General features: G+C 40.8%; 2 protein-coding genes across 2 annotated transcripts in view; both read right to left on the bottom strand.

Annotated features, from left to right (window-relative positions):
* ATG14 (autophagy related 14) overlaps positions 1-10,617 on the bottom strand; it is a 51,173-nt gene extending 40,556 nt beyond the window's left edge. The window contains exon 1 of the mRNA XM_006864616.1: positions 10,395-10,617. Coding sequence (XP_006864678.1) covers positions 10,395-10,615 — 221 coding nt within the window. The 5' untranslated portion in view covers positions 10,616-10,617. The remainder of the gene's footprint in view (positions 1-10,394) is intronic.
* A 3,224-nt stretch (positions 10,618-13,841) lies between these two features.
* TBPL2 (TATA box binding protein like 2) lies at positions 13,842-53,585 on the bottom strand. The gene is made up of 7 exons (XM_006864644.1): positions 53,538-53,585; positions 50,091-50,542; positions 49,371-49,458; positions 44,206-44,297; positions 35,792-35,959; positions 26,904-26,998; positions 13,842-13,918 (listed from the first exon to the last, which is right to left on the bottom strand). Exons 1-7 carry the CDS (start codon positions 53,583-53,585, stop codon positions 13,842-13,844), a joined length of 1,020 nt encoding a protein of 339 aa, XP_006864706.1.
* Between the last annotated feature and the right edge of the window lie 8,759 nt (positions 53,586-62,344).

Here is a 62,344-nt window from a genome sequence, read left to right as displayed (position 1 = left end):
TGATCCAAGAAGAATGAAGTCCTTGACAACTTCAATATTTTCTCCGTTGATAAGAATGTTGTTTATTGGTCCAGTGGTGAGGATTTTTGTTTTTCTGACATTGAGATGCAACCCAAACCAAAGGCTGTGTTCTTTGATCTTCATCAGTAAATGTTTCAAGTCCTCTTCACTTTCAGCAAGCAAGGTTGTATCATCTGCATTCTGACTCATAGTGACCCTTTATAGGTGTTCCAAGGAGGAGAAGGTGAGTTTCAACCACAGACCTTGTGGTTCAAGCCCACCTTGCAGTCCAATGCAGTATCCTACAGCGCCACACCAGCTGCAAGGAATGCAACACTGATTAAAGCATCGCGGGAGTGAGGGAACAGTAATCAGTGAGTTGTAGGGCCGTTCGATGAGAGCTGTGGCTGGTGACCACACTGTGAAATGACTCACCCCCATAACCCCTGGAAAAAAGCACCAAGACACAGAGTGATTTCTGACCTACTTCTATTATGTTTACTAAACGGAACTAGAGAATCAGATATAAGAATAGACTGAGAGATTATTAGGCTAGTACGTTGTAGTGAATTATTTAATGTTTCTTCCTGCTGCCATACTGTAGGATAAGCATTGAACCATAAAGTCGGTGGTTCAAACCCACCGTATGCTCCTCAGAAACTCTACGTCGGGTCACCGTGAGTTGGAACCCACTGTACAGCACTTAAAAACTTCTAACTTTAGTCTTTTTATACTCCCACCAAGCAACATTTTTGCCCTGGTAGGTCTGGCTAAGAGAAGGTGGGACAAGGTGTTGAGAAGATTATATGATTCAGTTGTGAGGGGTTAACAGGCTCAGCGGTGATTGTAAAAACCTGGTACGCGAGCCATCTCAGAAGCAGAAGAGGGGGAATCTTACTACATCAAAGAAGAAAAGTCAGGAGTGGAATGCGTCTGGTGGATGCTGAGCTCCCTGAGCCCTGAGTCTCCTCCCCACATGGACGAACACTGCGACACCAGGGAAGGGCAGCAGCAAGTAACCAAGAGCCAGAGCCAGAGCGGTGAGTTTCCCAGCACAGAGCAAGCAAAGCTGAGTGACTCTGGGCAGGAGGCTTGTTGGCAAGAGCGGGATGCCTCCAAGCACCTAATTGTGGAGAAGCTAGGTTTGCTGACCTGTGGGGCTAGAGCCAAGTGCCTTCAGGTCGAGGCTTGTGGTAGAGTGGTGTGACCTGTGGGCATTTATCAGCAGCCCTAAAAGAGCTCTGTACCATTTTGCGGGCAGGGAGAGGCGTGGCTGTGAGCATTTCTTACCCTGAATTACAACCTGTGAACTCTAATACACCCCGTAACTGTGAATAGGGTTTCTGAGTTGTCAAACCCAGCTGAACAGAGAGGGCTGTGAGGAGTGGTTGGTGCTATCGTATTTGTACAGCTCAGATATACAATATGAACAGTGTCTTACATATGCTGGTTCTGTACATACAAAAACATTGTACTACAAAGTTATTTTAGTCAAATTATTGGCATTCTGCATTAAGATAACCCTCTACAGATAGGTAAAAAAATCCCTTTTACTGGAGTGACTAATTTCAATTTTGGATTTAAAGATTATTTTTTACAGTTGAGACGAGAATGGGTAGTTGAAGTGAATGTTCTATACATATTGAATGAGAAACAAAAAAAAAGGGAAGGGGAACAAAACAAAACCCCCCACAAAATGTGTATTGTGAGATCTCATTTTGACAAAGTAAGCATAAACTGAAACAAAACCCACAACAACCCACTGCCCCGTCATCAAGTCAATTTCAATTCTGAGTGACCAGTTAGAAGCCCAGTGCCTAATCCACACCACCACCCAAAATAAAACAACACAAACTCACTGCTAGCGAGTCACCTCTGACTCAAACATTGGGTTTCCAAAACTGTAAGTCTTTACGGGAGCAGACAGTTTCATCTTTCCCCTATCAAGTAGCTAGTGGGTTTAAGCTGTTTATCCAACAGTGCTAGGACTCCTTAAAATAAGCATAGAAGGATTAAGAATATATATATTTGTTGTTGTTATTTTTATTTATTTTTTTAATTTGAGGAACACGCTCCATCTATAACAGAGGTACCTCTATGGTGACATTATAAGGAACTTCCATAATTCTATACTATTTGAACAAAACATTTTAAAATGCTATTTTTGATGATGCTGTTGTTGTCGTTATGTGCCGTGGAGTCGGTTCCCGACTCATAGCGACCCTGTACAGGGTTTCCAAGGCTATAAATCTTTATGGGAGCAGAAAACCTCATCTTTCTCCCGTGGAACAGCTGGTAGTTTCGAACTGCTGACCGTGAGATTAGCAGCCAGATTCGTAACCAGTACGCTACCAGATAATTAGCTTTAAAAGAACATGCCTCTTATATTTATGATTTCATCAGTGTAAAAATCCAAATATTCGAATTCAAATACATCTTGTGTGAAGGAAAATGTCTAAAACACAAATGTTTTTAAAGTTTCAGAATAGAAACTGTCAATTGAGGTCACATTGTTTATTGTGGCGTGCTGGCAGAAACAACTTTCCAGGATCCAGGGTCAGCTCTGCAGAAGTTTCCAAGTATCTGCCTCAAACAGACTTTGACAACGAAAGGGAAACTCCCATCTGAAAAGTATCTTCAGAGGACTTAAAACCAGGACTGGAGACCTTTACCTGGATCTGACTAAAAATGGATCAATCCTACTGATAAACTACTCATTTCTATCTCATAATAACACCCCCTTCCCACAACCCTAGTTTCCTAAAGCATCTTGCTGCTTTCTGACAATTTCTAGAAGAAAGCACACCATCTTTCCAAATCTGTACTCAGAACCTCTGAAACACGCCATCGCTGCATCAATTCAGTACCTTTCCTGCCATCAGTCAATAGCAAAGCCCAGACTACTTTTATCGTCATGCTTTCTTTCCCATGAAGTATATCTTCTAGTGTTTATAAGAAACTTTTGATTATAAACACTCTTTTTGGACTATGACAAGCTTTGAAGATGTCTAGTACAGATATCCTGGGCACGAAAGAGGGTCTTATGAGTGGTAGGCCTGATGATTACCAAAACCTGGCAATGACATACATACATAGCAGTTGCCCAAAGATGAGAAACCAGGCGTTTCAAATCTTCACCTAGTGGTAGGCCAAAGGCCAGGGACCACTGGATGACGTTGTCACTCACTCACACACACGTTGTTAGGTACCATCGGGTTGATTTCAACTAACAGTGATCCCATATGATGGAGTAGAACTGTCCTCAAAGCGTTTTCTAGGCTATAATCGTTACAAAAGCAGACCAATAGCTTTTCCTCCTGTGGAGTCTCTGAGTGGGTTTAAACTGCTAACCTTTCAGGGAGCAGCTTAGCCATTGTGACCCCAGGGATCCGCCATAAACATGTAACAAGCTGTATAAACATAGTCCAGATCTATAAGTGAACTTAAGAATTAACATATTTGTTGCTGAGTTGACTCTGACTCATGAGGACTGTATGTGCTTCAGGGGTAAGCAGGGGTTTTTTGGCTGTCATCTTAGGGAAGCAAATTGCCAGGCCTTTCTTCTGTGGTGCCACTGGGTAGAGATCTAACAACCATCCTTGGGCTGCTCAAGAATTAACATAGCCCTCGGGTAAATAAGGCACATGTATTATGAACCTTAGTTTCCTTATTCTTAAAAACATATTAATAGCTCATGGAGCTGTAATAGGGATCAAATAAAAGACTGCCCGTGATCTTGGTTGAAAAATTGTATTTTCTTAGCAGCAGAATCCACCCCGCAAAACACATACTTGGGTGAATACTACGATAAACTACATGGGATGGGAATTAGGAAGGTTAATTGGCTCTTGTCTAAAGATGGGCAGTCCAGTTACCTGCTTGCTCTTGTTTTGCTAACTGGAGTATAAAAATCTGGGTTCAGAGCTAAATTCTCCAGTCACCAGATTTTTTACAGGCCACAGTGACTGGCAACCAAAGTGATACTGCAGGGAAAATGGAAATGGTTACAGTAACATCTGTGTTTCTTAACATTCCTTTACCCTACCTCTCAATTCCATTAGTACTCATATCTCTGGTCTTGGTAAAAGTATGATCAGACATTCTTATACTTCACCAGTGAGGGCAATGCTACATTATTCCTGAAAACCATTTTATCAAAAGCAGTATCTATTCACACATAAACTGTCTTTTTCTTCTGTAAAAGTATAGGTCCTAAACCAGGAGCTCCATTTTCCCAGGAGCTACTGTTACTGATTTCTGACCTGATCCCATCCCTTCACCTGTGACACACACTCAAAACCAATTTCCTCTTAGTATTGACTGAAAAGATTACTTCAATCTAGAAATAATCTACTTGGTAGGTAATCTAGTGTTATTTTTGGTGTCAGATGAAGTTACAATCCAGGAAGTTATGTTCCTTTCGAAAGACTAATAAAGGCCTCAATTTTCAAATGTTCAGCAGCACTACATCCAAAGGCAGCTGTGTTGGGTGCCTAATATTATTCCTCTTACCCCTTAAAGCAGCACACAAGTGAAAAGGCAGAGAAGAAAGTGGGGACTGCGTTAGGGCTGGGGTAATGTGGGAGGGGAAAAGGGATGATGTTAGTCAGGAAGTCAGAGTAATAAGGAAATTTTCCAACTGAACACAAAAGTGATGAGTTATTTTTCAACCAATCTATCTGCTAAACTTACAGCATTCCCCTAACAATACAAAGAAAAATGTTTACTTTTTAGGAGTCAAAGAAACTAAATATAACAAAATCTTCAGAGGATTTTTGCTTTTACTTTTTTTCGGAAAATAAGTAAAAGTAGCGTCCAGTGTGTTTTGCAGCAAGTCGTTAGAGGCCCTTTGAACCCAGAGCAGCAAGGGTGGCACCTCCAAGCTTCTTCCTGGGGAACTAAGCCAGCACCTCAGCATCAAGCTGCAGTGGCTCTGAACTGTCTGTGAACTCTCTTATGTTACGGTGGTTTTCACTTTTGTATGTTATTTGGTATGATTTGGTTAAGTTATTTTGGGGCCTGGGAATGCTCAGAAAGTGTTTTATGAGCAAATGGTTATTGCTTCTCTGCTTTACACCAATTCCGTTTACAAAAGGTTTCATATCAAATTCAAGATCCGTGTAGGCACAACTATTTTGGTTCATTTACTGAAGAGTCAGAGGTTCTTTTAACTGTGCTGTATGGCTCCATATTTTATTCCAAAGTGGTTTTCCAGTTAGTTGAAGGCTTTTCATAAAGTTGTAAGGAAAGAGTCTGAAAACTAGTACTAAAAAGGAGTCCTGGCGTGGCGCTATAGGAGAGGCACTGGACTGCAAGGAGGGCAGTTCAAATCCATCAGCTGCTCCTCAGAAGCCCTATACACGGTTACTCTGAGTCAGAATTGACTCAACGGCACTTGACAATATGCAGTAGCTCAGGATCCATCTTTGACCCATGTAATCCAAGGCTTGGACTTTTAAGTGAGGTCGGCAGTTTGAACCCACCAGCTGTTCTGTGGTAGAAAGATGAGGCTGTCTGCTCCCATAAAGATTTTGTCTTGGAAATTCTGAGCACCTCTTCTCTACCCTACAGGGTCTCCTGAGTCACAATTACTTGCATAGAGATGAGTTTGGAACTGGGCAGATATTCTGCCATCCTACTGGCTAATGCGCTGGACTGCAAAGCCAGTTAGAACCTCAAGGTCAGCGGTTCAAGTTCACCAGTTGCTCCTTGGAAACCCTATACAGAACTGACTCAACAGCACTTAACAACAACTGAGGTCTAATAGTGTCTGCCATATTGGATTCTGTTCTAGAAACAAAGAAGTTAAATGAACAAACTGTAGTCCAGAAAAGGGAGGGAAAGAGGGCGAGTCTAAGCAGACCATTGTCAATGTCATTACCCTCAATCCCTAAAATTTATTTTTTATTTTGCAATCTTGAGTGGCTCTGGTATTTGCTCTTCGTGTTCCTGCTTGGTCAGGAAAAGAAAACCAAAGTGAGGGGAGATTCACAGGAACACCCATACTTGCAGATAAGTACCCAGCTGACCTGGCTTCAGTGGCTGCATGATCAGAACTGGACTAGCAGAAGGGAAAATTAAAAAAAAAAAATGTTTTTTTGGATAAAACAAGTGTGCTTCACTACAATTTGATGAACTTGACCTATACTTACAGATTTAATACCAACCAAGAGGGAAGGAATCTTCACAGTAAGGATGATTCCCATCCCCTCTGTACACAGGGTTGATAGGAATGGGCAACTTAGACATTGGCTACCTAAAATGGGGGGTGGAGGGGGGAGGGGAATAAAGACACGCAGTGACTGGCTTACAGTTTTGAAGAGGGAGTTTAGTTTAAGAGGGTACAGAGGAAGGTAGAATCTCCACTGAGTGGTTTTCACCCTGTCTAGATGGGGCTGGTAAAATGAGATGGGGATAAGATTCTTACCTTATAACAATAGTAATTGTTATCATACCTGATTGTGATAGTAACAAAAAGAGGGGAGTGGTTGATCTTACAGTCCAGGAGCAGAGGACCCTGGGACCATGAAGGGAGAAGAGCAGGAGCAAAGAGTGGAACCCAATTCAGAGAAGTGGCGATGCCAGAGATGATGAAGTGGAGAGATGAAGCGGCTGGGGGGCTCTAGCCTCCTGGAGGCAAAGGGGCTGTGTGCTGATGGCCTGGGGGCAGGCTTGCAGGGTATGCCCTTTGGGTGTTTGAATGATTGTATATTCCTGAGTGTTTTGGCATACATCCAAAGAAAAAAACAGAGGTAATAGAAGCAAATATAGTTGAATGATGATGCATGAAGGGGATTGTAATCACTGCAATGAAACGAAATACGATAGGATGAGTACAAAACTGATGTTTTCCCATGTAAACTATCACTCATTTTACAACAAAACTTTAGGGGTAACAGCAGGGAGGCAAAAGAGGGAATCTAGCAAAGGAGGTCCAGGGAAGGCTTCTTAAGGAGGTGGTATTTAAGTTGAGACTTGAAAGACAAGCTACCAATCAGGCAGTATGGATTCTTGACAGAGGAATCAGCAAAGGCCCAGTGGTGGAAAGGTTGTGCTGGATGACTTGAAAGAAGGCCAGTGACTGTGGCACAGTGAACAAGAAGGATCATAGCATGAGTTTCTGTTTTGAGTGGTTAATAAATGCTAGACATTGCGCTTAGAACTTAAAATGGCTCTTAAATAATCACTATCAGAAACCACCTTTCCAAAATAGAAAAAAGAAAAGGATAGTAAAGGTTAAGAAATGTATTCAAGACACACTTAGCAGAGGGTGGAGGTTGGATTCAACTCAGTTCAGATTTGGGTGGGCTCCAATCTCCAACCTTTGGGTTAGCAGCCAAGTGGGGCAACCCCTTGCACTACCCAGGGATTCCTGGAATAAAAGAAAGACCAGTTAAGTAGTCAAGAGAGATGGTTACAGTTTGGACCACAAGTGGGCAGTTTCACAATATATTTTGGGGTCAGATCAAGTAAAATTTGTCAATGATTCAGACATGGGAAATAAGAGAAAAAGGAAAAGGTTAGGGTAAGTCAGGTTTCGGGCATCTAGTAATAGTAAATGGGTTATGGTGGATAATACTAAAACTGCCTAGGAAAATGCTAAGGATGGGTAGATTCATTTGATCATTCAACAAATTTTTTGAGCTTATATTATGTGAGGAGATAGCAGAGTACAACATAGATGAAAGTCCTACCCTCACAGAGCTTAGATCTTGGGGGCTGGGGGGATGCCAGTTAGACAAAAGTAAATCATTAGATGATGAGGACTATGGAGAACAATGTTGTTAAGTGCCGTGGAATCGATTCTGACTCATAGCGACCCTGTATAGGTTTTCTAAGGGGCAACTGGTGGGTTTGAACCAACAACTTTTTAGTTTAAACCAACCTTGCAGGTTAAGTTGCATAACCTATAGTGCCACACCAGAATTCCAGGAATGACAATAAAACAGGTTAAGTGGGAGAAGAAGTTACTATTTTAATTGAAAGAATCTAATGTGAAAGCAAAGGCTTTAAGGAAACAAAGAAACCTGGTGGTTGTGGTGGTGGTGGTTCCAACTCACTGTTACCCAGTGACCCTGCACAGGGTTTCTGTGGCTGTAAATCTTCACAGGAACAGAAAGCCTCATCTTTCCCCTGCGGGATAGCTGCTAGTTTCGAACCACTGACCTTGACGTTCACAGCTGGGGTCCTATCACTAGCACTATACTACCAGAGCTCTTTACAAAGGAGCTTGTCCCCTACGATTTCTCAGAAAAAGAGTTCAGTCTCAATAAACTGCAAAGGCCCTGGGGGGCAGGAACATTCTTGGTATATTTAAAGAATGGCAAGGTCAGGGCCAAGCAGCAGAGTCAACAAGAGAAAAGTAAGAGATTATTATTGTCCTTAAGTACCATTAAGATTAAGGAGGAAGATAGACAATTTAGGACTTTAGGTAACAAAGGGAAACTCCTGGCTGTAGGTAACCACACAATTAGAGCCCAAGGGTGAAATCAGAGATACACAATAATCCTCTGGTGGATCAGAGGCGATAAAGAAGAGTCTAATTTGGGATAGGTTTTGAAGAGCACATAAAATGTGTTGAAGGGATTAGATATGGTGGTGGTAAGAAAAAGAGAGAAATCAAAGATGACTGAAAGGGTTTTTTGATCTGAGCCACAAGAAAAATGAAGTTGCCTTTTACAAGGAGGGAATTGGCATGGGAAGAACAGATTAAAGGCAAAGTAGGAATTCCTTCTGTGATATAATGCCAGGTCGGTGGTTCAAGCTCACCAGCTGCTCCTCGGAAACCCTATACAGGGTTGTTACAGGTCGGCACCAACTCGCCGGCACTTCACAACACAACAACAAATTTACAAATTTGGAGTCCTGGTGTGGTGCCATAGGATAAGTACTCGACCTTAAGATCAGTTTGAACCACAAGGTAGGCAATAACAACAATGACAGGTTCAGAGATGTTGAGTAGACAGGTATTTTCTAGATATCAAGAAGTCTGGGTTAAAGATCTAAGCCTGGCACTGCAGCATGTTGTTGTTGTTAAATGTTTCTGAGTCAGTTCGAACATAGCAGACCTGTATAACGTTTCTAAGAAGAGCTGGTGAGTTTGAATTGCCAACCTTGCAATTCAAACCCACCCTGCAGGCCAGTACTTACTCCTATAGCATAGAGATGGTATTTATATAACGGGAATAAAGCTAGGAAAAAGTATAGAAAAGAGAAGGGAACCTAGAAATGACCCTTTGTTAAATTCTAATCACTCAAGCATTTCCATTTCATAAATAGTATTCTTACAATAAAAACTGTTCAATTTTTAACGCTGTTTCTTGTTACATTGGCAGTTCCTAAACTCGTCAAGTGCTCCAAGAGGACACATGAATGACCTAAAAAGATGATCAAATCTCAAAAGAGAAAGGAAGAACAAATTTCATCAGTGTTTACAGGAATAATAGGAACGCGAAACGTTTCCAAATAGAGAGGGCATACAGTGTAGATTAAAGCGACTGGGTGTATGGGTTATGGACGCCTGGGTTTTAATTCTGGCAACTACACTTAATGTATTATCTGAGGCAATGTACTTACTGTGCCGTTTCCTTAGCAGTAAGCTAGGGATAATAACTTACTGGGTTGTTATAAATGAATTAATACCTGTAGAGTACTTTGATTTTTTGTGCTATAAAGGTTAGCTACCTTAATATTAGTGAAATTCAGTTGCTGAAACAATAGTAGACCCTGCAGCAATTCACACTCATTTTTTTCAATTCTCTTAGCTCTTTGTTTAGAAGCTGTTTTGAAACACACATTCAATTTCAAGGGCTTGCAGCAGCCAGTCTGAATTTTAAAGTCATAACAAGACTCCAAATTCCTAAACATCCAAAACAATCACTGTGGGAAGGGAGACACCAAGTTAAGCACTGACAGTCCTAGCTTACTCACACGTATGTGTTAGCACGTCTGATAACCTGTGACAAAGACACTAGACCCAAATCCCTCCTACTCAGTTACTCGATTCTCCTCTGGTCTCTATGAATGTGCCTTCGAAGACAAAAATTAAACCAAGCTTTTGAATGGGAGTGCGGCAAAACCCTGGTAATCTAACTCACGGCAGCAACAAAGATTTCTGTAAAGTGCCACTATTCCATCTCCCGAATATCCAAAAGTACTCCGGGATCCGATTCCTCTAGTGTGGGTAAAAGGAAGAACAGGACCTTCTCTCCATCTGCCCTCCACCTCCATCCCCACCCCCAACCTCTGGGAGTAAAGCGCCAGAGCAAAGCACCCACCCTTTCCTCCTCTCGTCGGGCTCTGGTGGTCCGACAGGTACCTAAGCCCAAGCCTCCGGATGACCGGCCAAAGGAGGCACCCGGGAGGAAACAATAGGGCCGTGGCGGCCGCCGTACCTTTCACGGTCGCGGCCGTCGAAGTAAACGAAATCGCCGTTCTGAACACATTTGGCGCAGGTCAACCGCCGGCGGGTGGTGTTACATAGCGGACACCGCTCGACCGCCACGTACAGCCCCTCTGCGTCGTCCACGGAGTCCTCTAGGTCCCGGGCAAGCTGCCGGTATCCGTAGCTTGGAGCCTCCGGCGCCCGGGCTCCCTTCCCACTGGGAGACGCCATGATGGCCTAAGAGCAGAGCTAGTCACGTGGGACTTTGTTTTCAACCAGGTGCATCCTGGTCGAGGAGGAGGGGTTTGGGGAGGTGCCAGGAGTGAGGGCGGGGGTCCTGACGGAGCGGGCACTCCTTCCCCTCCCCTCGCCCAATATCCAGACCACCCAGGAGGCTGCAGCGGGAAGGGCTGCGGCGGATTCTGACGCTGTTGCTTTAAATGGTTTGGGGGCGCGAGTCACCCAAACAAAATGTCATCATCTCTCCTGGATCACTCCAAGACTGCTATTAGTTAACGCCCCAAAGTTGTTCCAAAAATATTCCTAAGGATTCTGGGAAAACGAACTGGGAACAGAACAAGGGAATTTCTTTAATTCTCTGATGTTAAAGTGCCATGGAGTCGCCTGCTCTAGGGTTTGAGATGCGGCTGATGGGTTTGAACTCTCAACCTTGGTATTAGCAGTCCAGGACTTAAGAGTACAACACCACACCAGGACCCGTTTATGTTAAGTGCAGTTGAGTTTCCGGCTCACAGTGATCCTGCATGGGGTTTAGAGAGCCGCTCGTGGGTTTTGAACTGCGTACCTTGCCATTCAGTGCTTATCCTGCATCACTACTCAGGGTTTCTTTTTTGTTAAGCGCCGTTGAGTCGGTTCCGACTCATAGCGACCCCGATGTTTAAACCGGCCTTGCAGTTCAGGGCATTAACCCACAGTACCACACCAGGACTTACTTGCTGTTGAGTGCCGTGGAGTCGGTCCCGACCCACAGGGACCCTGTAAAGCGTTTCCAAGGAGCAGCTGGTGAGCTGGAACCGCCGACCTTGCCGTTCAAACGGACTTTTCAGTCCAGTGCATTAACCCACAGCACCACAATGCTTTCAAATTTGACTAAAACTACATCAAACAAAGTTGGATAAATTTTGGGTTATCTACCTACTAGCTGTAAAGGACTCTGGTAGCGTAGTGGTTATGAATCGGGCTGCGAACCTTAAGGTCAACAGTTCGAAACTACCAGCTGTTCCGTGGAAGAAAGATGAGGCTTTCTGCTCCCGTACTGGCTTGGAAACCCTGTACAGGGTCGCTGTGAGTCGGAACCGACTCCACAGCACATAACCACCATCACCACCTACTAGCTGTGTGACCTGGGGGCACATTCCTGAACTTTCCTGTGCCTGTTTTTTGTTAAAAGGGAGATAGAGTACTTACCTAAAGTCATGAGGATCAGTATGTTTGAGTAATCAGGTGGTGGTTGTTGTTAAGTGCCGTCGAGTCGGTTCCGACCCATAGCGACCCTGAACAGGGTTTCCGATTAGCGACCCTGAACAGGGTTTCCGAGGCTGTGAATCTTTACGGGAGCAGAAAGCCTCTTCTTTCTCCCGCGGAGCAGCTGGTAGTTTCGAACTGCAGTTAGCAGCCCTATTCATAACCACTATGCTACCAGAGCTCCTTAATCAGGTGTAGTATTCATCATAGCTAACCAATGGAAAATAACTATTTTGAATTGCAAATCAAAGTTGTGCATTTAATGACCTCAAGGTCAGCAGCTCAAAACTACCAGCTGTTGAATGGGAGAAAGATGAGGCTTTCTGGTCCCATTAAGATTTACAGCCTTGGAAACGGTATCCAGGGTCCCTAGGAACCTTCTCCACAGCAAATCACCACCACCACCATCTGCCCCCTACTCTGGGCTACACTCTGAAAAAGCATTTGAACTAGATGGTTTCTTTCTGTGGTGGTACGTAAGGTGGGTGGGAGATTCTATCAGTAATTGTTAAATGCCAGAGAGTCAGTTCTGATTCATAATGACTCTCTACAGCGTTTCCAAGGAACAACTGGGGGGTTTGAACCACTAACCTTGTGGTTAGTAGTCCAGAGCTTATCCTACATCACCACATCAGTGTTTGAATGTGCCACTTAACTACAGAAAAGAAACGTGTATAGGTCCTAAGGAAATTCACAAATTATCTAAACCAGATGCAGTACATCTGATTCCAGTGGCTTCCTTGAGTGTCAAAGTAGAACCTGTACTCCATATGTTTTTTTCTGAGGCATCTCGGGGTGGCTTCCAACCATCAAATATTTAGTTGGCAGCCAAAAACTGAACTATTTGCATCACCCAGCGACTCCATAAACTAAACCAGCAAGTTTCAAGTTTCAGTACAATGTCTCCCCTGAATTTTCTGTAGCTAGGACTTCTCTGCAAGTTCCAAGACCCAAAGTTCATAACTGCCTATTATTGGCATGGCCTAAACTGAACTTTGCCTCTCCCTCAAACCTGCTACCTTGTTGAAGGGACGTGATCACTGACCACATAGTACCAAGAGCCATCAGTCCTATTAACTGTCTCCCTCCCTGTTAATTGCCACACCTCATTCACCATCACATGCTGATGAGGCTACAATGCAAATAGGTTTTAAACATGAAACACTGAGCTCCAGTCTCTTAGTCTTACCAAGTCTGTTTTTAATACAATTACAGGATTCTGAAATTTTAATACACATTTAATTATATAATTTGAATATAATTAGAGGATTACAAATGTAGGCAAAAAGCAACATACTCTATATGGTTTCCAAAATAAAATTCACATTAAACTTAAATATACTTATTGAAATTTTAAGGTGTTTTATTTTTTTCTTTCAAGTAAGCAAAATCATTTTCCCAGATTTTTGCAAACAAAAAGATAAGTGCTGTTCTTAATCAGAATTTCACTTACATTCTGACAAGATCCCTTACAGTGCCTGGTACCTAGCGGTTGGAGTCATCTCAGTATTAAAGTAGAAAGAAATTAATTCCTGCTTTGCTAGGTAATATTGCAGATACTAGTTTATACAGTTACTTGAAATTTTTATATTTTGCTATATATTTTCTAAGGACATGTTAATATACTACTCTACATATATTTATTAATACACATATTTAGCAGGAGTAAAATATTGAACTTTAATGATACTGCAACATCATCCTAGCAAGGCCTTAAATGTTTCAAATTCTGAAACAAGGTTAATTGGTCAGTTTTAAAAATAATATGCAGAAGTCATTTTGAATACGGATTTTGTTTTGTTTTGTTTTTTCCCATGTCTGACATGGCTACTCATATCAAATCATCCATTAATCAGTATAGTCAAACTGTACATAGACTATCCATAATTCAAAGTAGGGGAATTCAGCAAATTCTTTGCTGAGCTTAGGTACAGAATCAAATCAGTATACCATGAGATAGTAAATGATGAATTCAGGCTTTTTTAAAACCCTTTAGAATTGGATAGATGTTTTCAAATGCTTCATAGATCTCAGAACGTTCTTTGGCACCTATAGAAGAATCCAAAGTTATATATTTATTTCATTATAAAATCAATATTAAGGTGTTCTTAACACTAAAATTTCACGGTGTCATCTCCGATTACTTCCAACATGACATCCCTTTAGATGTTCCCAAGATATAGCTGTGGTGTTTTTTTCCCAAAGAAAGGCAAAAGAATGTGGTGACTATAGACAGATACCATAAAACATGCTCTGTAAAGTAGAAGCTTGTATTTAGCCGATAGCCACACACTACGTGGTATGAAATATGAATTGTTATTTGTAAGCATATACAAGACTGTGATCCTAGAGTAACTTCATCGACACCTATGAGTACTTAAACTAAATCCCTGCAGTCAATTCTATACTACACAGTAGCACTGAGACATAAGGTTTTCTTGACTGTCATCTTTATAGATCATATCACCAAGTTTTTCTTATGCTGCACCTCAGGGTGGGTACTGAACTATCAACACCGGAGATATTTTGGATCCCTTCATCCCTAAGTTAACACCTTGATTACCTAATACTGATTAGAAGGCTGGAGCCATTCTAGAGTTTTAAATATCAGTTTATGGTCAAGAATTAATAGAGGTAAAATTATATCCTTTTCACCCGTCGCTAAGTTTTAAAGACTTTTTTAACTTTAACGCAATTTCTCTAGGAGTTAGACTAAAATCAGGAATTAAACTGTCCCCAACCTTGACAAATGTTATCACTCAGTCCTTAATCCTCTCTCACCCTTCAGTACCACTATCCTCCAGCCTCGAAGTCATGGAGGTTATGGGCTGGCATTGCTGATGTTTATAAGCAGTTGTCAGCTAGTTGAGAAAATATTATCTGGTGTTATGGGCAGAGGCAAGGAGGATAAGTGGAGGGGGAAAGTTTCTCAAGGAAATTAACAAAGAGAATTAAGAACTGTTAGCATGGAAAAGGAGCTCTGGTAGCCTAGTGGTTACAAATCGGGCTGTGAACCTTAAGGTCAGCGGTTCGAAACTACCAGCTGTTCTGCGGGAGAAAGATGAGGCTTTCTACTCCCGTAAAGATTTACACCCTCGGAAACCCTGTATAGGGTCGCTATGGGTCAGAACCGACTCGATGGCACTTAACAACAACAAGCATGGAAAATAAGTTGATAAACATTTCCTGAAGAGCTGGAAAGTTGGCCAGGAGGAACGCTACAGTAGAGGGCAGAATAACCTCCACATCTCATCCATCACCAAATGCTGGCGAGTGTTTATCTGAGTTCATTGCAGGAGGATATGTTATTACTGGGTTCTGCAGACTTGATTCTGATTGATAGTAACCGCAGGGACAAAGTAGAACTGTCCCATAGGGCTTTCTTGCTGAAATCTTTAAGTAAGCAGGTCAACAGTGCTCTCTCCCTCCTTCACTTTTAAGGAGCATTGTAGCTGTACTTATAATACAGATTTGGTTCATTCTTCCAGCAGTTCAGGTATATTCAATATTCTCTGCCAAGACCATAATTCAAATGCACCAATTCTTCTTTGACCTTCCTTATTCATTGTCCAACTTTTGCATGCATGAGGTGAATGAAAATACCATGACCTGGGTCAGAGACTGAAGATGTCTCTCAGAGTGGCATCTTTACGTTTTCCCATTCTAATGAGGTCTTTTGCAGCAACTTTACCTAAAATCATTTGATTTCTTGAATACTACTTTCATGGGCATTGATTGTGGAGGGAGCAAACATTGAAGATGATTATTTTATATCAAGAAAAAGTTTATATACAAAATGACTTCAGGGAAACTGTACAGTGCCATCTTCTGACACCCTAGGTGGGGAAACTGAGGCTCAAGCAGACTTGAACTTACCCAAAGACATTTGTGTAGCAGTTCTGGGAGATCTCACATCCAGTGTTCCTTTACACAAAAAGTTGACGAGTAAACATTGCCAGTATTTGTGGCCAAGTGTTACAATGAGTGGCATTTGTCCATTCAGTCAAACATTCCTGACTGAAATATTGCCATCAATATGTTGTCGTCAAGCACCAGGGAGTCGGTTCTGACTCACAGTGACCCTATATAGGGTTTCTGAGGAGCGACTGGTGGGTTTAAGTCTGGTGCTTATCCTACAGAGCCATACCCGGAGTCCTATCAGAACTGCAAGGGAACTGAAATAGGTTCCACAAGCCTGCCACCGTCAATTCCAAGACAGAGATGCTACGCAACAGAACACAGCTGCCCCACAATGCTGCCAATCTTCAGTGTTTACAGAAGCAGACTGCCACCGTCTTTTCCCCATAGATCTGTGACTTTGAACCACTGGTGGGCAGCTCAGCACTTAACCATTGTGCCATAGCATCATTTGAAAATCAAAATCCAGTTAGTAGCATCAGACTCTGATAGTAGACTTTTTTTTTTTTTTTAAACATCAGTTTTGTTTCATCTCAATGATTACAGTCTCTTCCCTGTAACAAAAATTCTCCTGTTTCCTCCCGGTGGCTTCCCTTTGACATCTTAAACAAATCAACAGATCAAAAATATTTGATGTACACATATAAAATAAAAAATATATATTCATTTAAATGTCCAAAGGGCACATTTTTAAGCCAGCCTCCTGCCCACAAGCAAACAGTCTTTCTCATTCCATGGGCCTAGAGTCCACAGCTGCTTTCTCTGTCCATGCCATTGCCTCTGCCATGATTAGGTGACCCTTACCTCTGAGGTTGCAATGACAATCACATTAAGGGATAAAGATCTTTCCTAACCTTGGTCACTTATGTGGAAATTCTTGTGACCTGGCACATCAGAAAGAGCTCTGGCTTTGGGATGAAATGCCAGCTTCTCCACTAACAAGTTTTGAAATCATAGGCAAATTGTTTCCACCTAAGCTTCAGTGACAATCCTGCTGTGGTCCTGTAGGGTAAAACTCAGGACTGCTTACCACAAGGTTGGTGGTTCAAACCCATCAGCTGCTCCTCGGAAACTCTATCCAGGGTCCTTGTGAGTTGGAACCAACTCAACGGCACTTAACAAGTTTCAGTTGCCTTCCTTGTAAGATAATGAAAATAATTTTCTCCAGGTTGTCAGAGTTAAGTGAGCTAAAGATATACAATGTAGGAAACCCTATACAGGGTCACTCTAAGTCCAAACCAACTTGACTCAACCGCACTAAAAAACAAGCTGTCTTTATTGTCCCAGAAAAATGTATTGGTGGTGGTGTGGTGGCTGTCCCAAGTACATATGACAACATCTGGTTCAGTAACAGCCAACGCACAAGGAGATCCCAATTTACAACGGTTCTATTAACGATGTTTCGTTAAGTGCCATCGATGTTAAACAAAAAACGGTTATAAGTGTAATTTGTTTTAAGTAGAGTATGCCATAAATTGGGAGCAACCTGTAATTTGTTTATGTCTGTTTCCTTTACAAGACTAGATTTCTGCCACATGGTGTTACATTCACCTTTATATCCTTTATAGCCTCAGCAGCTAACACTGCTAGGCAAACATAGTTTATTAAATACCTGATGCCTGAAAATAAGGTTTGCAAGCTCACCCCAAATCCCTTTACCAGCCCAAACAACACTTTCCAATTCGACTTGGATTTTCTAGTTCTATACTTACACATAGAGTCCAGTGCTTTAGAATGAGCACTGGACCACAAGGTTTCCTTGAACCACAAGGTCAATGGTTCGAACCCACCAGTTGCTCCTTGGAAACCCTATACAGAGTTTCTATGAGTCAGAACCGACTTAACAGCACTTCACAATATACTTGTACAGTAATACATCTATATCTTACTTTTCCAAGTAATGCCTCATTAGTCTGTAAGCAAGTTAAAAATCTTAGAATTCGATTAATATACTTCATTCTCCCTTTCACAAAAGAATGGTCTACATCTTGCAAGAAAGAAGTAATTTTACATGACCTCATTTGTATTTTCAGCATGCAAACTTAAAAACAAATTGCAAAAAAAAACAACCCTACAGCATTTAATCTCCTAATGTACACATTTTACTATATATCCTATACCTTGCTATTAATGGGTGATTGCTGGTAAACACTGATAGGGATATTCTGGTATCTCTCTGACCCACTCACTAATCAGTTTTACCATGTGTCTGCTCCCAAGCACAGCTCTCTCCTAGAATGTGCCCTCTGAGCCACTCGTTTCTCAGAACCACTGATGTGGCTAATTGAGAGGAACTCTGGGTAATTCTTACCATCTTCTTAGTCCTTTTTTGCTGGAGAGAAGTAAGTTCACATGAAGCATTTTACTAAAGCCTTTGTAGGTTTCAGACTGCAATCATCAGAACAAGGGATCACAGCAAAGTATCAAATTTTTTTATCAAAAACAGAGGGTCTTTCAGAGAGATCATAGTACCCACCACGCATCGTGATTACCCTATGCCAGGCATTGGTTTCTGCTTCCTCATAACATTTAAGAGGAGGCCGTTTCATTTCCCACCTCCATTTATATATAAGGAAACGAAGGTGGAGCATTTAAATAAATCACACAAGGACAGAGTTTACTAAATAATGCCTGGATTCATTCTGGACAACTGCTCCAGACTCCATCCTGTTAACCACCTTACCATGCTGCCTCTCGCCACTCACAGGGCATTTATGATTCCTCCTGCTGTGCAAGGTTCTCAAAGACACCTGAAGAACTGAGGGTCAGCCCAGGAGTGCTGAAATCAAGAGGCTCAGGAGCCAGGCTGCCTGAATTCCCATCCTCACTGTGGCACACACAGCTGGTTGACATTGTGGTGAATGGTTGTGTGCCATTGAGTTGATTCTGACTCATAATGACCCTGTATAGGGTTTCTGAGGCTGTAAATCTTTACGGAAGCAGAAAGCCTCATCTTTCTCCTGCAGAGCCAGATTATTAGCAGCCCAGCTCATAATCCACTATGCTACTAGGGATTGATTTTAAAAAAGCTACATGGAGTCTATTCCAATTTATGGTGACCCTGCATGTCTCAGAGTAGAACTGTGTCCTACACGTGATATTCAATGGCTGTGAACTTGAAGATCTCCTGGCCTCTCTTCCAAAGCACCTTTGAGTTGATCTGAACAGAGACAACCTTTTGGTTAGTGGCTGAATGATTAACTGTTTTCACCTCCCAAAGTAACCTATTTCCATTTTACAGGCAGGGAAATTTAAAATCCTTTAGCACAATATCTGGCATATGCGTGTCCAACACACATTAACTAGTATTATACATTAATTATTTCACTGATCCTTGAAGTGAAAAATTGACATTTACTACTTGTTGTTGTTACATGCCATCAAGTCAGTACTGACTCATATCGACTCTGTGTACAACAGAACGAAACACTGCTCGATCCTGGGCCAACCTCAAAATTGTTGCCACACTTTAGCCCATTGATGCTGCCACTTTGCCAATCCATCTCGCTAGGGGTCTTCCTCTTTTTCTCTGACCCTCCATCTTACCAAACATGATATCCTTCTCCATTGACTGGTCCTTCCTGACAATATGTCCGAAGCATGAGAGATGAAGTTTGGCCATCCTGGCCATCCTGCTGTTTTTTGTTTTTTGGGTTTTTTTTTTTTTGGCAGCCCATGGCACTTTCAATATTATCCTCCAACACCATGACTCAAATGCATCGATTCTTCTATCATCTTCCTTATTCACTGCCCAACTTTCGCATGCATATGAGGTTATTGAAAATATCGTGGCTTTGGTCAGGTGCACCTTAGTCCTCAAGCTGACATCTTTGCTCTTCAACACTTTTAAAGGTCTTGTGCAGCAGATTTGCTTAATGCAATACGTCGTTTGATTTCTTGACTGCTGCTTCCATGAGTGTTGATAGTTGATCCAAGAAGAATGAAGTCCTTGACAACTTCAATTTTTTCTCTGTGGATAAGAATGTTGTTTATTGGTCCAGTGGTGAGGATTTTTGCTTTCTTTCCACTGAGATAAAACCCGTACTAAAGACTGTGGTCTTTGATCTTCATCAGTAAGTATTTTAAGTCTTCTTTGCTTTCAGCAAGCAAGGTTGTATCATCTGCACATCACAGGTTGTTAATGAGTCTTCCTCCAATCTTGATGCCACATTTTTCTTCATATAACCCAGCTTCTCATATTATTTGCTCAGCATACAGGTTGAATAAGTATGGTGAAAGAATATAACCTTGTTGTACACCTTTCTTAATTTTAAACCACTCAGTGTTCCCATGTTCTATTCAAACAACTGCCTCTTGGTCTATGAACAGGTTCCTCATGAGCACAATTAAGTGTTCCAGAATACTCATTCTTTGCAAAGTTGTCCATAGCTTGTCATTATCCACACAATCAAAAGCCTCTGCATAGTCAATAAAGCACAGGCAAAGATCTTTCTGGTATTTTCTGCTTTCAGCCAAGATCCATTTGATGTCACCAATGATTTCCCTCATTCCACATCCTGTTCAGAATCTAGCTTGAACCTCTGGAAGTTCCCTGTCAATGTATGCTTACAGCCGTTTATATTTTAACTTTAGTAAAATTTTACGCATGGAATATCAAAGATACTGTCCAATGATTTTCGTATTACATTGGGTCACCTCTCTTTGGAATGGGCACAATACAGATCTCTTCCAATCAGTTGGCCAGATAGTTGTCTTCCAAATTTCTTGGTATAAATGAATGAGTGCCTCCAGTGCTGCCTCACTTTGTCGCAAAATATCAATTTGTATTCAATCAATTCTCGGTGCCTTTTGTTTGCCAATTCCTTCAATGCACCTTGGACGTCTTCCTTCAGTATAACTGGCTCTTGATCACATGCTACCTCTTGAAATGGTTGAACATCGACCATTTCTTTTTGGTACAGTGACTGTGTATTCCTCCCATCTTCTCTTGATGCTTTCTGCATCATTCAATAATTTGCCCAGAGAATCTTTCAATAACGAAAATCAAGGCTTGAATTTTTCTCTTCAGTTCCCCCAGCTTAAGAAATGCTGAGTGTGTTCTTTCCTTTTGGTTTTCTAACTACAGATCTTTGCACATTTTATTCTAATATTTGATTTTGTCTCCTCGAGCTGATCTTTGAAATTTTCTGTTCAGCTCTTGTACCTCTTTATTTCTTCCATTTGCTTTAGCTTCTCTATACTGGAGAGCAAGTTTCAGTGTCTCTTGTGACATCCATTTTGAGCTTTTCCTTCTTGTCTTCTCAATGACTTTTTGCTTTCTTCATGTTTGATTTTCTTGATGTAATCCCACAACTCTTCTGGTATTCAGTCTTTAGAGTCTAAAGTATCAAATCTGTTCTTCAGATGATCTCTAAATTCAGGTGGGGTATCTTCAAGGTCATATTTTGGCTTTCCTGGACTTGTTTTCATTTTCTTCAGCTTCAGTCTGAATTTGCATATGAGCAATTAATGGTTTGTTCCACACATCTGCCTCTGGCCTTGTTTTGGCTGACAATATGGAAGCTTTTCCACCATCTCTTTTCACAGAAGTAGTCAGTTTGATTTCTACGCATTCCATCTGGTGAGGTCCACGTGTATAGTCATCTCTTATTTTGAAATGAACGAATCATTGATTTTGCAGAATTGTATCACGCAATCTCCAGCATCATTTCTATCACCAAGGCCATATTTTCCAACTATTGATCCTTCCTCTTTCTTTCCAACCTTTGTTTCCAGTCACCAGTAATGATCAATACATCTTGTTTGTATGTTTGATTAACTTCAGATTGAAGAAGCTGGAGAATTTGTCTATTTCATCCTCAATGTCATCCTCTCTGTCTTTAGTTGGTGCGTAAATTTTAATGTAGTGGGATTACCTGGTATTCCCTGTATGTGCATGGATATTATCCTAACACAGGCAGCATTGTACCTCATGAAAGACCTTTGTATGTTCTTTTTGATGATGAACACCATGCCATATCTCTTCAATTTGTCATTTTCATCATAGTAAACCATGAGATTGTCAGGTTCAAAAAGGCCAATACCAGTCCATTTCAGCTCACTAATGTCTAAGATATTGATGTTTATGCATTCCATTTCATTTTTGACAATTTCCAACTTTTCTAGATTCATACTTAGTACATTCCACCTTCCGATCATTAATGGATATTTACAGCTTTTTCTCTTCATTTTGAGTTGTGCCTCATCAGTAAATTAAGGTCCCGCAGGCTTTTGCTCTCATGTGCTTTACTCCATTCGCCTCATCGCGGTCAACTCTACTCTGAGGAGGCAGCTCTTCCCCAGTCGCATTTTGAGTGCCTTCCAACCTGAGGGGGCTGGCTCATTTTCCGGCACTATAGCTGACACTGTTTCTCTGCTATTTCATAAGATTTTCAGTGACTAAATATTCGGAAGTAGTTCATCACTCCTTCCTAGTTTGTCTTTGTCTGGTAGCTCACCTGTAACCTGTCCACAGTGAATGACTGTTCCCCTTGACATGGCTTCCAGAGTCACAACAACTCACAAGTCACCACAGTACAATAAACTGACAGACGAGTGGTAGTTATTTACTACTGACTGTACAATAATCAAGTAGCACTATTGCTGTTTAATAGTACTGTGGTTTGAGACAAAAGCATGTCTTCCTCTGGAAGGAAACATGGACTTGGGGGAAAAGCATTAAACGTAAAGCACCAAAACTGTTGCTATCTAGTTGATTCCCATCACAGCGACCCTATAGGACAGAGATGCCTTGGAAGAAAGGCCTTATTATTGACAATTCTCTGAATACACAGAGGTCCTTTCTTTTCCTTTCCAGTGTAGACAAAGCACAAGACGCTAAATGCTCACCTCTTATAGGACAAAGGAGCCCAGGAAGGGAGACATCCAAGCCTGCTTGGTCCCCAGGGACTCATACCTCAGTAGGCCTGGAGCCCAGACAGATTAGCTTGGCAAACAAGTTGACCTAGGATGGGTTCCTGGTTTCTCCCCATACCTGCCTCTTTGGTTGTTTAGAATGTAGAATTGTCTTCCAGTGGGTTCTGGGTCCCAGGCAGCCTGTGACTCCAGGGAAAAATCTCAAGGTAGGAGATGCCCCCAATTCTCCTCACCCCATAGGGTTTTTCACTGTTGGTTTTTTGAACGTAGAGTGCCAGGCCTTTCTTCTGGGTGGACTTGAACCACCAACCAAGTGACTTATTTATCAGCTAAGCTAACTGTTTGCACCACACCAAGGACTAGAAAGTACAAAGATAAACATTATGTCAGTCACTAAGGGGTCTTTATTATTCCTGACTCTAAATTGTTATCTGAGAAATCCTAGCTTTATTGTATTCAAAATGCTCTTGAATGCCAAATAGATTTTCCCCACATGACTTATAAAACTTTACGAAGAGTTATAAAAGATGACTTAAAAACAGATATTACATACATCTTGAGAGACTGAATCAATTTGTCTGAGAATAATTTTCAGGAAACACAGAAATCTATTTATTTGGATGGTGTCAGAGATTTAATTTTGTGCCCCAAAATATGTGTCAACTGGCTGGTTTGGCAGTTCTGTAATGATGCAATGTGGTTGTTATGTGATAATTCCCTATGATGTGATAAACCAAAAAGAATTAAGGATGGGCTGCAATACCCTTAAACTCATTATAACCCTGATCCAATCTAAGGGAGTTTCCTAAGGGTGGCCTGCAACATATTTTTATCTCACAAAGATGCAAGGATAGAGTATTAAGTGGCTCTAAACTCACCAAGAAAGAAGAGTCACAAGTGGAGTGTGTCTTTGAACCTGGGTCCCTGTGCTGTGAAGCTTCAGTTTAGCTCCTAGATTGATACCATGACACATGGAGCTCTCCAAGGAATGCTGGACCTATAGATGCTGAAAACAAACAAGAGCCTTCCTCCATAGCAAGTGCTCTGAATTCCGACTCCTAGCTTCCTAAACTGAGAAAGGATGAACTGTTATGGGCATTCACTTGTGGTACTTCTGTTACATAACTAAGACAGAGCCTTTGTTTTAAACGTCATATCCTGGTGTAGCACTGTAGGATAACACACTGGATAGCAAGGTCTGTTAGTTTCAATGGTTAGGTTGCAGGTTGAAATTCAACTGTTCCCTGGAAACCCTACACAGGATCTCTATGAATAGGAACCAACTTGATGGCACTTAACAACAACAACATCCTTAAACTAAAACTCCATTTCTAAGAATCCATGTTGTTGTTGTTGTTGTTGTTGATATATGCCGTGGAGTCGGTTCCGACTCATAGCCACCCTGTACCGGCTGTAAATCTTTTACAGGAGCAGAAAGCCTCATCTTTCTCCCACAGAACAGCTGGTAGTTTCGAACTGCTGACCCTGAGGTTCGCAGCCCAATTCGTAACCACTATGCTACCAGAGCTCCTTAGTAATAAAATAATTCACATTTATGAATAGCCAAATGCTTGTGCCACTTATAAGTAGTAGGGAAAAAACATTGACATGCTTGACAGTGAGAGAGTAAGTATTATTCAATAACACATTACCACAGGGGTGAGGAAACTAAGGTCCTCCAGCTAAATCCAGTACATTATCTGCTTTTGTATGGCTTGTGATCTAAGACTCATGCTTTCATTCAAATTTGTTATGTGCTGTTGAGTCAGTTCTGGCTCATAGCAACCTGTATAGGGTTTCCAAGGCTTTTTAAATCTTTGCAGGAGCAGAAAGCCTCATCTTTCTCCTGTGGAGCAGCTGGTGGGCTCCACGGAACTTGTGGTTAACAGTCTAGTGTTTATCATATGGAGCCACCATGTCCCCCCTGTATTTCAATGGTGGTGGTTGTAAAGTGCCATTGAGTCAGTTCTGACTCATAGCAACCCTGTATTGGGTTTCTTAGAAGCAGCTGGTGGAATTGAATTGCTGACCCTGTGTTTTGTAGTCCAGGGCTGATCCTACAGTTCCATGCCAGGAGAAGACTAAAATGAACACAATGGGAGATATGAAAAATAACATGAAATTTGCATTTCGGTGTTCACAAATAAAGTTGTGTTGGACACAACACACCCAACCCTTTATACAACATCTATAGTGACTTTCTCACTACAATGACTGAATTCAGTAGTTGTAGTGGTGCTGTGGGTTAATGCACTGGACTGCAAGGTTGGTTTGAACCACAAGGTCGGTAGTTCAAGCTCATCCATCAGTCGTTCGTTGCAAACCCTATACAGGGTTGGTATGAGTCGGAACCAACTCGATAGCACTTAATAACAACAAGCAAAAGCCTCATGGCCTACTAGCCCCAAAATATTTAGGATCTGGTCATTTACAAATGAAATCCCCCAATCCCCTAACATCATGCTGTAGTAGTGCAGTGATAGGGTTCTTCCGGCCAAAGGAAGGTAACTCCACCAAAGGACTGGTGTATTTCCTTTTTTCCTGATGGGCCTGAGTAAAGAGAATTTGGGGGAAGAGACTGATAGGATTGTATGATTGGCTTTCATTGGTAACAGGACCCATGTGATTGTAAAATTCTGAAACTCTAATGTGGGGATTGGACTCCTGGTCTGGTGCTGTGGGTTAATGCGCTGGACTTGCAAAATCGGTTTGAACCACAAGGTCTGTGGTTCAAGTTCACCTGCTGCTCCTCAAAGACCATATACAGGGTTGCTATGGATCAGATCCGACTTGATGGCACTTAACAACACAATGTGGGGATTGGTTAGATTTGCAATCCTGCTGGGTTTAAAATGAGCCATCTTGGAGCCAGAAAGAGGGGATCTCACTGCCATCAAGAAAGACGAGCTTAGTGGGGCCTCTCTTCTGGATCCTGAGATCCCTGCACTGCAGCTCTACGATTCAGGGGAAAGAGCTTGAACCAGAGATGTGACAGGAAAGTGGCAGCCGCAGAGGCAGAAGTATCAAAATCATGAGACAACACAGCAGACTTCCCAGCCAGCTCACAGAGAGAGGAAGTTGAGCGCCTCTGGGTAGGAGGTAGCCTCCCACTTAATTGGAGAAGCTTGATTGGCTGACCCAGCGAGCTAACGCTCAGCACCTTCAGGCTGAGGCTTATGGGAAGTACAGTGCCCTACGGGCATTCATCAGCAGAGATAAAGGTGTTAGGCAACAGTGGCTAAGAGGCCAAAGACGAGTGAGAGGCATGCCTGTACGCACAGCTGAGAGGAGGCCCTCTAGATCAGAAGAGTTATATTCTGAGCATTTTGAATCCTGAACTTAGTAACTTCCGTAATAAGTCCCATCGTTGTGATGTCTGAGTTCTCTGTGACCATTGCAATGAATTACCGAACCCAGCTGACAGTACTGTGAGAGGGATGGTTGGTGTCTGAATTGGTAAAGGAGTGTGCCTTGGGCTGATGAGTTTGATTCTCCTCCCTTGTGATGTCAGAGGAGGTCAGAATGCATCTCCACACCCATTTTACAACGCCCACTGAAAACCTTCTAATGTATGCAGCAATGAGTTAGACTGTATGTTATGATTCATAAAAAGGCAAGATGTACAAACAGTTAATGTGCTTGGTTGCTAACTAAAAGGTTGGCAGTTCAAACTCACCCCACTCAAAGGCATCTTGGAAGGCAACCCTAGTGATCTACTTCTGAAGTATCCGCCATTGAAAACTCTGTGGAGAATAGTTCTACGCTGACACACATGAGGTTGCCGTGAGTTAGAACTGACCCAACAACAACTGGATTTTAAACACGAATGCACTTATCAAAATCTCATAAAAAAAAAAAACAAAAAAAAAAACCCACCCAACCCTAAATTGCTTTGGGTACTGGAAACTAGGAATGGTTTTGTATTTCTTTTACTCTGAATCTCCTTGCAGATATTCTAGAATTGCTTGACAATGATAAATTGCTTTAGTTGTTGTTGTTAAGTGCCATCGAGTTGGTTCCAACTCAGAGACCCTGGGTAGGGTTTCCTACACTGCAAATCTTTTCAGGAGTAGACAGTTTTATCTTTCTCTTGAGGAACAGTTCTTGGACTCAAACCACCAACCTTGTGGTTCAGAGTCCAGTGTTTATCTGACAGAGCTACCACAACCATTTAAAAAAGGAAAATACATGCACTGTTATTGAATTTATATGAAATCCAGAAAGTAATCTTAGCACTTGCCTGTTAACACAACTTTTCCAGATACAAAGATAAGCAAAACAATCCGCGGCTTTACCATTCGATAAATAAGGCCAGGAAATAGTTCAGGTTCATAACTGTTAAGAGAGAAATGGAAAAGAGTTTTAAAATAACACTCTTCAACTATTTTCTATCACATTCAAGACATAGTATATTAAAGTTGCAGGCTAAAGCAGGTTAAATAAGTAATTTTGCCAAAAGTTCTCTGCAAAGTTGAATCTTGAATGTCTTTGGGTAATTTCTTAAGGGTGTCAAGAATAGAATTCATTTTTGTTCATATTTTTTTCATGTGCAAACCATCTTACGATATCTATATATGTGTATAGAAACTCAAGTTAATAGTACATATCATGTTTCAAAATCTCATTAAATATTCTCCATCTTCCAAAAATAATCTGTCAATAAGACCATATGAAATGTGAGTTTTTCTGAATTTCCAAAGTTCCCCAGTAATGAGCACATTTTATATGCAAAAGTTAGACACAGGCTCCTGGAATGGTGTTGTGGTTAATGCACTGGGCTGCAAAGTCAGTTTGAACCACTAGTTTGGAAGTTCAAGCTCACCAGCCACTCCTCAGAAACCCTACACATGGTTGCTAAGTGTAGGAACTGATTTAACAGTACTTAACAACAACAACACTAACAAAAGTAAACACATTTAGCAGATAGAACTTAAAACATACTCTAGACCACTCACTCACAAACAGTACTATTTGTATTTGGAAAGGCCCTATGTCTATTTTGAAATAAAAAGTTATAAAAAGTGAACTATACCAAAAATTTCCAATTCAGGATTTAATCCTCTAAGTAGTAACTCACTCATATTTATTAGTAAATATGTACATGGCTTTGCCATGAGGTTAAAGGATGACAGATTTTAGGATTACTTCTCCCAGCCTAGGGCAGAGATTTGTAAAAAATGCTTGAGGAGCCTACAAGAAAAAAAGTCAGGAAATAATAGAAACCTGATAAAATTAAAACTATTCTCAAAACAACAGTTACTGGAGAACAAATTTAAGAAAAAGATGAAATTCAAGAAACAGAATCTTTCTTGAAATCTTTGCACTTAAGGGTAAATCCAAGTAACAGGGAAAATTTCCCTTCTATTCTACAATGAACAAGAAACATACTAATGGCAGACCCAAATTTCCGGCACCAGAAAAATGCATTACTGAGGTGAGGACCACCCTTCTGAGGTATATGGAGATGAGCATGGTTGGACCTGCTTTTCTGGAACATCACTCAAACCTCAGGTCAGAAAGCCGGTCAAGACTTCTACCCACAAAACACTTCCCAACGCTGTGAACACAGTGATACTAGGAGAAGCCTTGCAAAAACTCTTCAGGGAAATGCCAGATCCCAACCAGGAAATGAAAGCTGAGGACGCTGAAGGAAGTATTTTATTTTATTTTCCATCTGAATCTCAGCACACAATGAGGAAAGAGAAAAAAAAAGAGAGAAAACAAGATCTGGATTTATAGACGGCAAGCTTTAATTTGGATTCCAGAACCATGGTTTTAAGGTTTTAAAGGTAATAGAATAATGAACTCCTGATTGGAGATTTATGTCATTTTATTCATTATTTTATGCTTTGTAAGAGTATTGAAGCAGGGGGAGGGGAAAAATAGGGATTCTATTGAATAAAGATGGAAAACATTTCCAAACAGCTGCTATCACTCGACTGTCAGTCTGCCGTATTGTGGTGACTTATGTGTTGCTGTGATGCTGGAGCTATGCCATCGGTATTTTATATACCAGCAGGGTCACCTGTGGTGGAGAGATTTCAGCTGAGCTTCCAGACTAATCCTAGGAAGAAGGAGAGATGGACTCCTTCGAATGTTTAGTCACTAAAAACCTTATAAATAGCAGTGGAAAACTGTCAGATTAGTGCTGGAAGATGTGCCCCACCCCCAGGTTGGAAGGCACTCAAAATACGACTGGGGAAGAGCTGCCTCCTCAAAAGTAGAGGTGACCACAATGACGTGAATGGAGTAAAGCTTTTGGGACCTCACAACTCAAAATGAGGAGAAATAGCTGGAATGGAATGTAAAAAAAAAAAAATGAATCTAAGAAAATTGGAAGTTGTCAAAAATAAAATGGAATGCATAAACACATATCCTAGATATCATTGAATTAAATTGACTGGACTTGGTCATTTTAAATCAGACACTGGTATGGTTAACTATACTGGGAACAACTAATTCAAGAGAAATGGTGTTGCATTTGTTGTCAAAATATAGATCTTTATTATTGTCAAAAATAAAGATCTTCAGGTAGAATGCTGTCTGTGATAGGATAATATAAATATGTCTAATCTGGTAGCATGGTGGTTACAAATCGGGCTGCTAACCTCAAGGTCAGCAGTTTGAAACTACCAGCTGTTCCGCAGGAGAACGATGAGGCTGTCTGCTCCCGTAAAGATTTACAGCCTTGAAAACCCTGTGCAGGGTTACTATGAGTCAGAACCAACTCCACGGTAGTTAACAACAACAACCAAAAAGACTGGTTAATGCCATTATTCAAATTTACGCACCAATAACTAAAGCCAATGATGATTCAATTGAAGAATTCTATCAGCTTCCTCAGTTTGAAATTATCAAACATGCAATTAAATGCATTGATAATTCCTGGTGAATGGAATGGGATGATTGGAAACAAAGAGGAAGGATCAGTAGTTGGAAAATATGGTCTCAGTTACAGAAGTGATGCTGAAGTTCACCTGACAGAATTTTATGACTTATTCATTGCAAATACCTTTTTAAAATGACATAAAAGGCAACTATACTCATGGACCTCACCAAATGAGATATACAGGAATCAGACAGACTTTATGGGAAAATACTGTGGAAAAAGCTCAGTATCATCAGCCAAAAGAAGTCCAGGGACAGACTGTAGAAGAGACTATCAATTGTTCATAGGTAAGATCATGCTGAAGAGAATTAGAAGAAATCAATGAGAGCCAAAATATGACCTTAAATTAACCCCACCTGAATTTAGTGAACATCTCAAGAACAAATTTGATGCACTCATAATGACCCAAGACCAGAAGAGTTGTGGGATGACATCAAGAACATAATACAGGAAGAAAGCAAAGGTAATTAAAAAGACAAGAAAGCATTAAAGACCAAAATGGATGTCAGAAGAGACTCAAACAAGCTCTTAAGTGTAGAGACACTAAAGCAAATGGGAAAAAATGAGAAGGTATAAGAGCTGAACAGAAATTTTCAAAAGGGATCTCAAGAAGACAGTCAAGTATTATAATGAAATGTGCAAAGACCTGGAGTTGGAGAACAAAAAAGGGAAGGACATACTCTGCATTTTTCAAGCTAAAAGAACTGAAGAAAAAAATTGCAGTCTTTCTCGAACTATTGAAGGATTCTATGGGCAAAATAATAAAAGAAAGCTTTAAAAGATGATAGAAGGAATACACAGAATCACTGGGCCAAAAAGAAATGGTCAATGTTAAACCATTTCAAGAGGTAGCATAGAATCAAGAACCAATGATAATGAAGGGACAAGTCCAAGTTGCACTGAAGGCATTGGTGAAAAGCAAGGCTCCTAGAATTGATGGAATATAAATTGAAATCTTGCAACAAACTGATGCAGCACTATGCCAAGAAATTTGGAAGACTAATTGGAAGAGATGGCACACTAGTTGGAAGAGATCCATATTTGTGCTCATTCCAAAGGTGACCCAAGGGAATGAGAAAAACCAAACAATATCATTAATATCCCATACAATTAAAAACTTGTTGGAAGTAATTTAAAAAATGGCTGCAACAGTATATCAACAGATTGTCAGGAACTCAAGCCAGACTCAGAAGATGTGGAACTATCATTTCGGACACCAGATGGATCTTAGGTGAAAGCAGAGAATACTTGAAAGATGTTTACTTGTATTTTATTGACTAAAAAAGACTCTTGATGGTGTGAATCATGACAAGCTATGGTTAACATTGTGAAGAATGGGTATTCCAGAACACTTAATTATGCTCATGAGAAACCTGTATACAGATCAAGAAGCAGTGATTAGAACAAAGCAAGGGATTACAGAATGGTTTAAAAATCAGGAAAAGATGTGAGCTGGGGCTGTATCCTTTCACCACATTTATTCAATCTGTATGCTGAGCAAATAATCTGAGATTATAGGAAGATTGTGTCATCAGGATAGAAGGAAGACTCATTAACAATTTATAATATTCAGATGACACAACCTTGCTTGCTGAAAGTGAAGAGGGTTTAAAATAGTTACTGATGAAGATCCAAAGCTATAACCCTAAATATGGATTGCACCTCCATGTAGATAAAAATCTCACAACTGGACCAATAAATAACATCAAGATAAATGGAGAAAAGATTGACATTGTTAAAGACTTCATGTTGCTTGGATCCACCATCAACACTCATGTAAGTAGCAACCAAGAAATCAAATAGGTATTGCATTAGACAATCAGCTGCACAAGACCTCTTCTTAAAAGTGTTAGAAAGCAAAAATGTGTTTGAGGACTAAGGTGCACCTGACCATGGTATTTCCAATCACATCATATACATGTGGAAGTTGGACAATGATTAAGGAAGACTGTACAAGAATCGATGCATTTGAATTAGGGTGATAAAGATGAATTCTTGGAAGTGCCATGGGCTGCCAGAAGAACAAACTCATCTGTGTTGGAAGAAGTACAGCCTGAATGCTTCTTAGAAGCCAGGATGGTGAGATTTTGTTTATCATACTTCAGACATGTATCAGGAGGGACTAATCCCTGGAGAAGGACATCATGCTTGGTAGAGTGTCAGTACAAAAGAGCAAGACCCATAACATGAAGTGATGCGGTGGCAGCAACCATGGGCTCAACTGTAACTCTTGTGAGGATGGTGCAGGATTGGGCAGTGTTTCATTCTGTTGTGCATGGGAACCCACTTAACAGTGTGTAACAAGTAACCAAGCCTTAGTCCATTCCACTTCAGCTCATTCTTCATTTCAGCTTGAATGCTATTTCCTTCTGCAAGTCTTCCTTGACCTCCAACTTGCCCCCATTACATTAACTATCCTGACGCCCTGAAGTACCCATATCATGTTGTTTTGAAGCGTTGTCGAATCGGTTCTGGCTCATAATGATTGTATAAGGTTTCCAAGGAGCTGTTGGTTGGTCTGAACTGCTGACCTGTGGTTAGCAGTCCAGGACTGATCCTACAGCGCCATACCAAGAGTCTTTATCATATTTACCATATTATGTTAATACGATTGCCTTGTCCTCGCTTTTAGACAGTAGGCTCCCTATGGGCAAAGGACCATGACTACCTTGCTTGATATTATCACCTTGCTGTCTGTTACAAAAAACCACCTAAATTTTATTTATTTAACAAATACTGTCCTGATGTGGTGCTGTGGGCTAGTGCATCAGACTACAAAGTCGTTTGAACTGCAAGGTCGGTGGTTCAAGCTCACCAGCTGCTCCTTGGAAACCGTATACAGGGTAATTATGGGTCAGAATCGACTCGAAGGCACTTAACTTATCAGGACATCTTTGAATTAAGAATTGAAGGAAAGGGAGCAAAGTGCTTAGGAAAACCAAATGAAGACAATGATGACATAGAAAGGTTGGTGGAGAAAGAGTCCAGTAACAAAGGAGATAATTACATGGTCTGATGCTGGTAATGAACTTGACCTGGTAATTATAACTGATGTGTGCCATGATTCCCCACAGTCCTTCAGGCAATTAAAGTGGCCTCATTTTAAACACACAAACCCACTGGGAAAGAGGTGTTTTAATGCCTTCATGTCATCCATAACCGGAGGGTGAAGTTCTATTGGGAGTATTTGAGGGAGGCGAGGCAGGAAACAGACTAGAAAGAAATAGCTATGGGGACACAACACAAGCTTCCTGCCCTCCCCCCAAAAGGAAAAAGATCATGAAACTTTGCAGAAAAAAGGACAGTGAGAGGGTCCCTTTAAATGACTAACAAGAATTCTCATCTTGCCCTTCTAATCTAGCAAATGGAAGACATTGTTATTGAGAAAGAAATGTTGGAAAATATGGGAGAAATTACCCACAGGAGCAGCCGAAAAAGGCACTGCTAAATAACTCAGACATGGACCTTCAGGTGCAGATAGAGACCCTTCCTCCATTCAAAAAAAAGTTGGTTCATAGAAAGACAAGAGAAGATGGTTTTTATGTTGGGACTTTTAAATATGAAGGTCTTACAAATTATTCCTAGATTGAAGACGACGATACCTAAAGAGGCAAAGTGGCTTTGATTGAGGGCTTCCAAGTGTGCTCGGCTTTTAGAAAAAAGAGGCACATCCAGTAGCTACTGGAAACCAAATGCAGAAAAGGAAAAGAGAATACAATCGGGGAAACGCATCATTGCACCAAGAACGACATAAAAGCTAAATCTCAGAATGTACTAATTTTAAATTTTAAATTTAAGATCTTTTAACTTCTTTCCAGATCAGGACTAAAGGGAAAGTTAACAAATGTCAAAGAAAACAAAGCTATTTAACACCTATCCACTGAGTGGCCAAGAGAAGGAAAAGTTTTGAACTGAAGGGTCTTAAGTTTAAATGGCTGCTGTTTGAAATCAATGTGGTCTCTCTCAGTGACTCCACAGGACAGAGGAGAACTACCCAATAGGGTTTTCTGGACTGTAATTTCTTAAAAACTTTGTTACTGTGCTTTAGTTGAAAGTTCATACTACGCATCAGTTTCCCCTTTTGCAATTTTTACACAAATTGGTTGCAATTTTTACGATATGTCAGCATTCTTACTACTTCCATTTTATGTCTGTCCTATTGATCTAGTTTCCCTTCTCCCTGCTTGCCTTCCCCATCTTTGCTTTTGGGTAATGGCTGATCCTTTGGCCTCATAACTGATTGTTAAAGGGAGCACTTAGGTTGTAATTTTTACATTAGTAGGTTGCCCCGCCTTTCTCTAGGGTAGCCACTGGGTGGGCTCAAACCACCAGCATTTTGATTAGCAGCCTAACACTTAACCATTGCACCACCAAGTCTCCTAAGTTTAAACTTGATCAAGAAAATGTAAGTACATCTTGTGATTCTAACTCAGTTTAGGTGTCTTGGCTTGGATGCATTCTCTTAGGACGTGGAGGGACTGCGGTGTTTATCAAACAACCTCTGTCTGATCTCTGAGGGAATGAGTTAATGTGAGAAACACCAGAGTAACTGGGGAATAAGGAGAGCATTTGCTGATGAGATGTAAAGTTACCTTTGAAGAAGCCAGACAGACTAGAGAAATTCCCTTAGGAAAATGAATATACAAAAGAAGGAACTGATGGGATTTGCAGCTACATACAAAAAAAATGAAACCCTCCCAAACTATCAATCAAAACAGGGCAAAACTAGATACCGTTTAGTCTCATAAAATGTGTTGTTCTGTATTCCTCTCCAACTCTTTCTCCCCTTACCAGCTGCCAGACCTTTCAATTTCCATAACCTACATCTCACCCCTTCTTCAAGTCACTTCTATCATTCCCAATCTATGTGTGCCTGTTTTATAAATCTGTAAATCAGTGGTTTTCAATGTTGTTCTCTGAGCAGCAGTATTGGCTAGTTTATTAGAAATTCAAATTTAAGAAAAATATGTTGTAACAAGTTGTTCAGGTGAATATTGTGCAATTTAAGTTTGAGAACCACCAATTCAAGAAGTTAGGCACATCCAGAAGCAGAGGATCCTAAGGCCATCAAGGGAGAAGAGTACAAACAGAATGTGAGATGGTATCTAGAGAAGCAGCAACACCAGAGATGGAGGCAGAGATGGGCATATGGTGAGATAGAGCAGCTGAGGACTCTGGATTCATGGAAAGAGACGGACTGTGTGCTGGTAACCAGGAGGCAGACTTTCAGAAGGTGCCCTGTGATGGTATAAATTTTTATATATGCCTGAGTGTTTACTTTTTTTTTTTTTTTAATGAATAGAGAGAAATACTGTTAACTGATGGTACATAGAGGGTATTATAATCATTGTAATGAAACAAAGTGTATGATTTATTGAATGTAAAACTGATGATCTGCCCTATAAACTTTCTCTCAATTCACAATAAAAGCTTAAAAACAAACAATGTTAGGCACATATAGTAAGTTATGATTCATGTCCTTTCATCTACTGTTGTGGGTTGAACTGTGTCCCCTAAAGAGATCTAATGAAGCCCTAACACCAAGTATCTGTGAATGTGACCTTATTTGGAAATAGGGTCTTTGTAAATATAATCAGGTTAAACCTCTAATCCAGTATGACTGAAGTCCTTAAAGAAAACAGAATGTCACATAGACACACACACAGAAGGCCATGCAACAAAGGAGGTAACGTTTTGAATAAGTCTACCAGTCAAGGAATGCCAGAGATTGCTGGCAACACCAGAAGTTATGAGAAAGGTATGGAACAGATTATCTCCTAGAGCAGGGGTGGGGAACATCTGGCCCATGTGCCATGGAAATCCTTTGGTCTGGCACTGCCAAGGCAACCGCAATTTCAGCTATCAGTAAATGTCTTTGACCAAATAGAGCAGGCTAATTTTTAAGTTGATAATTTTTAATGACCTATGAATGATGTTATAAATTTTGAAAGAAAAAAGTTTCCCCACTCCTGTCCTAGGGCCTTCAGAGAGCAAGTGGTCTAAACAACACCTTGATTTTGGACTTCTAGCCTGCAGAACTCTAAGAGAACACATTTCTCTTTAAGCCACCCATTTTCTCAGAATTTATTATGGTAGACAGCTCTAGGAAGATGATACACATACTGTATGTGTGTTTTTGAAATAATCACATTTTCTTTGAAAGATACATTATACAAGTGACCCACAATATAATTTACTAGCTTGGTAAAGTCAAAGTAAAAGATAAGTAATAATCATACCTACTGAACTGCTGGTGGGTTAGCACCAAACCTTCCAGCCTGATGGGAAATCTCACATCACAGCTCCCAACCATGTTCTGAATTTTGAAGTCAAGGAATCTGGCAGGAAAGCCAAGCTTTTGTACCACGCGAGCATACTTTCTAGCCGCCAGTCTAGACTGCTCTTCACTGGGAGGGGCAGACAGATTTAGAGGTGTCTTAACCATTAAGTCTTCTATACTATTAATACTATATTCACATATCATATCTCTCAATGTTTACTGCAAAACTGTAGTCTACATGGGGTCAAAGAACTATCTTCCATTCTTTTGTTCTTGTGGTTCAGTTAATCCCAACTCATAGGGGCAGGACCGAATAGAACTGTCTCATAGTGTTTTCTAGGCTGCAGTCTTTATGGGAATAGATCGCTAATGACCTGTCTTGTGTCCCTTTTGTCCCTGTTGTTAAGTGCTGTCAGGTTGGTTCCAACTCATGGTGACCCTGTATAGGGCTTCTGAGAAACAGCTGGTGAGTGTGAATCACCAATCTTGCAGTTCAAACCCACTTTGCGGTCCAGTGCTTTATCCTACAGCACCACACCAGGACTCCAACTTTTGTCCCTAGAGCCTGGTAAAAAGTACAGCACATGTACAGTTGGGAACCATCAGATTTTTTTTCTGAATTTGTTACCTTTCACATGTAAGAACTTTAGAAGAAAAAATTTGTTTTAACTGCTATTAGATAAAAAATCAACCATTCCATTGGTTCTCAAAGTCTGCCCTGGCACTGAACAACAACAAAAGTTTAGAATTGTCCACTTGACTGAAAAGTGCATGTCATTTACATGGGGACAAAAAATAAAGGACATATACAAAAAAAAATTTCAGTCCGAGAAAGTACATATACACCAATTAAGTAGCAAATATAGATGTCAGGACTTGGGTCTTCATGGGACAAAGTGTCAAAAACAGCAAAACATTAAAATACCACACAACCTGCCTAGTTTTATCCAGGCTTTCATACATAATTATCATTTGACTCAAACCAACATATTAAAAAAAAAAAAAGCAAATACATCTGACTTGTGGCCATTCTTAGAAATGTTTGTCCTATTTCATCAACCCTAAACCCAGATCAGAATATCATGAAGTCCTAAGATCTGAAGCTTCATTTTCATTAGATATTTTTTGACCAAAACTTAATTGATCAGTCACATTTTGTGGGAACTGGAAAAGGCGGAGAAGATTTATGATTTCTTATTTATGATTGAATTTAGGATGTAAAAGGAGAAATGGTGCTAATAGGGGAGGGTCGTTATCAAAACCCTGCTATTACCGAGGACAGCTACTGTCACTGTTCTCGAATGGGTATTTTTCTCCAAATCCCACTGAATATAGGGCAAACATCAGTCATGGGGATTGGTATTAGGATTAAGGTAATAAAACTTCATAGGGATTTGTGTCACAAGATGTGATTAAAAACAATGTAAGAGGAAAGATAAAAGTACTGGAAGACACAGGGAGGTGTGCAGAGTCAAAGTGACTAGGGGTCAATACTGTGAACTCATGGAACATGGAAGGGATTGCAATCATTGTAATAGTACGAAGTGTATGATTTGCTGAATTTGGGGCTGATGATCTGCTCTGTAAACCTTCACTCAATTCATATTAACAACAAAAACAAAGCAAGAGTAGCACAGGCTGCCGAATGGGGCAACACTGTGGGTGATTATGTGGACTCCACCGTCTCTCACAGTTGTCCTCACCTGTAAGTTGGCACTCAGAAGTACCTGACAGAAAAGCCATTTTGGATCTATTTGACTAGATTAAAGGAAATACTGGGTTCTCTTTCCTATCTAGAATCTTCAAACACCGTCCTCTCAGGTATATTAACAGAGCAAACCCCACTTATTGGCCATCTGCATGGGCCAGGCAGTGCACCCGTAACTTCACATTCTTACCGTTATTGAAGGCTGATTGTCCTCACACATTTCTGACTCCTGAAAAGTCCCCAGCAAGGCTAGGTCCCCAAGTTAAAACAGTGAAATAAATTCTTCCCATTCTGAAAAATACGTTGCCTAATTGATCCATTGCATTTCCCATAGTGCTCAAGTTTGTGCTAAAAATCCCAAGAGTTTCATTCAGCTTTAAGTTTCTGGGATATTTACTGTGACTGTAACACACAAGTCCTGGTGTGGTGCTGTGGGTTAATGTGCTGGACTGCAAGGTCAGTTTGAACTGCAAGGTCGGTAACTCTGGTTCACCAGCCACTCCTCAGAAACCCTACACAGGATCAATATGAGTTGGACTCAATGGTACTTAGTAACAACAACAACATAACAACCAAGTTCCTATTGTAATCACTAATAGTTTAAAATTTACATATATGTTCATTATATAAACATAAGAAATAGATTAAGAAATACAGGTATCCCTCTTTATGCAAACTCTTAATAATCTAAAAACAATAGTTTAGATAAAGTTTTGGAGATAGAACTCTTATCTCTTTTACTACCAAACTCTCAAAACTCACTATATAAAACTCAAAAAGCAAATTGTTGTTAAGTGTCGTTGAGTAGGTTCTGACTCAGAGACCCCGTACAGGGTTTTCAGGAAGCTGCTGGTGGGTTTGAACTGCTTACCTTGTGGTTTGCAGTCCAGTGAGCAAACAGAGTTGGGTAAAAGCTAGCCACTGATACCTAAACTTATTATCCAAGCTTTCATGATCAGATGTTAGAGAACAAATTCAGATAGGGAATATACTTATACATGTAAGTGTGTGTGTAAGATATGAGCATATTTTAAAATGCTCATATCTTACAGAGTTGGGTAATAAACATACAATTTAGTTGCCTGCCTATATCTTCCCCTTCCCCCTCTGCCCCACCTTTATGGATGTGACTATCTTTCACCTCAGTATACATGTGTGTGTATTCTATTGTAGCCATACAATTTCATCATATGACCATCAAATTCCCATTGTGTTTACAACAGGAAAAAATTAAATGTCAAAATGAATCTCTTTACAGACATTTTTTTATACAGCTGTCCAAGAATCTTCCAGAAATGGAGATTTCTGGGACAAAGAACACACAAACCAACAGAGAAGAAAGTCCCAGAATGTAATAAGCTGTTTACATGTATCTGTGTTATTTTAAGACATGCAGAAAAAAATGGGATAAAAATGAATTCAACAGATGCACTGGGGTACAGACACCATTTGAGAGAATAAAATACATTTTTTACACCTTGCATTGAAATAAAATTCTAGACCTGTACTGTCATTCATTTAAATTTAAAATTCAGTTGTACTATGTACATGTGGTGCCATCGAGTCTGTACCGACTCATAGCAAACTTATGCAGAACAGAATGAAACACTGCCCGGTCCTAGGCCAGCCTCACAATTGTTGCCACACTTGAGCCCATAGATGCTGCCACTTTGTAAATCCATCTCACTGGGGGTCTTCCTCTTTTTCTCTTATCCTCCACCTTACCAAACATGGTATTCTTCTTCAGTGACTGGTCCCTCCAGACAATATGTCTGAAGTATGAGAGATGAAGTTTGGCCATCCAGGCCTCCAAGGAGCACTCTGGCTGCACTTCCTCCAACTCAGATCTGTTGGTTCTTTTGGCAGCCCATGGTACTTTCAATATTCTTCTCCAACACCACAACTCAAATGCATCAATTCTTTTACAAACTTCCTTATTCACTATCCAGCTTTCACATGCATATGAGGTTATTGAAAATATTATGGCTTGGGTCATGGCTTAGTCATCAAGCTGACATCTTTGCTTTTTAACACTTTTAAAATGTCGTGTGCAGCAGAGTTGCCTGATGCAATCCGTCGTTTGATTTCTTGACTGCTGCTTCCATGAGTGTTGATAGTTGATCAAAGAACAATGAAGTCCTTGACAACTTCAATCTTTTCACCGTTGATAAGAATGTTGCTTATTGGTCCAATGGTGAGGATTTTTGTTTTCTTTACATTGAGATGTAATCCATACTGAAGGCTGTACTCTTTGAAATTCATCAGTAAATGTTTTAAGTCCTCCTCACTTTCAGCAAGCAAGGTTGTATCATCTGCATATCACAGTTTGTTAATGAGTCTTCCACCAATCCTGATGCCACGGTTTTCTTCATATAACCCAGCTTGTCGGATTATTTGCTCAGCATACAGGTTGAATAAGTTTGGTGAAGGAATATAACCTTGTTGTACACCTTTCTTAATTTTAAACCATTCAGTGTTCCCATGTTCTGTTCAAACAACTGCCTCTTGGTCCAGGTACAGATTCCTCATGAGCACAAGTAAGTGTTCAGGAATACTCATGTTTCACAATGTTGTCCATAGCTTGTCATGATCCACACAAACGCCTTTGCATAGTCAATAAAGCACAGGTAAACATCTTTCTGATATTCTCTGCTTTCATCCAAGATCCATCGGACATCAGCAATGATAGCCCTTGTGCCAAGGCCTCTTCTGAATATGGTTTGAACCTCTGGAAGTTCTATGTCAATGTATGATTGTAGCCGTTTCTGTATTACCTTTAGTAAAACTATACTCACATGGGATATCAAAGAGATTGTCTGATGATTTCCGCATAACGTTGGGTTACCTCTCTTTGGAATGGGTACAAATATGGATCTCTTTCAATCAGTTGGCCAGATAGCTGTCTTTCAAATTTCTTGGCAGAGAAAGTGAGTGTCTCCAGTGCTGCCTCACTTTCTTGAAAGTTTTCAATTTTTATTCAATCAATTCCTGGTGCCTTGTTCTTTGCTAATTCCTTCAATACACCTTGGACTGCCTCCTTCAGTATCATTGGCTCTTGATCTTATGCTACCTCTTGAAATGGTTGAACATCAACCATTTCCTTTTGGTACAATGACTCTGTGTCTTCCCATCTTCTCTTGATGCCCACAGAATCTTTCAATAATGAAAGTTTAGGCTTGAATTTTTTTCTTCAGTTCCTCCAGCTTGAGATATACTGAGTGTGTTCTTCCTTTTTGGTTTTCTGATTCCAGATCTTTGCACGTTTTGTTGTAATATTTGGCTTTAGCTTCTCAAATATTTGAAATTTTCTGTTCAGCTCTTGAACCTCATTTCTTCCATTTGCTTTAACATCTCTACATTGGAGAGCAAGTTTCAGTGTCTCTTCTGACATCCATTTTGACCTTTTCCTTCTTTCTTATCTTCTCAATGATTTTTTGCTTTTTTCATGTATGATGTTCTTGATGTCATTCCACAACTCCTCTGGTCTCCAGTCTTTAGTGTTTAATGTAGCAAATCTGTTCTTCAGATGATCTGCAAATTCAGGCGGGACATATTCAAGGTCATATTTTGGCTCTTGTGAACTTGTTTTCATTTTTTTCAGCTTAAGTTTGAATTTGCATATGAGTAATTGATGGTCTCTGTTCCAGTCTGCCCCTGGCCTTGTTTTCACTGATGATATGGAGCTTTTCCATTGTCTCTTTCTGCAGATGTAGTCAATTTGATTTCTATGTATTCCATCAGGTGAGGTCTTATGCTACGTAAAGAAAGTATCTGAAATGAACAAATGCTTGATTTTGCAGAATTCTATCATGCAATCTTTAGCATCATTTCTATCACCAAGGCCATGTTTTCCAACTACTGATCTTTCCTCTTTGTTCCCAACCTTTGCATTCCAATCTCCAGTAATGAACAATACATCTTGATTGCATATTTGATCGATTTCAGATTGAAGAAGTTGATAGAATTCTTCAATTTCATCTTCACTGGCTTTAGTGGATGGTGTGTAAATTTGAATAATAGTGGTATTAACTGGGCTTCCCTGTAGGCGCATGTATATTTATCCTATCACAGACAGCATTGTACCTCATGATTGATCTGGATATGTTCTTTTTGACAATGAATGCAACACCATTCCTCTTCGTCCTTTCAAGCATAGTAAACCATGTGGTTGTCAGATTCAAAATGGCCAATACCTGTCCATTTCAGCTCACTAATGCCTAAGATATCGATGTTTATGTGCTCCATTTCATTCTTTCATTTTTATTTTATTTTATTTTTTATTTTTTGCTGTTTTTCCCTCACTTCCCCTTATTGGTGTCGAGCGTGGTCACCAATCACAGCATGTATTCCCACTGAGTCTTAGTCTTGGAAGGGGATTTGCACTGAGGGGACCCGACCACTTGCCTTGATGTTTCCTGGGCAAGCATGTTGCTTGTTCTTGTAGTAACAGTCAGTCTGCCTATGTTGTTTTATATTTTTCCTGTAGGTCTTTCTTTCAAGAAGCATCTTCTGTTCTTCTAGCCACTCCAGGCTGGTCTGCTTGTTCCATTTCATTTTTGACAACTTCCAATTTTCTCAGATTCATATTTCATACATTCCATGTTCCGATTTTCAGTGGATGTTTACAGCTTTTTGTCTTCATTTTGAGTTGTGCCCCATCAGCAAATGAAGGTCCCATAGGCTTTTCTCCCATGGGCTTTACTCCATTTGCGTCATCATGGTCAACTCTTACTTTGAGGAGGCAGCTTTTTCCCAGTCGCATTTTGAGTGCCTTCCAACCTGAGGGGCTCATTTTCTGGCACTATATCTGACAGTGTTTCTCTGTTATTCATAAGGTTTCCAGTGACTAAAGATTCAGAAGTAGTTCGTCACTCTTTCTTCCTAGTCTGTCTTTGTCTGGAAGCTCATCTGAAATCTGCCATATTTAAAATACTGGTGGCATAGCTTTCAGAATCACAAGCCACCACAGTATGACCGACAAGTGGTGGCAATTAAGTGCATAGTAAGTGCTTAATAGTTACCACGTGACTACTGACTTCCACATTAGACAGCGGTGATAAATCTGAGAGGCCTTCAAAAAGTTTGTGGAAACATTCCGTTGTCTTTTGATTCCATATGTCCACAAATTTTTAATCCTTTTGTACTTTATTATCTAGAGAAAACTATGTTGCTATTAAGTGACACTGAGTCAGTTCTGACTCATAATGACCCTTTTATAGATGAATTGAAATATGAAGTATCCTTTCTCAAATATAAGAATGGATTTAACAAGGCTCAGAAATATAGAGGAGAGTCAGTCATTCTATAATGTGTATTATACCAAATGTACAAGAAAAAAATGATAGATTTGACTATATAAAAAACTGTATGTAAAAGAAAAATCATAAGCCACCACAAACATGATTTGGGGAAATATTTATAGTATAAAAATGGCATGAATACTGAAATTGAAAATGCTATTAGTAAAAGACAAATAGAAACTGGTCAGAAGACATAGGCAGTTGATATACTGATAGAAAGTATTCAACCTCACTATAAAAATAAAATCAAGTTAAGTGTTAAGTACACTTTTTTGTGTGGATAGTTTACCACATATAGAAGAGAATATTCATGCCCGGTGTCCATAAGGGAATGAACACTCAATACTTTTGTAAAAGGAGAATAAACTGGCACAACCTTTCAGGAGACCAATTTGCTAGCTATTCATCTTTTAACACAGGAAAGAGTAGCTCTCCCATTACTGCTTGTGGTAAGAATGTCCATCAGCACAGGGATTCCTCTGCATGAGATCCAAGAAAAACCTTTTAAAAGATGTGCTCTGTGCTAATGCTCCAGCTAATGGTCAGGAGATGTCTAATGTGCCTCCTTAGAAAGTTCTATCCATTCACCTGGAATGAGGAAAAGGCGTAACTACTTCTCTAGGCTTTTTATCTTACTCTGTGTGTGTGTATTTTCAATTCAACTCAAAAACTTGTACATGACCTTTTATGGGTTGTATTTAGTGCACTGGTTACGAGTTGGGCTGCTAACCTCACGTTCAGTAGTTCGAAACTACCAGCAGTTCCGCGCGAAAAAGATGAGGCTTTCTTCTCCCGTAAAGATTTACAGCTTTGGAAATCCTGTACAGGCTTGCTATGGGTAGGAACCAACTTGACGGCACTTAACAACAACATTTAGGACACAGATTGCCTTCCAGCATTTTCAGCCTCTTAAGTTTTTTGGGACACTCCTATCCCAGTTGTAATATGTGCTGCCACCTGGTGGAGACATGTAAAAACTGCGTGCATCTAAAGAAACGCACTTCACCCCATCCATTCCTACCATCAGAGTCCACTCAGGACACATGACTCCCATATAACAGCATTAAAATCTTTATTACCTCATTTTTTTCTCTTGATTTAAGCATGCCTCCCATTACTGAAAACATATGGTATCAACAACAACAACAAAAAAATTCAAAGCAGAAAATAACTTAGTTTAACAGGGGGGCTGTCTAAGAGGCTGGGTGTTTGTAAACTACATTTTGCTATACCATGAAATTAACTCTTCAGGAAAGAACAGTATATTTTGTTCCTAGTATGTTTTTCAGAACATGAATGCTATCGCCTTCCTTGCTTACACACTGAATTATCTTCTGGGTAGGAATGAAGGCTGGTTCCTCATACCTTTTGGCTCCTGTGCAAACCATTTTCCCCGAGCTGAATATGAGGGCTGTTGTCCTGGGCTCTCGGATCCTCATGATAACAGCAGCAAACCTCTATACATAAAAACCAAAGGAAGAGTTAGCCTCTGCTGTTCTAGTCTTGGTATGGCACTACAGGATAAGCACTTAACTGCAAACCACAAAGTCAGCGGTTCAAACCCACCAGCAGCTCATCAGAAAACTTAGACAGAGTTGCTATGAGTTGGAACTGACTCCACAGCACTGAACAACAACAATTCTAATTAAAAGGAGCCCTAGTGGTGCTGTAGGGCAAATACTGAACTGTTTAACTGCAAGGTCAGAAATTCAAACCCACCAGCAACTCTGCAGGGGAACAATGAGGCTTTCTGCTTCTGTAAAGATTTACAGCCTTAGAAACTCTGTTACAAGGTCGCCATGAGCTGAAATAGAGTGGGTTTGCTTTAGTTATTCCAAAAGCTGAGTTGGATATGAAAATAGTCTTCAATAAAGTGAGACTGAGTAGGAATAGTAAATAACATCTCTGCTATTCCCGACAAAACCAATTATGATTCTCAGTGTTAGCTGAGAAAACAGGTCAGAATACACGTAAATTTCTTTAATGTTTCCAACCTTATGCTGAGAGTGTAACAGGTTTTAGTTCATTTATCCTTAAAACAGGACAGTTGAAATTGTATCATTTCCAATTAATCCAGTATTACTCCACAAGGAAACCAAATCAGAAAAGGTATTTAACTTCTAAGAGTACACAGGAAACAGTCAAGTTAACATTTAAAACCACAAATAACCAGAATCTGTGCTTTTTACTTCAAAATGTCTTTTCTTCCCAAGAATCAAAAATAAATAAATACTGTAAAAGGAGTCCTGGTGGCACTGTGGGGTGAGTGCTGAGCTGCCAACCAAGAGGTGGTTCAAACCCACCAGCTGCTCCACAGTAGAAGGTGAGGCTGTCTGTCCCTGTCAAGATTTGCAACTTGGAAACATTATATAGGATGTTGTGAGTTAGAAGCAACCCTAGGGCAGTGAGTTTGGGTTTGGGTAAAAGTAACATACATGTTATAGACTTTCCAAGATTGTAGAGTGTACTGAAAAAGCAATAAAAATGTAGGACAGAATAAAGTAACAGGCATGCTGAGGACAAATGATTGCAGGAAAGCTAATCTATTATGGCCCTTCTACATTTCTCTATTTCGTGATGTATTGCAGTTTCTCGTTTCTATGCCTGTGATTTGGAATCCTGGTATGGCAGTTGTAGGATAAGCACTGGACTGCTAACCGCAAGTTGGTGGTACAAACCCACTAGCCACTCCTTGGATCCTATGCAGGGTCCCTAGGAGTAAAACCAACTCCATGGCACTTAACAAGGAGTAAAGATTGCAGTGGAATTAAGGACTAAGGATGCCCCCACGCTTCTAGAAGGTGTGATTCAAGTTACCTTAGTTTCCCTTGGGAGCATGGTCTGACTTCAGTTTTTAACACTGCTTTGGAAAGCTAGCTCTCTGGCCCATCACCTGACCTGATTCAGCAGCTCCCAAAGCCTCTTGCGTCAACAGCCTGTCATATGACCTGTCCATTTGAATCCTTCAGTTCCTGAGGCTGTGGGTGAAAGACTCCTCCAGACTGATTGCCAGCCTCCACAACTGCAGGAGCCATTTCCTTGGACAGTTGTGAGTTTTGGGAGACGTTGTTGTTTTGTTGTTATGTGCTGTGGAGTCGATTCCGACTCATAGCGACCCTCTACAGGGTTTCTGAGGCTGTAAATCTTTATGGGAGCAGAAAGCCTCATCTTTCTCCTGCGGAACAGCTGGTAGTTTCGAACTGCTGACCATAAGATTAGCAGCCCTATTGGTAACCACTATGCTACCAAAGCTTCTTGGAAGACACTGTAGCCTGTTGTAAACCCTTGAACTTGAGGGATGGGAGGAGTGGAGATTGATATCAAGGATTATAGGGTGGTGTGGTATGGTAGGATAAGCACTGAACTGTAGAGTTGGTTTGAACAGCAAGGTTGGCGGTTCAAACTCACCAGCTGCTCCTCAGAAGCATGATACAGAGTCATTATGAGTCAGAACCAACTCCATGGTTTTATTGTTATTGTTAAGTGCTGTTGAGTCGGTTCTGACCCATAGCGACCCTGAACAGGGTTTCCGAGGCTGTAAATCTTTACGGGAGCAGAAATCCTCATCTTTCTCCCATGGAGCCTCTGGTAGTTTCGAACTGCTGACCTTGCGGTTCGCAGCCTGACTCATAACCACTACGCTACCAGAGCTCCTTAAATCCATGGTACTTAACCGTAAATACAAGTATGTGGAATTATAGGTTCATGGGTTGGAGATCATTCACTGGACCACAGATCACTTCAAAGCAGGACTGACCATTTCAGATATGAAGTGTTACCAAGGAGTAAAAAAAATTCTGAGTCAGCACTGCATGGTTGATCAAAGTCTATTAATGTTTTCCAGGTGTTTACTAAAAGAAATGTTCTCACCTGGTATGAACTTTGTTAAATTTGTAAGGTGGTGTTAAGTGCACAACAACAATGTCTTTAGCCACTAAGCACAAGTTTGGACAGATCCTATACGTTCAAATTAAACTAGAAGGGGACTGAGGATGGTGGAAAATATGCTTAAAATGTTCATTGTTCAGAATGGTGGTTAGTCATTTCTTCAACTAAGAATCCTAGCTCATCATTCAGCTTGCTGGACCTAGAACTTGGGTTTCTATCTTCACCATAGCCAGGCATGTACATGATATATCAAAATGCCAAACCTTATTTGGGTAACAATCAGGTAACATTTAAATTTAGGTGTCAGCAACACCACCATCATAATAGCCAAATCAAGCTGTTGTTAAAGTTGTTGAGAGTCAATTTTGACTTGTAGTCACACCATGTGTCAGTCTAGAACTTCCCTATAGGTTGTTTTTTTGTTTTGTTTTGTTTTTTACTTTTCATTGTGGGTTGAGTAAAAGTTTCCAGGGCAGATCATCAGTTTCACGTTCAACAAATCCTACACCTTGTTTCATTACAATGATTATAATCCATTCCATGTACCATCAGTTAACAGTGTTTCTCTCTATTCACTTTGGTTTTTTGTTTGTTTGTTTAAACACTCAGGAATATATCACAATTTACATCCCCAAAGGGTACATTCTGCAAATCTGCCTCCTGGCCGCCAGCTCTTAGTCCTTCTCTTCCCATGAATCTGGAGTCCTCAGCTGCTCCCTCTCTCCATGTCCCCATCTCTGCCTCCATCTCTGGTATTGCGGCTTCTCTGGAAAAGGTCCCACATTCAGCTTGTCCTCATAGGGTTTTCAAGGGTGTGATCTTTAAGGAAGCAGATCACCAGGTCTTTGTCCTGCTTAGCCACTGGGTGGGTTCAAACCACCAACTTTTCTGTTAGTAACTGAATGCCTAACCAGTTGTACCACTACTACCCCCCAATGTCCTCTGAGCTCCTACTGAAGTGTCCTTCTTCATCTATGGCCATCGATTCTGCATCGCCCAAGATAGTGAACTTTCCCCCCTGTACAGCAGGTATTTCTGTATTTCTAAATATATAAACAACGAGACTTCAGTTGCCAGCTAGTCAACTCCTAAGAGCCTAACCAAAACCAAAATGGCGACCCTATATTAAGGTTCCCAAGCCTGCACATCTTCACAAGGACAGAAAGCCTCATCTTTCTTCCACAGAGCATCTGGTGGGTTTGAACTACTAACTTTGCAGTTAGTGACCTAGTGTCTAACCCACTAGGCTACCTAAGTATATTGCTGTTAAGTGCCATCAAGTTGATTCTGGTTCACAGCCACATTATATAGGGTTTCACAAAGGTAGTGTAGTGGTTACAAGTTGGGCTGCTAATCACAAGGTCAGCTGTTTGAATCTGCCAGTTGCTTCACAGGAGAAAAGCTCTGGTAAAGGTTTACAGCCTTGGAAGCCCTGTACAGAGTCACGATGATTCTGACTCGACCCCACAGCATGTAGTACCCACCACCATAGGGCTTCTGAGAGGCGGCTAGTGGGTTTGAAACACCAATTATCCTACACAGATTCTCACACAGTACCACACCAGGGCTCCCTTCTTACATGTGTTGTTGTTTTAAGTGCCGTTAAGTCCATTTGGACCCATACTGACCCTGTATAGGGTTTCCGAGAATCAGCTGGTGAGCTTGATCCACTGACTTTGAGATTCAAAGCGACGTTGCAGGTCAGCACAGTAACCCACAGCGCCACACCAGGGCTCCTCCCTCTTAAGTATGTTGTTGTTGTTATGTGCTGTGGAGTCGGTTCCGACTCATAGCGACCCTGTCCAGGGTTTCCGAGGCTGTATATCTTTACGGGAGCAGAAAGCCTCATCTTTCTCCCGCGGAAACAGGTGGTAATTTCGAACTGCTGACCTTGCGGTTCGGAGCCCGATTTGTAACCACTACGCTACCAGAGCTGATTTATCTTCTCAAAGAGGAGAAGGTGTAAATAGAAAGATACAGTACCATCTAGGTACTACAACGTTTAGAAAAATACATTTACAAGAACGTGATGGCATTTTGAAAACATTGGTGTTCCAATCTCAGTGACACGGAGTTAATTCGGACTCACAGTGACCCTGTATCGTGTTTCTCAGACTGTAGAACTTCACAGGCGCAAACGGCTTCATCTTTCTCCCATAGAGCCGCTGGTGGGTTTGAACTGCCCTCCCTTGCTGAAAAATGTCTTTGAATAATGAGGGAGAGCTTAACTTTTAGGAAGGGCTATGGATGCTCTAAGGAGCTCTAGTAGCATAGTGGTTATGAATCAGGCTGCGAACCTCAAAGTCAGCAGTTCGAAACTACCAGCAGTTCCCTGGGAGAAAGATGAGGCTTTCTGCTCCTATAAAGATTTAGTCTTGGAAACCCTGTACATGGTCACTATGAGTCGGAACCGACTCCAAGGCACAACACCACCACCGCCATGAATACTCTAACATAGAATGAGATTGATTTTCATAATTTCCAAACAGAAGATCCGATAATTAATCTTTAAAATAATTCAAGTTGCCAGAAACTTTTCACTTTGCTCGAAAAAACCAAGAAATGAGTCAATTATCATGATCCTATGGAAGAAGTAAATTTAAGGAGAAGCTAATTGTTGAAAGGAACAACAAGAATCTTACCTTTGGGTTATATTCTGCATTTTTTGCCTGCAAAGCTATTTTCTTCAGATCTAATTTACAGGCCAGGTTGACAGTAGAAACTATATTCCTGAAAAAAGAAAGAAAAATTTATCAGGTGTTAGGGGAAACAAAAAGTTATTGTCTTCAATTAAAACGTATTAACTTCTTCATTGGATAAGGCACACATTTAGTGATTTCCTGAGGGGGAGAATTATTCCAATATGAACTGCATAGTAATATACTTCCTAATAAAATCTGGAAGCCCAAAGTAAATCATTCAAATAGCTTTTCCTAAAATTTTATGACTTGGTGACTAAAATTTTAAATCTTTTCCAAAACTGTGCTTCAAAATAGAATGCACATCAGTTTGCAAACTGAATTCAACAGTAGCTTTATACCCTATGTTTCTACAACCCTAACAACTTTCAGCAACTTCAGTACTTTAGAATGAAATCCTTCAAGAACATGCATACTGTACTAACCCCTTAACCTTTCTTTCAGAGAGGCAAGATTTAGCACTTCATTTTACAGACACCAAATGAGAAAGTCACAAACCATTATTAATTGATTTTTTAAAAAAACCCAGAAGAGTGATATCTGAGATTCTCTCTTTTACATTATAATTCTGAAACTATTTGTCATCACATTCAGGAATACAAAATGTGTACCAGAAATTATTGCTCATTGAAAAGATAGTTAACAAAAACAAAACCAACTTACTGAAGCTGAGGCACAATTCCAGAGCATTCTGAAACAGGGGTCACTGGTTTCATGGGCGTTATGGATGGCAGAGTCAAAGCATCAGAGGTTGGTTTCTCCAGTGAGAGCTGGGGTGAGTCAGCATTATCAGGGTGCAGGTGTGATGGGGAACTTGACAAACTGTTGCCATTTAAACCCAGGCCAGTGTCCTGTTCATTAGGTAATTGCAACCTACTTTGAGTTTTATTTTTTTCAGTTTCCTCCTTGCTTCCAATGCCAGCCTCATCTTTATTTTCTTGAGTAAGTTCATCTGGTAGGAAGCTAAGGTCCACCGATGAGAAATCACCAGATATTTCTTTACCTTCAAGATTTGAACTAAGAGTCATCTCTGGATTGGATGGCTTAGTTATGTACACATCATAAGATGCCACAGGGCTGAATAGGGGAGATGTTCTGGGTGGGGCAAGATCATCCTAGGAAGTTCCCAAAACAGACAAAACACAACAAACAGAGCAGTATGTTAAACAAAAGGGACACCATTAGGACAGGTAGTTGATATTCATACCTTGGCTCTTTCCACAAAGTACCACGACAGGCTTACAGTATACTTATAGATACTTAGCAACAGCAGGAAAGTGTATCTTCAAATGCAGAAAAACCACCTCTTCTGATTTGTTTTTCTACTTTAGTTTGAGCCTGAGACAGTTGGCACTCTCCAAATCCAGTGTGTAATGGAAGCAATTGAACAACCAAGCACTAAGTTTTGTGTGCTTTGAAGAGAAGGAATTTACTGTATTACTTAATTTTAAACTTTCACTGTTTTAAAGATCTTTTAGAATTAAAATTTTTTTAATTCAATAAGTGAAGAAAATTTAAGCTGCTTACCAAACTCTACAAAAGACTGAACACTATTTCTTATAGTACACGAAAACAGTCTAAGATTTACAACAGGGAAAAAAGTATTGAAATTTAAACAACTAAGAACAGTTTAAAATCAATGTATTGTATTTCCTGCCTAGGGAAGGCTACGCAACTGCCATTACTCATTAATTGAGGAAACAACAGGGAAGACAAGTGGGTGAAGCAGCTAATGTAAAATTCATGTTCTAAATTGGAGTCCTGGTGTGGCGCTGTAGGATAAAGCCCTAGACTGGAAGGTCAATTTGAACTGTAAAGTCAACAGTTCAAACTCACCAGCTGCTCCTCAGAAACCCTATACAGGGTTGATGTTCCAACTCATCGACACTTAATAACAACAACAACATGGATTCACTTTATTACCAACAAAATCTATTGCCTTGGTACATATTTTACCACCTGCTTTGTTCACATTTCAGGCCTATTGACTAGATTTTGAGCACTGCTTATAGGTTACATCCCATTCTTTTGTTGTTACTAAGTGACATTGAAGGAACTCTGGTACCGTAGTGGTTATGAATCGGGCTGCGAACCTCAGGGTCAGCAGTTCGAAACTACCAGCCGCTCCACGGGAGAAAGATGAGGCTTTCTGCTCCCGTAAAGATTTACAGCCTTGGAAACCCTGTACAGGGTCGCTATGAGTCGGAAGTGACTCGACGGCTTGACCCACCGACCTTGCAGTTCAAATGACTTTGCAGTCTGATGCATTAGCCCACAGCGCCACACCAGGAGAAGTCTTGAGTACTTTGTTGTCCTGTCTCAGGAACACACCTACATCAACTCACAGAAATATGTCTGGCTAGATCCTGTTGCTTTGTTGCATTATTGAAATTTAAGTCCAGCAGATGGCAGGGGTGACTAATTATTCAAATAAAACACTTAAGAAATAGAAATTCTCTTGAAATAATTTTTGACTTTCATTTCATTTTGAGTTACGTAATTAGCACCCATCCCCACCCCACAGCAAACTTACATAGCCTAAAAGAAACTCAAGTGGTGGACAAGGTTCCTGCAACCTTTCCAATGTTCCCTTAGGCCGTCCTGTCTTACCTGAAAAGGATCTCACTGGCTGATTTACACTAAATACCAATATCCACAACTATTTTAGCAGGCATCAAAGTCATCTCCCAAAGAAATGAAACTTCCACAGGGAACTTAAGGCAATGGCAGCAAAATGCTGAAGGGAAACATTTCATGACAAAAGGAACCTTGTCCCAGTCCAAGTTTACCTGTAGAAACATCTCAGGTAATGCACACTTCAAAGGATGTACATATAACATGTACTTTATTTTAAAATATATACATTCATTGTGTCCTTGATCTAATATCTGAAGAAATTGTTAAGTAATTTTTATAGAACCATCAACCTATCCTTCCCAGAACCCTTCCGGTGTGGAACATCACTATTTCTACCTCAGTGCTGTCTTTTTAAAAAAATTGCACAGGAAAAAGAAAAAGAAAAAAAAAAAAACACCACCACCACCCAGTTGTTTTCTTGTGTCGTTTTTGAAGACTCTGGCCTCTCTTTTCTACAATATTTGATTCTAAAAAAAAAAATTGTATGTAAAATAAAATAAATTCTGAAGATTCATTAACTGAAAGAAGGTATCAAATCAAAACCAAGTCCACTGCCATTGGATCAATTTTGACTCACAGCAGCGTCAAACTGCTTCCTAAGGAAGGTTTCCCAAACTGTAAATCTTTACGAGAGCTGAGAGCCTTACCAGGTTCGAGCTCTCCCAAGGAGCAACAGGTATGTGGGTTTGAACTGCCGACCTTGCGGTTAGCACTGCAGCGATTAACCCATTGCACCTCAGTTCTCCTTGGAAAAAGCCATGGAGTGGATTCAGACTCATCGCTATCCTCTGTAGCATTTCCCAGGCTGCTGCAAAGTGGGCAGTTCAAACCACTCCTCGAAAACCTTATACTAGATTGCTAGGAGTGGGCCCCACTGGATAGCACTTAATGACAACAGCAAATCGATCAGAGCAACAAGCCTCATTTCTCCCAGGAGAGGCAGGTGGATTCAAATTGCTGACCTTGTGGTTAGCAGCGCATACCCTAACGCCACCAGGGGGGTGGGGCTGGGGCTGGGGCTGGGGCTGGGGCTGGAGAAAGCTCCAGGTGTTCCCAATTTACATTTTGGTTAAATTCCGGGCATGTCTAACCCCACCGCTATGCCCACAGCTTTATTGCTGGCGGCCGATTGACAATGCCATGAAAGCGCACGGTCCATGCTACACAGATCTTCTAAACTGTCCCTGCGTGTGTCTGTCGAACTGGACCAGGAAAGTTTAAGCCCATGAACGCCTCTGAATTCCCACTAGACCAGGTTCGAGTTCTGATGGGCAGCAACAGATTTCACCTCCCGAAGTTTCTAGTTGAAACATGGAGATAGTTAAATTCACGTCTTAGGCTACTAAATCGTTTGAAACAAGATAACGTAGGAAAACCCTTTAGCACAGAAGTTCTTGGTGCTCAGACAAAAGGGCAGACAAGGTAGGAGGCTGGCCTTGACTCTGGGATAGTGGCAGCGGCTTCCAGGCTCACCTGGGCAGCACACTGGTCCAGGTAGAGGTCCAGGTACGTCTCCTCCATGCCGGAGTTGGGGGAAGGACAACAAGCGAGCAAGAGGATCGAGCAGCCTTACAGCCTGATTTGGTGTGCAGGATGCAGAAGCCATTTATCAGCCTAGGGCTCAGCACGCGGTGGGGCGGGGTCCCAAGACCCTCCACCTGCGCCTGGATCCAAGCTACCGCGGGTGGTGTGAATCCAATAATTACCCAGGTGGGGGGAGCAGGAAGGGAGAAGGGATGCAGAGCTTAATACTTGGACGCGCGCTTGTGAAGAAGAGGCATTGGTGGATTGTGTAAGAAAGAGGGCCTCCACTCCAGGGTGCAATCGGCGCCTCCTTTAGGCTTCCTAGGGCGCCCACCTGCAGATTTGGAGATTTCCTTCGATGCTTGCTAATGCTGCCTTTACCTTGAGAAGGAGATGTCTCAGTGTAGTTACCACGGAAGTTCTTCCTTCCTTGAAACACATATTCTTATCAACAGAGCAAATGGAACTTCTGGAACCTTATCTACTGGTTGTTATTGTTGTTAACTGCTGTAAAGTCAGCTCCAACACGTTGGGATCCTGTGTAGGGTTTCCTAGGTGCGGCTGGTGGGTTTGAACCTCCCACCTTGAGATTAGCAGTCCAGTGCTTATCCTACAGCGCTACACCAGGACTCCATCACAGTTTGTTGTTGTTAGGTGCCATCGAGTCGGTTCTGACCCATAGCGACCCTGTATAGGGTTTCTGAGGAGCAGCTTGTGAGCTTGAACCGCCGGACCTTGCAGTTCAAATGGCTTTGCAGTCTGGTGCATTAACCCACAGCGCCACACCAATGACGTCATCACAGTTTAGGAGGTAACAAAATATCTATGGAGCCATTGAAAACCTTGTCTGCGTAGGCCCAATATTTTTATGTTATCATTACGTGTTAAGTACTTTCAAGTCCTGTAGAGTTTCCAGGGAGCTGCTGGTGAGTTTGAACTGCTGACCTTGTGGTTCGAAATCCAGTGCTGACCCTATAGTGCCACTGCAGGAGCTCATATAACTTCTTACCGCCTTCAAATCTCAGGTGTTTTTTCTTTAGTCACAGTGAATTTGGTCTAAAGCCACAGACAAAACTGTGTTGCTGCACATTTAGGGTTGAGGCAGACCAAGAATGCATAAGCAAATATTCAGAGAGGTTTCCCCTTTCTTGAAATCATTGTTGTAATTCTGAATGCCTCAGCTCTCATAGAAATGTTTTTATAAATGTAATTGGCATTTTATGGGTTGTTGTTGTTAAGTTCCGATAAGTAGGTTCCGACCCACAGTGGCCCTAAACAGGGTTTCCAAGGAGCAGTTGGTGAGATTGAACCACTGACCTTGAGGCTTAAACTGACTTTGCAGTCCAGCATATTAACCCTCAGAGTCATGCCAGGACTCCATTTTGTTTAAAAATGTGCATAGAGACAAGCACAAATAAAATATGTCTTTCCTTTGGGATAACTGATGTTACGCTAAGGGAATTGCAGTCACTGAGATGAAACAAAATGCATATGAATTGCTAAATATAAAACGGATGATCTGCTCTGTAAACCTTCACTCAATTCACAATAAAGTTATTTTTTGTTTTTTTAACATCATACTAGGCTGCAAGGGAGCCCTGGTGTGGCACTGCAAAATAAGCACTGGACTGCAAGGTTAGTTTGAACTGCAAGGTCAGAGGAAACCAGTTGCTCCTTGGAAAGCTATTCCGGGTTACTGTGAGTTGGAACCTACTCTATGGCACATAGAGTAGGAGCCCTGGTGGAATAGTGGATTATGAGTTGGGCTGCTAACTGCAAGGTCAACAGTTTGAATCACCACAGCTGTTCTGCAGGAGAATGATGAGGCTTTTTGCTCCTTTAAAGATTTACAGCCTTGGAAACTCTATACAGGGTTGCTATGAGTCCAAACCAACTCAATGGCACACATCCACTGCTAGATTACAAGACCTCTGAGGAGAGTAATTTTGACTACTCTCCTTGTGTCTCTGAACCAACGGTATTGATGCTCCGTAAAATGATTTGTGAATGAAACTGTCCTTAGAATGGAATGAAGGAAACACATTGCTCTAAAAAACAGATCATAAAAAAAAAAATCTTAATACAATTTTGTAAGAAAAATATAGGAAACATTTTTATAAAATTAGAACTTCATATAATAGTATATAGGCGCCTTGATGTGGCACTGTAGGATAAGCACTGGACTGCTAATAACAAGGTAAACAGTTCAAACCTATTATCCATCATCGAAAACCCCATACAAAGTTGCTATGAGTCAGAACTGATTTTATTTTTCACAGAAATGATATGATTTTATATAATCATTTAAAATGAGATAGTCTAAGACAAATGCTTAGGAGAATACCTGCTTTTTATCTCAATAATTGTCTCTTAGTTTTGCCATTAGACTTAGAAAGTATTTCATTTAGTACAGTAAGTCCCTGGGTTACAAATATCAGCTTATAGACTACTTTCTGTTATTGTTATGTGCTGTTGAGTCAGTTCTGACCCTATATAGGGTTTCCAAGGAGTGGCTGGTGAGCTCGAACTGCCAACCTTGTGGTTCAAACTAACCTTGCGGGCCAAAGCGCCACATCAGACAACTCGTACTTGCCCTTTAAATTTACCCTCACTCTGATTGAACCAACCCTGTAGTTGTTAAGTGCCGTCCAGTTGTGATTCATAGCAACACTGTATAGGATTTCTGGGGAGCAGCTGGTGGGTTTGACCCACCAGCCTTGTGGTTAGCAGTCCAGTGCTTATCCTACAGCATCACACCAGGACTCCATGAACCAACCTACTCACAAGTTCTTCATCACAATCACTTTCACTTGCTGCACCTGTACCTTCTAAATAATTTTAAAGTTTTGAGCCTTAAACTACAGTAAGCATAAATAAAATTGTATTCACCTGTTTCAACTTATATATATATTTGACTTAAAGAAACCCTTCTGAACAAATCTGATTCATTGCTTGGGGACTGCTTATGGGCAGAATTCTGCAATGACCCTCAAAATCCTCCCCATGACCCCATGTAGATGCACTTTCCCTCAGTTATTCAATCAAACACCAGTCTAGGCTCTGTTATGAAGGAATTCTGTAGATGTAATTAAGGTCTTAAGTCAGTTGACTAAAAGAGATTTTCCTGGGGGAGTGTAAAGAGGGTATGGGGGCCATGTGGAACTTCCTCTGCCTTCATAAGAAGGGAGGAGACTCGAACTTACCATCAGCATAAGCCTGATTGCTATGAGGCCAAGGTCAGACATGCCTCCACCCTCCAGCCTTCTGTACCAATTCTGACACCAGTCATCCCTGCCACCAGGCACGCTGTACTCGTCTTCTGGGTTCAATCACTCAGTGCAACTACCACAGAAAACTCACAGACCATGCAATTATGGGGTTTGTTAGGGAAAGTTACAACTCAGGATCAGAAATCTTCAGGATATACTTCTTTGGTCTGGAGTACATTTTCTCAGTCATGCTTGAAGCCAAGCCTCTCTCTGGTCTTCAGCTTATATAAGGGAGATCTACTAAGAAAAGAAGGAGCTCTGGTAGTGTAGTGGTGACGAGTTGGGCTGCTAACCTCAAGGTTAGCAGTTCAAAACTATGAGCTGTTCCGTGGGAGAAAGATGAGGCTTCCCACTCCCATTAGAATTTACAACCTTGGAAACCTTATACAGGGTCACTAAGAGTCAGAACTGACTCCATGGCACACCACCTGGGGGTTGAGAAAGAGCAGTATAAGGGGAAAGGTTTTCATTTTCAGTGATCCAGTGGGGACAAAACAAGTGTTTTTCAAAAGGAGGGTTAGGTTTAGAGTAACACAGGTATACAATTGTTGTTATGTGCCATGGAGTCGGTTCTGACTCATACCACCAAAAGGAGCTCTGGTAGCATAGTGGTTACGAATCGGGTTGTGAACCTTAAGGTAAGCAGTTTGAAATTAGCAGCCGTGCCGCAGGAGAAAGATGAGGCTTTCTGCTCCCTTAAAGGCTTACAACCTCAGAAACCCTGTACAGGGTTGCTATGAGTTGGAACTGACTCCATGGTACATAACCACCACCGCCACTTTAGGTTAATGTGCTGGACTGCAAGGTTGCTTTGAACTGCAAATTTGGTGGTTCAGGCTCCCAGTTGTTTCTTGGAAACCCTGTACAGGGTCCCTGTGAGTCAGAATCGATGCAACAGCACTCAACAACAATAACACCAATGTGTAGACCCGGGATTCTGAATATCAACACCGGCCTGTGACCCACAAGATTGGCAGTTCAAACCCACCAGCTACTCTTCAGAAACCCTATATAGGGTCACTATGAGTTGGCATCATCTCAACAGCGCTTAACAAACAACAACAACGTATACATTTTGCATGTATAAAGTATTATCAATATCTTTAAGAGAGTAATGCCAGTGCTTAGGTGCACCATGCCAATGGTTAGGAAGACTCTTAGGGAGAGGAACTTATGGGAAATATGCCTTTAATGCTTTCATCATATAAAATATTAAGTGAGCCCACATCCCACATTAAACATGATATATATGTCTAGGTAAGAATTGGCTGGTGGCACTGTAGGATAAGCACTGGACTGCTAACCACAAGGTCCACAGTTTGAGTGCCCGTTCCATAGTAGAAAGATGAGATTTTCTTCTCCAGTGAGGATCTACAGCCTCGGAAACCCTATACAGGGCACTGTGAGTCGGAACCGACTCCACGGCACCTAACAAGGTAAGAATTACATTGTTGTGATTAGTTGACATGACGTCTCATTTTGTAGATATTTAATATCATTTACTAATTTCAGTTTTGGAATGTTAGGAAGTTTAGAGCCAATGGCTTTTTCTCAGATTTCAAACAATTCTTGCAGACCCTGAGAAGCTTTTAGACTCTAAGCCCTTGGCTTCAACCTCTCAAATACAATTTTAGGATCTGAGAGTCTCTGGCTGGAAGGGAGATGGAAGTATATTGTTGAGGGAATGTGGAGAAATGCTGTTTCACTAGGTGGCTCTCTTTCCTTTCTGTGAAGAGTTGAACTTCTGGTTTGGGTAGCCAGCAACTGAGGGCTGAAGGACAAGGGAGTAAGTACACAGACCTCCGACATGTGCATAAATGAACAGACGGAAAGATCTTTCTTTGTGGCAGAAGATCCAAAGGTACTTCCCCAAACAAATACTGTTAGTTCATGTGTGGCATAAATGGCTCAGTATTTGACCACTAGCTGAAAGTTTGGCAGTGTGAACACACCCAAGGCATCTTGGAAGAGATAACTTGTGATCTGCTTCAGAAAAGCCTCAACCTTGAACATTTCATGGAGCACTTCTACCCTGTACAGTTCTGGGTCACCATGATTTGAATTGACTTGATGGTAGCTAACACCAAGTTACAAGTTAATGCAAAAATCATATTCTCTAATATAGTGACTATGAAGGAGCTCTGTGTAGTGGTTATGAATCGGGCTGTGAACCTCAGTGTCAGCAGTTTGAAACTACCAGCGGTTCCGCTGGAGAAAGATGAGGCTTTCTGTTCCCGTAAAGATTTACAACCTCGGAAACCCTGTACAGGGTCGCTATGAGTCGGAACCGACTCCATGGCACATAACAACAACAACATATAGTGACTATACGATAAAGCACAGGGCTGTGAACTACAAAGTTGACAGTTTGAGCCCACCAGCCTCTCTGCGGGAGGAAGTTGAGGCTTTCTGCTCCCACAAAAGATATAATGCCTTGGAAACCCTATACAGTGTTGCTATGAGTTGAAACCGACTCCACATAGCAGTAGCAACAACCTATCTACCCCAATAAAGCATGGCAGTAGTGTGTTAAGCATTGGACTGTTAGCTTCAAGGTGGCAGTGCAAACCCACCGGCTGCCACTGCTCAGGAGAAAGTTGAGGCTGTCTGCTCCTGTAAAGATTTCTAGTCTCAAAAATCCCGTAGTTCTGCTCTGACCTACAGGCTTGCTATGAGTCAGAATCAACTCAATGGCAGTGGGTTTGGTTTTAAGTTTTATTTTATATCAACCACAATGGAACCCTGATGATGCAGTGGCTAAAGCAATTGGATGATAACCAAAAAGTTGGTGGTTTGAACCCACTAGCTGCTCTGTGGGAGAAAGATGTGGTCATCTGCTTCCACCAAGGCAACAGTCTTGGAGACATCTGTGGAAAGGGATCAGCCATAAGACCAGGGACAGTCTGTGAAACAGACCATCAACTGCTCATATGCAAGTTCACCCTGAAGCGGAAGAAAAGGAAAATAAATCCATGCAAGCAAAAATATGACCTTGGCTGAATTTTCTTTTGCTGAAAAAGTGAATTTATTATATAAAATATATGAACTCTATGTGAACTCTGAGTCCTGGTGTGGCACTATAGGTTAAGGTACCAGACTGCAAAGCCATATGAACTGCAAGTTTGGTGGTTCAAGCTCACCAGCTGCTTCTTGGAAACCCTATATAGGGTCGCTATGGGTCGGAAACAACTCTATGGCACTTCACAACAATAGCAATGTGAACTCTATAGTGAATTATTAAAGGATTAACATTAAGCTGATGACCTGGTAACCTTACTTTGCATTACTTTCAAAATCTCAGCATCATTTCTTATTTGCTTGAAGAACTATACAACTCAGTATTTCCTTTCATCTCCATTCATCTGTCTTTTATATCTGGTTGTTTTCCACACTTGTTTTAACAAGAAATTGATAATATAACAAGATAGGGTTAATCTCCGCATAAAATTTCCACATTGGCTTGTTGCATTTTTAGCTAGAATTCTCCCAAGTTCTGTGGAACCAGTCATCTTGCCATATGTATCTTGGTTGTTAAACAGGACACTGAGCAAGAGAATGGAACTTAATAAATCAATACCTATGTATCTGTAATCTTTAAAATAGAAGATACTTGTTAGATATTATAAAGATCGCTTCATCTTAATGAAGGTATAAAGATGAGAAAGAACATTAAACTAGGTAAACTAGCTGACCCTGATAGAAGCGCTTCCAAATTAGTGACATCTAAGATTTCCTTTCATTCAAATTCTAGCTCACTGTGTTCCTCCATAGGCCTTCTTTCTATCCTTTGATAATTCAGAGCTGTTTCCTTTCTTGAAGTGTTCTTATTCCAGATCCCAATCACCACTCATTCAATTCTCAAAGAATGCTCACTTAGAGGAAAATTTCTGATTTCTTTCTACAGTTATTAGCACATTCATTTTTACCCTTATCATTACATGTGGAGGTGTCTGAAATGATCTTCACTTAGGATTCCTTCAACTAATGTCTATTTCATGTCAGTAGAATCTGAGCTTCAGGAAGATGGTGGTGGTGGTGGTGATGTGCCGTGGAGTCGGTTCCGACTCATAGAGACCCTGTATAGGGTTTCCGAGGCTGTAAATCTTTACGGGAGCAGAAAGCCTCATTTTTCTCCTGTGGAGCAGCTAGTAGTTTCGAACTGCTGACCTTGTGGTTAGCAGCCCAACTTCTAATCACTATACTACTAGAGACTTTTAAATCGATTCAAACACTCTTGAATGATAGAAACCTCACTGTGGGTAATCAATACTAACTTGTTGAATAAATAAATATGACATGATTATCCTACAACATGTTTAGAGAATCAAATAAAAATTAACAGTGACAAAAATTCCTGTCATTTATATATTTTCAAAAGACAAATTCAGTTTTATCTATTATGTATGAAGGAAGACTGGTATGCCTGTTGAAGCACTAGCTTAGGTAGAAGAAGTGGTTTTTTTCAAGATGACACAGATAGTACCTAAATAGTGAAGCTGGAATGGGAGTTCAGACCTTAAATGTACAATGGGCCTTTTACTACAGTAAATAGACATGAGAACTTAAAGTCCTTGATACTTAACTTTATTGCACCGTCTTAGAACATAGGTTGTGTTGGCTGAACTAAATGGAGCTTGACTTCTTGTTGTACTGATCAATATGCAGGCTAAGTCAACAATGCAGAGTGGAGAATGGAAGCAGTTAATACCCAGTGAATCAAGGGTTTAGTCAGATTGGAAGAAATTTGCTTCAGGAAAGATGCAATACTTCTTAGGATTTGGTATGAGGCCTTATGCACAGTCAGTAAGGTCATCATACATTGGTGATACTGGACACTTGTAGGAATCTCTAGAAGATGGCACTTAGTCACCCTCTGTTATTAATTTTGGTATCCACATGGACTGGTGTTTGTATTGTGAGGTTCATTTCTGGGGAGACTTGAAATATAGCGTAACTTGCTGACACTGGACAGGTTGTTGCATTGAGCTTGTGGCATGACAGTAATTAAGGAATGAAGCTACTCAGCATTATCGACTCCTTAGCCCACAGACTGTAGTAGTAGATACGCTGTGCGTATGCATGCTGTTATAGATATGCTGGTGATAATGGTAGGCCCTCTAGAAGTTAGGAAACAGATTCACATTCATCAGAGCAAAAGGCCTATGATGGCTTGCAGACCTGAGAAACTGCTTTAAACTGTACAACTATATTAAACTATGTATCTTTGACTTTATTAGCATGAAACTAGATACGTTGTCTTCTTGAAGGGAATCATCGTAAAAAAAGGTGTTTCCTTGTCCTTGATATAGTTAGGAGTTGTATTGGTGTGCTGTTCTGGACTATGTTATCCTTACAAGAATAGTTAGCATCTTGAAAATCAGTCGCTGGTAGTTGCAGAAGCAGCAGTAGGCATGTGACAAGGAGGCTCAGTCATAAAAGTTGGCGGTGGATTTGATCCTGATGGAGTGACTGGCATAAACACAGGAG

This window comes from Chrysochloris asiatica, unplaced genomic scaffold (assembly GCF_000296735.1).
Source record: "Chrysochloris asiatica unplaced genomic scaffold, ChrAsi1.0 scaffold00067, whole genome shotgun sequence".
NCBI classification, from domain to species: Eukaryota; Metazoa; Chordata; class Mammalia; order Afrosoricida; family Chrysochloridae; genus Chrysochloris; species Chrysochloris asiatica.
This window is presented reverse-complemented; position numbering and strand designations above follow the sequence as displayed.

Excerpts from the sequence above, each read along its gene's own strand:
- TBPL2 (XM_006864644.1), bottom strand. The coding sequence starts at position 53,585 with ATGGAGGAGACGTACCTGGACCTCTACCTGGACCAGTGTGCTGCCCAG. Across the intron at positions 50,543-53,537 it reads TGGACCAGTGTGCTGCCCAG|GATGATCTTGCCCCACCCAG; the intron begins GTGAGCCTGGAA and ends GGAACTTCCTAG. Across the intron at positions 35,960-44,205 it reads GTTTGCACAGGAGCCAAAAG|TGAAGAGCAGTCTAGACTGG; the intron begins GTATGAGGAACC and ends TGCCCCTCCCAG.